Genomic DNA, 72,089 nt, shown 5'->3' on the forward strand with positions numbered 1-72,089 from the left:
TTACTGGATAAATAGTAGAGGGCAGTGTTCAAGACTGTCCTTAGGTGGAATTTTAAACCCAGTTTTTATAGTAGAGTGTCTGAACTGATTTTCAGTAAACATGGCTTCTTTCATTGGCTCCATGCAGACTTGTAGGCAGTGTTAGCAGCATCTGTATCCTTTGTGTTACTGAGGCCTGATGGTCAGATCATGCAGCTGTCCTTGACCTCTGCGCTAGCATCAACTTGGTCTGGAGGACAGGACTTAGTTGGGCTTCTGAATCCTTCAGGAGAAAGTTATGTATCACCTGTGAATCTGAGTCTAGTTAGGCCTTGGGCTCATGGGGCCATTTATGAATCTGCTGAGTTTCTTTTTCCATTTCTGAGTCAGATTGGTTGTAGCTGGCTTCTGACCTTTGTGTCAGATTCATGGTTTCCAAATGGATCCAAACTCAGGGTTGTTTTAGAGCTCTCATTAATGTTCTCTCTGGGAGAAAGAAATCTCTTTAATTTATGAAGCCTTAAAATTATTAAAGAATAGATGTTTGGTTCACCAGGGAAATTGATCTACTCAATTTTAAATAAGTATCCTTGATCTCAGAACTCTGTAAGGAGTAAGGTCCTTAGTTGAACAGACTTACCCTTCATCTTTAGATGAGGGGACTTGAAGTAGAAATGTACTTGGTTTCTAACTGCCTGGCCCTTCATCTCCGTTGTATCTCCAGAGAGAAAGCACACAGGGACTCATCTGAGGTGGGTGGCAGACATCCCGATAGCCACTGGCCCCTTCCTGCCTGTGTGGGCAGCCCAGGGTCCTTTTAGGTCTATAGGAGGATGTTTTCATCCCATGTCCACAAGCACAGGTCATTGGTGTCCCTCAGCTTCTGCACCAGCCAAATGGAGTTAAAACTAAAAGCTTAACATAGTTCAGAGGCTAACAATGATGGTTTCAGTGTAAGTGGAATTATAGCTGAGTTTTTCTTCTTTTTACTTTTGTTGTGCTTTATAGTGAGATTTTAGATCTGAAAGTAATAGTGGTAGCTTTTCTGTTACACACCTATTGTGAGGGTTAGGTCACTTACATTATGTAACTGGTCACATTTTTTTGTGATTCAAAGACAGTATATGAATTGAAGCCATTATTTTTTTGTTTATTTGCTTTCATCTCAAGGAGAAATACGTTTCGTTTCATTCTTGAGCCTTGTATCTCTCCTTCCCTTCCCCTAAATCAATGACTTTTGTATCATTTTAAATCATAACCCACACAGTTTTTGGGGGAGGGAGAGTGGGATTCTTATTGTAATATCTATTTCAGTGTTGCATTTATATTGGTTAATTCTGAGGTTGAATAACCAGAGATATAGACTGACAGGTTTATTATTACACTAGTGTGTAAATTCATTTTTTAAAAGATCCCATCTATAGCTTGTAAAATCAGTGCTTCATTTTTAGGTAGTCTGTGCTGCTGTTTACATAAGCATCCTTTCCCTGGGAGATATGCCTGCTGGTCACCTCTGGCTAATGGTTTGATGGTCTTTCATATGTGCATGGTTGAGAATAAATCATTTTAGAAATAGCACCTTTGAAAAGTTTTTAATTACGTTTTGAGATAAACTAGTTACTAATTAATAATTAGTGTTACCTCTAAGTTCATAAAATTGGCAGTTACTGGAAATCCTCTATATTCTCTTCCTTCCTGGCCACATTACACATGTCTGTGAATTTGGACTTTTTTGGAATGACCGTCAACATTCCTGTGCCACGATATTTTAGATTAAAAATACTTTTATAAACATAGTGAGTTTTAGAAATATATTTAAATTAAATATATTTCAAAGTGTTAAATAAAACTTTGTTTTAAATAAAACTTATGTTTGCATATAGTTAGCTTTTAGAATTTAGACTATGTGACACCCAGAACATCTATGAAAATTAAACCCTTTGACAGATCTGTCTACATTTCTGTTTCTGTCCATAGCATGTAGGGAATCTGAGCCGATCTCAGTCATGTCCTTGTGTTCACTGTAACCAGATCATTTAACCTCTGCTGATTGTGATTGTTGCTTACTGGAATTGAAATGTACATCCCCACACTTGCCTCTAGGGGTACTTGAGAGAATTGACTGTGTTTTTCAAACACTTCAAACATTACAGATATTCTGTAAACACATGGTGAGGTTTTACCTCTTTAAATTTCCTTGGGTTTTAGTTTTTTCCTATTTCACTTTTCAGAAATATCATCCCTAAGACCTGTTCATTGGGGCTAAATTTTGGCAAGCACAACAATCAGAACATTCTAAGTTCCCTTGGAAATGTCAGCCCTGATTGGCTTCCTGGGCTCCTGGCAGGGGCTAGAGCTGGCTGCTGTTGGCTCTGAGATGTGGGTGGAACCTGATGGTTCTCAGGTGGCCACAGCAGCCACACTCTACATGGTGCTTGTGACGGTTCAGATTTTCCCTACCAGGTGGGCTTAGACCCTTTTGTTTTTCTTTGGATGTCGTGGTTTAATTTAAACCACCCAGAGGCTTTGGATCTAGGCCTCACCCACTTGAATGAAGCCCAGCCTCTGTGACATAATGATACTGCTTCCTGGATAAGAGGAGTGTTGTGTGCTTCCTTCCTTTGTATGGACTGCACTTCTGAATGGGCACCTGGGAACTGCACAGGTGTCGGACACCCGTTCTTTGATGGTGGCTGTTGAGATGCCGACCAGACGTGTGTGCCCCATAGAGTTCTGGGAAATGGACTGAAGTACTTGCTGGAGATAGAAGGCTTTGCTGTTAACACGGAAACACCAACTTTTGTGGGAAAAAAAAATCACATGTCTGCTTTGCTGGGATCTCCCTGGTCAAGCACAGCATTGCAATGCAAAATTCTCACTGCAGTAGATAATTTCTCTTTAGACGTTTCCCCATCTGTTAATCCTCGACCAGAATCTGCCCAGCACCAGTGTAGTCTGGCGTATTGTAGCTGTTCTAGTTCTTGAGAAAACTCTTAATGGTAGAAGCCTGGTTCCTCCAGATCCTCTGAGGAAATATGCATGATCTGAATAGCTAGAATATGAATTTCTAATCTTAAAAATCCTTTAAGAGTATATTTGTCTTTGTAAATTAAATAAAACTGAACATTTTTTTTTCAACCCACCTGATATTATTTCTGTTTATGTGAGGACAAGCTAACTTCAGAAGATGCAAGCAAGACAAAACCTTTAACTTAGACTCAGTTTTCAGCTGCTCTGTGATTTATATCCTCTTAGCAAGGAAGCTAAAATAAAAGGGCAATGTTAATGTGAAGTATGTAAAAAAATATATAAATATACTGTATATTTTTTCAATGCTTTGCCTAATGTGAAAGTAAAATTGCCTTTAGGAGATATAGCACACATATTTTCAATCCTTGTTTAATTTGCAACAAAACCACAAATTGTCTTTCTCGCTGTTATCAATTAAGTTCTGTAGCTTAAAATTCATGTGTAGGAATTCAGCATATCAGAAAATTCTGCTTCCTGACAGCATTAGGCCACCAGGGGGTCAACTCAGAAGACTGAGTGTCTCATTTTTGCACTGAGTTGGTGCAGTGGGTATCTGCTTCCTGTCACAGTTGGTTGACTGTTGAGTAGGTGAAATATGGAGGCCTCTCCTCCCACCATACCTGAGTAGTGATGAAGGAATTTAGTAATGACCCTACCTGGGGTTGTACTGTCATTCTAACTGCGCATCCCAGAAGCTTCCTTTAGATTTTTGTTTAATGTGTTATTTGCAAAAATGTGCAATTTAATGCACCTTTTGTCACATGTAGGACACATTTTGAACTATTTCTCCAGACTTTATGAGTAGTCCTAAAACAAAATTAAAGGGGTGTGTTAACTTTCAGAGAGAAACAGTCCACATAGACTAGCATAAAGATGCATTTGAGGATGAAAGAGGACTTTAAAGTTCATATTATTTACTTTTTAGTAAGGCTAAGTCCTTAATGTCCCAAGCTCTTATTTTTAGGCCATTGGTGAGCACATATATCCCACTTGAATCTTAAAACTGTTTGAAGCCAGAATGGTGAATAAATGAGATTGTAGGTGAAGGATTCTTTGTCCTGTTTTCATAAGGCATGTTGGGTATTCTACTTTCCTTTTATAATGGATTAAAAATCTTAGATGGTAGAAAAGGTTTGACCTGCTTGAAATAAGGATTTACTCCTGCCATTTGCTAGTAACCAAAAATGTGTGCTTCTTTCCAGCTGTTCTTCTGTGTATTTTTAATTGTATGCACTGTCTCTTTCTGTTCTACTGGCTGCCCTCGGAATAGGCTGACCTCTGCTCTCCGTATGACATCCTGCAGTTGGATTTTCGTCACATTCGAAAGACTGTTGACACTCTGCTGGCACTCGGGGAGAAACCCCCACAACCAACCTCTGCCCTCCGCTCCAGGGACCTTATAGGCTTCTGTCTTGTCCATGTTCTCTTTATAGTGCTGGTCTATATCACTTACTGCTGGAATGCTCTATCCGCATAACGTCTGCATGTGCCTCCAAATGCTCTGCTCTGGCCCCTGATCCATTCCAGGCTCCTTCCTCCATTTGAGCCTTTGTCTTGCAAACTTCCATCCTTGCCCTCTCTTCAGTAATCTCTGAACATTTGCAAATCAGTTTTTTTCCAGAAGCACAAACTCTGTAGAATACAGTTCCCACTCAGTAATGTCTCTCACTTACTGAAACCCAACAGGGACAGCAAAGCGTGTCCATACCTCATGTTCCCCCGTCCACATGATGACAGCGGCGGTGAGCTTCTGCTGTGCTGGGTAGCAGGGAGAGGGCTCCAGGACAGGAACAGATGGGGTTTGCTATATGGAATTATTGCCATTTAACTCCAATCCTAATTCAGGATTGGACAATTGAACTGTAGAGGGGTCACCTTGCAGAAGAGACAGAAAACCAACATTTTGGCCTAATTTGCTCTATAAAAATCTTTAATAATACCACTGTTGACCAAGCTGAAAACTACCATCTGGAGGATGACGGTTTTGAGGGCCATCCAGTTGGATTCCTTCCTGTTTCCTGCAAAGGGGGCTGTGAGGGACCCTGAGGAGGCCTGGTGCTAACTTGCACCCTGAGCAAACTCTCTGCCCAGGCAGCGGTGCTCTAAGGAAGTCTCTTCCTGTGATGGCGCCACCTGGAGGATTCGTTTACACACCAATTTTACTTATTCCTTGTTAGGTCTGCTCTCAAGTTCCAAGAAAAGCATTTTGCAGAGGGATTTCTATTTTTGCACAAAGTCATGGATCATTTTGCTTTTCTGCCACATCACATAATAATTTCAGGTCCAGAATGTGATGGATTTGACTGTATTCATTTTCAAATAAAACCATGAGTCATGGAACATTCTTGGTCCTGGGACTTGGGTTACTATGGCAGGAGACAATAATAAGATTGCTCTTACTTTAGAAGAATGTAGTTTCTCTAATTGCTTGAAATTTCCATTTAACCTCTAATTTCCTGTGGTTAGCAAGCACACTGTTTTATTTTTAAATTAACTTAAAGGACCACATATCAGCCATCTCTGCTTTTGAAGCAGTATGATGAGTTCATAATTAAAAAGACAAAAAAAAAAAACCAAGTTGACTCAACAAGTTGACTCTTATCTAGGCCAAGATGTTCCTGGATTCTCGGATGTCTTTTTAGAAAATAAGAAGGCCCTGCTCCAAGGCCAAGCTGGTTTCTCTCTGTTTCATTTTACATCCTGTTTGCCAAATGCTATTTCTTGGATTGAAAAGGTGATAGATAAATTTCTCTGATGCAGACCATCCCCAGACATGACTACTAAGAAGATGATCTTATTTTTCTGAACATTTTCATGAATCCAGGGAAGTTGAGATTATGAAAAAACCCACAGAGTTAAAAGAATATATTTATAAAGATTCCTTGCTGCTAAATCAGATCAGTTTATTTTAACAGGAAACATTCTTTACATGACAATATCTTGAGTTGCCTGAGATTTCCTCTCCTGACTTTGTGTTGATTGGTAAAATACAGGGTATGTGAAAGTTATCTAACCTCAGTTGTGTCTCTATAACTCTCAGATGTACTGACTTGCCTTTGGTGCTATCTTGTACTCTTCGATCTGTAACAATAAAATCCCTTTGTACAATGTCTGATGAGCACCCTGAGCCATAAATTGCTTAATAAACACATTTTGGATGATTATTCCAAGTTTTTATTGGCCAACTGATAAGTTTTTCACATGCACCCAGAGTAGGTCTCAGTGTTTTCATCTGGCTTTGCCGTGCAGTAAGGCTTGCTTCCCTTTAATGGTTGCCACTGTTGGGTATTTCCCCCCTTCTTTATGGGAGGAAAAGGGGAAAAGAGAAAACTTATAGGGTTGTTACCTGAAAACAAAATTACTATCAATAAAAACTAAGTAGAACTATTCTATGCAAGTAGATTTTTGTTTTCAGTGTTGAATTGACATAGTTCTCTAGCTATGTTTGTATTTCAGTCCTGACATCCAAAGGATTCTTTGGACATACCTCCATTTTTCATGTCATTAATTTACCTGTACCTGAACACAGTACACTTCTTGGGATTTGTTGGATGATGCTTTTCCATTAAGTAGTATGCTAGCTAAAAATTAATTCAGCCCTTTAAGCAAATTTTGAGTGAACTTATTTTCCCATTACCAAGCCATTGATTTCTATTTGGGATACCTGGGGATGTAGTGGGGATACCTGGCTGACCTCCCTAGTACCTGAGAGGGGGTCGGAGATTCAGCTGTGTGACTTCTTCTCTAAATCTCCATCTTCTCACAAGAAACACCGTTTTCAGTACTCCCTTCTAATACATGATAAAGAGAGGCAGCTATTTATTCACACTTTCTTTTTGAAATGGCCATTTGTGTTCTCTGTCTCCAATTCCCCCTATCCAGTGTCAGGATTTTCAAAATCTGTGACAACTAACAATTAATAGTTCCTTTTATTTTAATTTATTTCAAAAAATGTTTTTTAATTGTTGATGGATCATTATTTTATTTATTCATTTATATATGGTGCTAAGAATCAAACTCAGTGCTTCACATGTGCTAGGCAAGTGCTCTACCACTGAGCCATAACCCCAGCCCAGTTCCTTTTATTTATGGACTTCTGATTCATATGCCCTTATTTTCCCACTCAAGAAATGAAGGAACTCTGCTGAGCTCCTAAGACATTTGAGTAGGATTTTATTAGAGAAAATAGATATGTAGAGGCAATGGATCTCCCAAGACTAATTGTTTGTAAAAAAAAAAAAATTAAATTAAATTCAGTGTGTGGTAGCTTGGATTATTCTAAAATTCACATCAATCCCCTAATAAGTCGTAAGGGTAAAGAATATTTCACCTAAGAGGAAAAATAGGGATGACATATTAAAATTTCTGGAGCCTGAGAGTGGTAAAGTGATTATGGATTTTGTAGATTTTATGGATTATGGATTATATATAAATATTTTGGGGATTTTTTTGTTTGTTTGTTTTGGATCTGGGATTGAACTCAGAACTTCACACATGCTAAGGACACACTCCACCACTAAGCTACATCCCCAGCCCCTGAAAAAATATTTTAAAATGATTTTATTTCAGTAAATGTGGTTTTTAAAATTAGGCTTCAGCTTTCAAAAGTCATTTTCAATAAACAACTTGATATACAGAACGTGTGCTTTGTTCTTCTCTAAGATCCTCAGGGTCCATCTAGTTTCTTGGCTTTCACAGTAGCGTTGTTCATTCTTGTGTTCATTCAGTCGTTCCTCAAATATTGAATGAGCACTCTTCGTGCAAGGCCTCATGGGAGACCCTGGGGTTAAAAAAAAAAAGACCATGACCCATGGCCCTGTTCTCAAAAAGCTTACAGTCTATACCAGGGGGTCAGCAAGCATTTTTTCTGGAAAGAAACAGATAACACATGATTTTTCAGGGCATATGGTCTCCGCTGGGACCACTTAGGTAGACTTTGTGGCATAAATGCAACCATAGATGATACAAAAAAGAATAGGTGTAGCTGTATGCCAGTAAGAGTTTATTGACAAAAGCAGACCAGACCGTGAGTTAGATTAGCCTTCAGGTCACAGTTTATGGACTCCAGAAAATAAAGAGGAATTCAGGTGATAAAGGTACCAGATTTTGTAAAAGACATGCAGAACAGGACACCTGCCCCTGATGGGGCCTTAGGGACCATGCAGGCTCCTTGTGTAGGAATGGCCAAGTGAAGCAGGAAGAGGAGGGAAGACAGAAAAAGGGTAGGTGGGTGCGGGGAACCAGGTATTCTAGGAAGAGGAAGGGCTAGAGGGTAGCCTGCTCTGAAGGAGAGAATCAAGGAAGGAAGGTGTGACAGATTCTCTTGTCTGTAAGAGGTTGACATGTCATTTTACATTGGAAGAAACTGACCCTCAGTGATAGGATTGGATCTTGAAGCTTTCATACATAAGATACAGATAGTTTTAAGGCTCAAATAATTTGGTACCAGAACTTTACATTTAAGAAACATATTGAACCAAAGGAAACAGACTAGAATGAATGACATCATTTTAGGCTGTCCTGGAATTTTGTGCAGCTCTGTGGGAGCATAAGAACCTTCAGGGAGAGAAGAGTCAGCCGTGACAGCAAGTCAAACTGCACCTTCCAGCCTCCTCCCCAGCTTTCATTAGGGACAGAAGCCACAGGAGCTGAGTGGCAGAGCTAACTGACACCTTTCCCTAAGTTGAGGGTTCCCTGGTCCCCTTTGATGTAGTTGATGGGACTTGTCATCAAAGAACTTGGCTGAGGGACCTCCTCCTATATCATGACTGAAGACTGAACATCCTGAGTTGATTGAGAATTTATGGGAAACAGCATGATGTCGTGAGAAGAACCCTGGCTCTAAGATCCAGGACTTCCCAGCTGTGTGACGAAAGCAAGGTTACCTTGAACTCTCCTCCATTTCTCACCTGTAAAATGGAGATACTAATGCCTACCTAGCAGGATTTTCATGAAGAAATGACCAATGCAAATCTGTAGACTTGGTGCTAGGCATATGGAGGTACCCAAGAAGTCTTTACAGTTAGCATTTAGTCTTCATTGCTTGCCTACTTTTCCTAACCCTGTTTGCTGTGGCACCAAAGAGGAGTGGATGAGAGATGTGAGTGAACCTAATTGAGTCTAATAGTGGAGAAGTCACACGGAGCATTAGTTCTTCAGAGTCGGAAGTGTTATTTTTATGCAGGATATTACTATATGACCCTATGCTGTGCCTTTAAACACACACACACAACACACAACCAAAGAAGTCCGTGGGTATCTTAGGCACCTACTGTCACATTCCCAACAAAACCTCCAGGATCCCATAACACTGCAATTTCGGTTTATGTAAAGTCAGTGCACACGTGCAACTATTTCTGCCTAAGTCCATTATGTACAAGGATCTTCTGGAAGGGAAGACCACACCTTCCTGGACCTTCGAGGCCCTTCTCTTCTGTGTCATTTTTCATCTATTCCAGTTCTATAGCAGTCTGTCTCTGTTCCAACCTTTGAGTGCACTTGGGGGAATGCGGTGGGGTAGATGCTCTGGCAGGACCACTCCTCATCTCCCAGCTCTGGCAGGGCTGCCCTGTTCATCCTTCACCCAGCACCAGGGTTGGAAATTCCATGAGTCTTCAGCCTGTTCCTATGATGTAATAACCAGAAATGCCTTCCTTAATTAAAAAAAAAAAAGGGAAGATTTCTGTTATCTTGTGCTAGTCTTTTTAGGTATTAGAGTGATCTGAGGTTATCTCTGGGCATCTTTAAGGAGGCTGAATGAAAACAGAAGGGCAGGAACAATGCAAGGGGTACCATAGTTCCAGACTTGCAATGATTCAGTTTACAATTTTTCAACCTTACATTGGTACAAAAGCAACACACATATAGCTGTTCTCTTTTTTCCCTTTCAGTAGAGTTTTCCATAAATTGCATGAGATATTCAACACTTTATTATACAATTAGCCTTCCCAGGCTTTTTGACACATGGAAGCTTTAAATTTTTAGATAATCAATATTTTCATCTTTTCCTTTGTGACTTTTATCTCACAGAAGTATTTCTTTATTAGCATAGAAAATCCTTCCCCATCCATTTGTCAGAGAAAATATTAAATGTTTATCTTTTGGGGGTATTTTTTTTTTAAAGTTTAACTTTTTCATTCATTTTGAATTGATTGTAGCATTTGGTATGAAGTGAAGACTTATTCCCACCCCACCACCACCCCAGTTCAGACAGTTTCCCCCAAGCCCATGGCAGATGATGGCAGGAAAGGGTTGGCATTGATAGGTTGCTGCAGATGTCCCCTCACCATGCCACAAGGAGTTGTCATCATTCATCCCAACCTGGCTCATGACTCACAAAGCAGACACGACCACCACCCTTTTTTCTCATGGACATTTGGTCATGAAATTGGCAAGCAGCATAAACTCACATGTTCCCTAATATATACTGTCATGCTATTTTGATCCACCGGGAACTTTGTGAAATCATGGTTAAAATTGTGCTTTAAAGAACTGGCTGCTCTATGTGGACATGTGATCATTTCTGTTTTTCTTTTTGGGCGTGGGATACTGGGGCCTCATGCATGCTCAGCCCTCTCCACCAGGCTACACAGCCCCTCTTATTTTGAGATAGAATATTGCCCAGTTGGCCTGAAACTTGTGATTCTTTTGCCTCAGCCTCCTAAGTAGCTTGGATTACAGGTGTATACCATCACATATGACCATTTATTTTTCTTTTCTTTCTTTGTGTGTGTGTGTGTGTGCGCGCGCTAGGAATTGAACCTAGGGACTCTTTGTCACTGAGCTACATCCCCAGACCCTTTTCATTTTATTTCAAAACAGTCTCATTAAGTTCCCAAGGCTGACCCTGGGAACTATGATCATCCTGCCTCAGCCTTCTAAGTAGCTGGGATTAGGCGTGCACCATGACACTCAGGTATATGTGGCCATTTCTTAAGGCCTGAGGTCCAAGTCTGGGGTGCTCTGCACTTACCACAAGTTAGGGAAGCTATAGGGACTGGGGATAAGAGATTTGAGAAACAGCGCAGGACCCACTCAACTGACAGTTGAGACCGTGGAACAAGTTATTGGAGATGTTATGGCATCTTTGAATGCCATAAGCATTTTGAAGACCTTTTTGAGTCTAACATGTCTGTATCTGTGATGATAATTTATGGAGAATCCAGCATTGAGACAGCAGCTGAAAGGCTTGTTTCCTCAAGAGAGAGTCCTGCAGAAGGATGTGGTCCTCTGCCGAGCATGTGGCTTCATGCCAAGCACCAACTCTACTGGGCCCGATGCAGGTCCCAATTAGACTCGCCTTGACACAGTACATTCAGACTTAAAGAAAGGAACTCTTGGCTTTTGTGACACATGGATGAACCTAGGGTATTGTATATTAAACAAAATATACTAGACAGAGAAAGACAAATACGGCATGATCTCACATGATTAATCTAAAAACACTGATCTCACAGAAGTTGATTGTTGAACAGTGGTTACCAGCGGCTGGGGGACAGGCCCAGCATGGAGATGTTGGTAAAAGGTCACAAAAATCTCAGGAAGAAGTTTGAGAGATTTATTGTGTAATATAGTGATTACAGTTAATAATATATACATCCTGGAAACCCTGGGCTTCATTGTAGGTTATTTGTGCAGTGCTTGCCTATCCTGGGTTTAATCCCCAGCAATACAAAAAAGTAAAAATAAAAATTGCTAAGAGTAGATTTTTGGTTTTCTTACTGAAAAAAGAAATGTGAGAGAATGGATTTTTAATTGGCTTGATTCATAACATGCTACAATGTATACTTGTGTCAAAATTTATGTTGTGCCGTAAATATATACAATTTTTATTTGCCAATTGAAAAATAAAGAAAGAAGCCAAGTGCAGTGGTACATGCCTATAATCCCAGCAGCTTGGGAGGCTGAAGCAAGATGAACGCAAGTTCAAAGCCAGCCTCAGCAACTTAGTGAGGCGCTAAGCAACTCAGTGAGACCCTGTCTCTAAATAACATTTTTTAACAGGGTTAGGGATATAGTTCAGTGGTTTAGTACCACTGGGTTCAATTCTCGGTGCATAATAATAATAATAATAATAATAATAATAATCGGGGACCATTGTGGAGAACAGACCACAGGTGAATAAGAGAGAGTTTACTGGAGTCTTTTCTTGGCTGAGGAGACACACCCTGGGAGATTCCCTTATATGATGTCAGACTGGGACCAAAGGACAAACATGCAAAATTATTTCATCATGTTATAAACTGTTTTGTGGAGCATGACAAGTTCCATACTCAAGAAGCGCCTCATGGAGTATTTTCATTGAGGAGTATGTCTTGGACAGTTTTATGAAAGAGCCTTAAAAGAGGCTACTGAGGACCGTGGTTAAAATTTCTAATGTGTATGTCATCTGAAATCATGAAGAAAGGATGCCAGTCCTCCAACATACATTCCAGAGATCACAGGACATAAAATGAATTAAGTCAGGGTTTCCAGTCAGTATAATAGTGTGTTGTCTTTATAAATGAGGACTTGAGTTCCTTTAAAATGTGTGAGAGGTGAGTGGCAATGTTGCTTTCTAAGAACACAAGCCATTATATTGTTGATGTGTGCTTTTCAAACAACTCAGTGTAGCTCAGCTATTTAATGTAAAAGTTTCTTAAATGTTTAGATCTGTGGCAGATTTCAAGGGTTTAGGAACTTTTCTGGAACAACTCTCACATGTGACAAATCATGATGTTCCCTACAAAGAAAAGGCTTTTGCATTGGGTTATCAGCCAGGGAAGGAGCCCAGACCAAGGTGATCCAACAGGCCTATGACAATTTAGCTTCCATGGGTGATGTCACAGGATTTTCCAGTTAGAGTCCAGTCAACTAAAATTTGTTCTTCTTCCTTTTAGGAGAAACTCTGTCTACCCCACCACATCCTTGAAGAGAAAGGCCTGGTCAAAGTGGGTATCACCGTGCAAGCATTACTCGATGTCACCATCACGAAGGCTCTGTTCACATGAGACCAAGTCTTCTCCTCTGGGTCAGCTTGGACTGTTCTCCCATGGGGATCTTGGACTCTGCTCCTGGCACCTCTTCCACCCTCTCCCCCACTCGCCACCTGTCAGTTCCCCAACTCTAGTTGCATTGACAAGGTTTAGTCTCAGGGAGGACTTCCTACCTCTCAGAGCTGACCTCCACCATTAAGACTTGACAGGTGATCATCTGGAAACCAGTGAGGGAGCTGGTGGAGGACTAAGTAGCACATCATTGCCTTTCTCCACCTCCGTCACCTTCCACGCTCACCGACTGCCATTACCAGAACGCCAAGCACAGCTGTTTTGCAGCAAGACACATCTGTTTTATTAAAACCAAACTCGTTATGGATTTAGTGTGTGTGTGTGGGGGGATACAATCAGGTTTTTCACCACCAAATTTTTCAAGAAGTTTCTTGAGACCATTGCCTTTTAAAAACTATTTTCGACATAACAAAATATTTATATAAATATTATTTATTAGTGAGTTGTTATTCATCCTTTGGATGCAAATTGTAAATTAGGAAACTATTTTATTACTGCTTTTTTGTGGTTAAACACTTTATTTTAATATTATAAATATTGAGTTATTTTCTATCCTCTTTGGTGTGCAGTAGATCTAGGTCTCAATCATGTTTTCTGGTGTATATGATTCAGAAAAAAATTATTAAGCAAAAAACAGGTGCTTCTGTAACAACAACAACAAAAAACTCTTTCTGGGGAGGCATTAGTTACACTTTGGTTTGTGGAACATTGGTCTTATTTATATTTCTGCATTCCATTCAGTTTCCTACATTCCAGCAACCCTACTGTCCCCCAATATAATGAACTGACTGAAATCAAGAGAGCACCCCAAGGTTATTTGTAAATAGCTGTGATGGATTTAAAAAAAAAAAAAGACATATTAAACTTGAAGATAAAATGTGAACAATTATTTTTTTGGATTCATACTTCTTTTGCTATGCACAAAACATTCACATTTTAACACAAAATCATAAGTGTTAGCATCGTGGGTCTTGAAGTATAGTTTTGCACTGTGATTTGTGTAATTAAGGAGAGTCTAGCACCAAAGGTAGATAATGAGGAAATGGTCTAGGAGAGTGGAGGTGATTAAAAAAGATGATTGTCTAACCAAAAAGTTTTAAGGGAAGCTTCAATGGAGTGATCAGAAATTACTTAGGGCACATAGGACCTGGATCAGGAAATAAGCACTTCTTAAAATTGCTAGTTTTAAAAGAAATGATTCTGAGGTGTAGATGTGCTCAGTTTCTTTTAACATAGTTGGTGTTTTTCACAGTAGTCTGGAAAGTTCTGTAAGATTTGTGGTCTCTGGTGCAAAACCTGAGAAGCCACGTGGGTCGTCAGCGAGTCTGTGGGCAGCTGCACCACAAAGACAGGCGAAGAGGTCAAGTAAGTGGAGTGTGTGAGTCTGTGTGGTCAGGGAGGACGCAAGTGTGAACAAAACAGGATGAAAGGAACCACCCAAGGAAAGGGACCATCTGTGTTAGTCTGAGATTCACAGAAGGCTTCACAGGTCACAACCACCTGTCATGCAGTGACACACATGTGCACTCCTGCTGCAGCGACAGTGACCCCAGTCACCAATCTTTCAAAGTTCTGTGAATGCTGACTGCACTTTCAATCTCTGTGGAAAGTCATTGGAAGTTTCTAGAGCAGCAGTAGCCATATTTGTAAACATAAAGGTGAATGCAAAAGAAAAGCCATCAAGAGGACAGTGTGCGTTGAACACACACCAACATCAACCAACACCAGGGCCGCCCTCCGTGGGGGAGGGCGGAGGTTTCTGAACAATTAAATTTAGATTGGCAGCTAGCAGTTATTACCTATCAAATGTACTGTGCACTTTAACCTAACTTAAAATATATTTTAATATTTTCCTGTACTGCACAAATACCTGTTTTGTCAAATAGTGTAATGATGTAAAGATGAAAGGTATTTTGAACAAAGAGCGTATACAATTTAAGCAACATTCAAAGGTTGATGATGTAAAAAGGAATTTTGACGGCTGCACCTTCACGGGCATTCAGAATGCAGGGTCCTGAAGTATTTTTGTACTTGTATATATGGCAACGTGAAGCTCTGTGTAATCATTGTTTTCAGAGATTTTTTTTCAAAATTAAAATATTTCTTTGGATATTAATTTTCAGTATTTTTTGAAGTTGGCTGTATAATAAGAATGGCTTCAGTGTTTTGTAAAATGGCTTTTTTTTCTTTTAGATCCAGTTCTTGTATAGCTAAGATGTCTACAAGATCCTTGTATACTGTTTATATGTGCAATAAAATGTGCATGACCAGCTCACAGTACTGAAAGTAGACAGTGTATATAGTGCACGTTCCCTCCTTTTATTATTTAACAGCCATTAAAACTTTGAATCTGTGTGAACCATTCTTCTGATTGACTTACCTGTCTGGTGCAAAGGTCGGCTGTTGTCACATACAAAAAAAAAAAAAAATCATTGACAAAACAGATTGTAGCAATCATATATATTGTGAATTCGTATGTGTGTGCATATATGTCGACATATTGTATATATGTATATAAGCTCTGGGGAATCAGAAAATAGTTATATCAGTGCATAAAATATATACATAACTATCAGTGTAATCCCCCAAAATATCAAAAATAAGACTTTGGTAGCTATTTATACATAGTTTATCAGAAAATATATAGTTATGATACATCGGAGTCCTGGATCGTGGCTCCTGAGGCATCTCTAAGCACACCCTGGTTCCTTAGCCTATGTAAAAACCACAGGATCAGGTTCTCCCATTTCCACTGCCTCCTGTGGAATTGGACCCCCAGAGTGAAGTGGCCACTTCTCTGCTAGATCTGGGCTAGTGTTGTTTTCCCTAAAGTTCCAGTATAACTTTGGTCAAAGAACAGCTGCTGTGGGAATGTCAAGTGGAAACAGTAGCAGGTGGTTTCCATCTTCTCTTCCCATCCCACATATAACACACAGGCCCCAGGACCATTAGCCTGAGTGAGGACAACACAGACCAGTGTCAGGGCCTCTTGTTTTAAGATCTGCATCTACTAAGTTGAGAAAAATCTATTCCTGGGTCACGATGTTCTGATTTGAGATGCTGCTGCTTTGCCAAGCTCCACCATTTTAGTCATCCGTCTGCACCTTACAGAAGTCTGGTGCTTCATGGACACACATGCTTCAGTAGACTGGAGAACTGAGAACTCTGTAAAGGCGAAGGGAGGGATGGTAGCAGGGTATATGCCCTGCAGGGGGCCTGCCTGGGGCAAGTGAGCATCAGGACCAACAGTTGATCTCATTGTATTGGCGACAGCTGGGGAAGACCCTGGCCAACAGCTGTAACTGGGGGCTGTTCTCGGGCAAGACTGATAGATCTGGCAGTAGTGACTCCTAATTTTCCATCTTCCACAGGAAGTCAAGTAGCAGACATCCATTCCAGGTAAGTCTGGGTTTGGGGGATGATATGAAGGAAAGAAATTAGAAACTGGCTCTTGTGGTGCATGGGGACCACAAGTGAAGCCACTCTAAGCCACTCTGTTCATCCACACACCAGTGTTTAGCAGGAGGTTACTGTGAATCAGGTGTTGCAACTGAACTGTGCCCCAGTAGAGCAAGGCTGCCCATCTGCTTTGTTCTCTGCAGATTCTCCAGTGTCTATAATAGTGCTTGCATAAAGTAGGTACTGAAGAAAAGCCAGTTAGAAGAATTAACAAAACCATATATGTTGGTTCAAAAACTTAACCATACCAGGTGAGGAAGAGGTTTAGAATGGATACCTCATGCCACATGCTTCTACGGTGAGGCTTTTGTGGTCCTTATAGTGATGCTGCAGTGCACCTGGCTATACTTTATTGGTTCAGGAGCAGCCCCTTTACAATTTACCAACGAGTCTCTCCACAATGCTGTTGTTTGAATGTTTCCCCAGGGTTCATGTGTTGGAAACTTAACCCCAGTGCAAGAGTGTTGCAAGGTGTGACCTTTAAAATGTGATTATGCTGTTACTGCGGGGGTGGATTCATTACTGTAGGAATGGGTTTCTTAAAAAGGATGAGTTTAGCACCCTCTTTCTCTCTAGCACACTCTCTGGCCTGTACTCCCCCCATGGACGATGCTGCATGAAGGCCCTCACCAGATCCTCTCCCTCCATATGGGGTTTCCAGCTTCTGAAACTTGTGAGCGAAATAAATTTCTGTTCATTATAATTTACCCCATTTCAGGTATTCTGTATGTCAGCATGGAATGAACTAAGACACCCAGGATTTTCTTTCATTTCCTGATAATTGAAGATAGAAGACATAAAGCCTAGAAAAGACCTAGAGGAGAAAACTGATGGGCAAAGAGAAGCAGGGATAAGACACAGCAAAGAATTCCCTGGTGTTTGCACTCCTGGGTCCAATAAGAACAGAGCTCTGTATTTCTGAAGTTCAGGTACTCAAACTTCCTTCCCATGAGGACTTCTAAGGGGCTGTGACTTTTTGCTTAAAATCTATTTCAGTTGGGCCTTATCACTTCCAATGAGGAATGCAAACTAATACAGAGAAGCTGAGTCTCAGAGTGTTCAAGTCCTTCAGGGTCACAGAGCAAGGAGATTTGGTCTCAGCTATGTCAGATGTGTGTTCTCTATAGACAGAGGTCTTCTAGCAGGTCTGGCCTAACTGAAGTCTCCAGTGTTCAAAAAAATCAAAAGCACTGAACAATAAGCTATTTGGAGATACAAAGGAAAGCATATTTTGTGTGATAAAACCAGATATACTGAGCCTATCTGGGCTGGTAAAAATGCTAAGACAGATCAAGACTAGAGCAAAAAATAAGAAAAAAGGAATTTACTGAAGAAGGCTTTAGTTTCCCTGCCATTTTTTTTCTCTCCCAGTTTAATAAGCTATTTGTGTTGTTATTGTTGTTGTTATTCTTCTTATTTCATTTGGGGATTTTTCTCCCTGTTTATCAAAGTGATACATGTTTATCATGTATAAACTTTGGAAGGTAAAAGTAAATTAGGGAAGATCACCTATAACTTCACCATACAGGGAATGAAAAAGACTATCTAAAAAGCCTGGCATGTGCTTCTTGGAATTTTGGACACGGGGATCTGGCATCTGATACATTCCTGACAAACCCTGAGCTCTTGGGGTGGCAGAGCATAGGGCAGATCCTGACCTAAAAGTGACCTGTTTCCTCCATGGTGAGGCATGGGACATGGTTTCTCCAGGTGGGACTCTGAGGAGAGGCGGCTGTCTGAGGTTGCTTTGAAAGTGGTGGAGATCGTTTCTTGTTGGGTGAGTGGATAGGACTGCAGCAGAAAGACTGAGGGAAGGATCAAGTTGTGACAAATCCTTAGCCTTGACTTTTTGTGATAAGCAAAGTCAGAACAACTGTGTAAAGCTGGGATCTCAGAAGGATGATTTTGGAATTCATACTTAAAATCAAAGGAGCATTCTAACATCTGGGATGACAGCCTTTCTGTCCTATGTGGTCAGTTATGGGCTGGGTTACACTATTTAAAGCAAGAAGTATTCTATAGTCTGTCAGGCCATATTTGACCATCGATGGTCAATTTATACTGGAGTTAACATCCTGATTAAACCCATCATAAATTATCATCCTGATTAAAACCAGCATAAAGATATTGTAACAGACCTAATCTAGTGACACAGTTTGGATCTGAAGTGGCTCCCAAAGGTCTATTGTAAGCAAGACAGGGACATCTGTATAGCTAAGGGACTGAGCTGTGGCTATTCACTCTGGAAAACTATTTTCAAGAGTTCATGGTCAACTGTGCTTCACCTAGTTGAAACACTGGGTGGCAATGTTTTTACAGAAATGATTTCAGAAGGGACCTAAATGTACATTTTATTCTAATAAGCCTACTCAGCCATCAATGACTAAAACAGCAGTCTGCCTTCAACTCACCACCTGAACAACCTGTGCTCAGTATTACAACTCTCCATGCAGAATTTGAAAACACACACACACACACACACTCTCTCTCTCTCTCTCCAAAACCAGAGTGCCAGAAATGATATATTGGATTAAAAAAATTAAGTCTCTTGCCACACCCAGTTCCCACCTCCATGCCTCATTTTTTGAATTTGTTCTAGTAAACCCAATGAGATTAAAATGTTAATTTAATTGACTGATGATGTATGCCCTTATTATCCACAAAAAGAAGGCTTAGGATTTTATCTTTACATACTGTCATCAGAAAGTAAACTGCTGGTTATCACTAGAGAGAAGGCTGACATCTTCTGAAGTTGGAAATTCAGTGTCTTTGGATTGGAGTCCTGGGCGTAGGCCAGATTCAAGGGCATGTGTTCCTTTTACATCTCCAAAGGACATTTTCTGCTGGGGTGGCCGTGGCTACTAAAGGATGAGAAATTTACAAACTGTGTTCAACTGGAGCAAAATATTGTCTTTCTGTCATCAGCATAGTACAGGCAGAGCCCAGCAGATACTCACGTTGGACCTTATAGGATTTTTCCATTTTGCTCAAATAATTGTAGAAAAAAAAAAAAAAAAGTTGTGGTAGATGAATTTGGGGAGGGGTAGGGTCTCATATTTGACACACATACCCACAATATATGGATTTTTACTTGTAATTGTGTGTATTACCATACCGATGTTATGTATATTATAAAGAACATAAATTTTAACAGAAGGGGATAAAATAAAAATTATCACAGAAGCTCTAATACAGAGCTTTCATGGTCTTTTGCACCCCCCAAGAAAGGCACACCTCAGCTGGAGCCCAGTAGCTCAGCTGAAGCCACACAGCTGAAAGTGCTTTGCCATGGGCATCTTGTCTTACTATGCTCCACAGCTCCGAGTGACATGGTGTAGGGGTTCTTATTTACTCCATTTTCAGATAAGGAATCAGCCTTAGAATGATAAAATAGAAAGACCCTTATCAGGTTTTCTTTTGAAAGTCTCACTATGGCAGAGTAAACTGCAAAAATTCCATCAAAAAATGTGTTATTGGCCAAGCACAGTGGCACATGCCTGTAATCCCAGAAGCTCCGGAGGCTGAGGCAACAGAATTGTGAGTTCAAAGCCAGCAATTTAGTGAGGCCCTAAGCAACTCAATGAGACCCGGTCTCAAAATAAAAAAAATAAAAAGGGCTGAGGATGTGGCTTAGTTGTTAAGTGCCCCTTAGTTCAATCCCTAGTTCAGGAAAAAAAAAAATAGGTCTTTTTGAATCAAAACTTAAACTCTCAGAAGTATAAACAAAGTAAGAATTGTGAAGATGTGTAAGCACTGTTTTTATTTTTTTCTGATTTTCAATATTCACTAAACAATGTTTAAAATTAATATTTTATAACTCAAAATACACATGAATGAATTGTTTATAAAAATGACATCGTTAGAAGTAAAGCCACTTTGGCACTCATCCTCAATTCTGCTGGACCACCACCCCTTTTTCCCAGAAGCGACTGCCATTGTTTTCATTCAGATCTTTTCCTATGAAATACATTTGCACCCATAGGAAATATACATATTGTTTTGATGGAGTTTAAAAATGTCAACAGTATCAAATTATGTATATTGACCTGCAACTTACTTTTATTCATGTCTGATTGTTTTCCCTTTGATCTATTACAATAGAGCTGGATTAGCATTTAGGAAACCTGTCTTCTGTCCCATCTGTGTCACATGGCTGAAGCAATGAGCCATTCTCTTAATCTTCTAAGCCTACTTTCTTGCTGTATAGCCAACAATAGTTATTAAATGCCTGATAGAGATCAAGTACCTGCTAGATAATAGAGATAATAAATGAACATGACAAAGGCAGTCCAAGCCTTCAGAAGCTGAAATTCTGAAAAGATCAAGAGTTTAGACCACATTACCTTTAAATCCTCTGTTCCCAAGTTAGCATTCTATGATTTGGATAGGATTATATTCATATTCTGTGACCTGAGGCTAATACAACAAGGATTTCCAAATTACATGGAAAAGGCTCTGAAGTATTAAAGAATGAACACTATATGAACACTGGTAAAATAACTTTTTAATTCCGAAGTGACTTTTATTTATATTTATTCAGGTAATTCAATTGTACAACGAAGTTATTAGCATTATGAAATCCAATGTTTTGAAATATTTTCCCTCGGCAATTCTCTTTATTATAATTTTTATAATCTTGAAGAGATTCTCTTATCAGAAGATTTTCATGCATTCAGGTATTTTGCATGATGTCTAATGTGATCAGCAATAAAGGTTGCAATGAAATAGTAGCTATGATCATAACCCTAGAAGGCAAAAATACAGGAGATAACAGTTATCTACCATTTAGAAACATCAATATTAATAAGGACACTGAATAAATCTCTTTTGTTACTTAATTTGTTTATAAACAGCTAAAATATTATAAGTAAGGTTTAATCAAAATCAAAGTTCTCATACTTGTACTTAAACATTTTCACCGTGTATTAAAAGAGCAGTAGAAATATGAAGGAAAATGAAACATCCTGCATAGCCTAGTTTCTAAATGCCACAATGTATACGCAAAGAGGAAATAAAGCATTAATTCCATGTGCAGAATAGACATGTGGTCATATTGACAAGGATTAAAAGAAGTAAACTTAGAGCTTAGAAACATGAGCAAGACATTTTAGTTCGACAAGCGATGCATACTAATAATACTAAAATACAAAATAAGCACATATAAAAAATACAGAAAAAGAACATAAAAATGCCCCAAAGCTCTATGGTTTGGGAAGCCAAAAACGGCCACTATAAACCACACAAAGAACTCTACCTCCTACTGTAAAAGTATATCATAACCTTGAAGAGTAATTCATTAAACCCTGACATTCCTTAGCAATATATCAAATTGGGTAAAAAGTCAGCAAACCTTTTGAAAACTACTGTGAAACAGGAAAAAAGAAAAAAAAAGTAGTGTGCCAAGCAGGTGAAACAGAGCTCAGTCAACCCATCCATTAAAATTAGGGCATCAAAACCAGCACTGGTGTTGTAGCTCAGTGACAGAGTGTTTTCCTAGCATATGTGAGGCACTGGCTTCAATCCTTAGCACCACATAAAAATAAATAAGCAAAATAAAGGTATTGTGTCCATGTACAACTAAAAAAAATATTAAAAAGTAAAATGGAGAGGCAATCCTTTTCCCTTTGAGAACGAGAAAGTAGCAGCCTTCAAAGGTGGAAGAAAAATATTGATGTAGGAAGAAATTTCTAAGGGTGTTAAACACCAAATAATTTTGGAGATGGCCACCCACACTAAACACAAAAGAAACAAGGTAGAATAAACTGAAAAAGATAAAAGTCTTAGATTTCTTTTAAAGTTTTAAACAAGAAAATCATCTCTGAAGGATTTACTAGTTAAACTTTTCTAAAGCACATAAGAAATAAAAATAGATCTAATAAAAATATCACTGGAGTTTTAGGGAATAAGGCAAATCCCCAAGGTTTTGATGAATCAGTAAATATTTTCCATCTCTTATTTCCAGAGTTATATGGAATGTATATCATGGGAACAGCAGTTACTAAAGTTTTTTTTTTTTAGGTTTTCTTTTTTAATTTTTTATTGTGGGTTGTTCAAAACATTACAAATTTCTTGACATATCATATTCCACACTTTGATTCAAGTGGGTTATGAACTCCCACCTTCACCCCATACCCAGATTGCAGAATCACATCAGTTACACATCCATTGATTTACAAATTGCCATACTAGTGTCTGTTGTGCTCCGCTGCGCTGCCTTTCCCGTCCTCCCCCCTCCCCCCTCCCCACCTCTCCCCTTAAAGTTTTAATGTAAAATCATCAAAGTAATTTAAAAGCAAACTATCTTCTATTGTGGAAGTGAATCTGACAGGAGGTTGTCAAGATCAAGGCTGAGACCTGGAGTTACTTGGTATGACATTTCTCAGATCAGCTCTAGATGTTAAATTTCGAGCTAAAAAGCAGATTTTTGTTTAAATTTCTATTAGTTATTGATGGATCTTTATTCATTTTTATTTATTTATATGTGGTGTTGAGAATCAAACCCAGTGCCTCACACATGCTAGGCAAGCAATCTACCACTGAGCCACAACCCCAGCCCAAGAGCAGATTCTTATATAAAGAAAGAAATTTAAGAATTGTTAAACAAATACTTGATTTCTAGGCCACAAAACCTTTGCAATTGAGGACTAAGTAGTATCTGCCATTTTTCACAGATCAAAAACATGGATCTGAGAGAAAATAGGCAGAGATGTGGGGAACAGATGCCTCAAAAGATTTGTGTGAGAAAACCCTAATGGACTGAGAATGCCCTATTTTTATCCTTCATTTCATGGAAGCTAAAGGCCTTGCAGTTTCCAACATGATAGACAGCCACTGTTGCTTTTATTATTATTCTTTGAGAAGTTCCACGGTACAAGAAAGTGCCAGTTTTGAGCTTGCAGGAATGCACTGCAAGAAAACAGTACTTCATCCTAACTCCAAATCAAATGTCTTTAACTTCCATAATGATATTTAAAGGAAGATTCACTTTTATGAGAAAACAGAAAATCCTAGTTATGAGGGACCAAGAACGATTTTTTTTTTAAATGTCAATATAGAGGCAAGCGAACAAATTTCAACTATTGGTATACATTTAGAGCTAACTGTGTCATCCTTGATTAGTTTCAAGTCCTGTTTATAACTGTTATTAAGTGGGGTGGCTTTCTTTATTATCTTCAGTTTTATCACTAATGAGTTGGGTTGGTATGTTAAGCAGCTTGTGCAATTGCCTATACTTAGTGACACTTGAAGGGATCTTACTTTCCTCTTCTACCTCACACTTTAAATGGAAAAATCCTTGGTAGTAAAATTCTGACTCCAGGAGTATAAAAATAAACACATTCTTTCATTCTTGACTCTCAGAAAGAAGCAGTGCTTCAGCAGCTATGATGGACATTTACTCTAACAGGCAGTGTTTTGCTATATATTTTCTAAACCCAATTAGAAAAGTTGGGATATGAATCTCCAGGTTGTTAAGTCTCTTCAGAGTACTAACAAGCAGCCTGTTGAAAGGTATTCATTTGCTTACTTAACAAACACTGACAGTTCACAGGCTAGATAACTGTGCTAACAGAATACACAAATGAGTGTGAAAATCCTATATTTCTAGAGCATTCTGCATGTTCTTACTTGTCTATTAAGAGGCAAATCATGTGTACAGTTTACCCAACTTCATTCCTTTACCTCTTTAATGGTGTCAAATGCTCACAACTTATGCTCTCTCAACTATCTAAAAAAAACAAAAAAACTATTGTTTGAAATGGCAGAATTAGCACATGGGGATTTTTTTTCCAAATAATTTTCCTTTTTATATTTTGGCATCTGGGAACCTACACTGGGAAAAAAAAAAAAAACATTATGTAGCAGAATTCTGATAGCTAGTATATAAAGATCAAATCTTAAGATCTTAAGAAGCCTCAGCTAAAATAGCCTTTGAATCTTCAAAAAAGTTCTGAGACTTCAGGAGACCAGATAGCTTCTTTTTCTGGTCTCCAAAAGGGAATACTATTTCTGCAAGTTTCATCAGTGTTAGGTCAGTGAATTTTTTTCATTACATAACTTCAATAACTAAATATAAGAACCATTAGGCCCTTCCCTTTTGAGGCCATGATCTGATCTTTGAATACTTGCTCTCAGAATTCTGCTGTCTTTTGTTATTTTTAGTTTAGATTACCTGAAATCGAGATATAAAAAGAAAAATTATATGAAAAATTAGTCCCCTGCACTAATTACATTCTCAATTTTTTGACAGTTGACAAAGTATATATAAAAATTGTGAGCATTTAACACCATTAATAAGAGGTAAAGGAATGGGCTTGTATAATCATGCACCATTGTTATAATTTTCTTTCTCCTTCTTTACATCATTTATGTATATATACCCCTTGTCATTTTCATATTATTTTTTTCACAGCTTCTATTTCAGAAAGAAACACAGTTATACTGTACTTATCATCAAATGATAAAGCAGTTGATGAAACTCTCAGACCTCAGGTAATCTGAGGTCAATGGAAGGTTTTAGAAAATCTGAAAGTAGCCTCTCTGGAGCCACTACTCAAGCATGTCCACTAAGTTGTTGATCCAATTACAACAAATCCAATCTACTTTAGAACATGTAGTTCACTCTTCCTGACCTTGCTGTTAAGGAAACTGAACAAAAAATTGTGCCTGAGTTCAAGACTGATTATGAATTTAATACTTTTTTCTTTTTTTTCAGAAAAATTTATTGCTCAGTCTTGACTCCTCATAAGTATAGCCAGCCACTTTTTTTTTTTTTTTTAATGGTTCTGGGGATTGAACCCAGGGGTACTCTACCAATGAGCTATATCCCTAGCCCTTTTGACTTTATAGATTGATTGATTGATTGAGACAGGGTCTCACTAAGTTGCAAGGTTGGCCTCTAACCTGCAATCCTCCTGCCTAGATATGCGCCACCATGTCTGGCTCAGACAACCACATTTTCTTCATTGATTGGGATATATGTATTTTAGAAAAAAATAGGTAGATTTATTTTTTTCCTCTCCTGTGTGTTAACTTGAGGCTGCTTTTGTAACTCCAGAGATTTTCAGATTTTGTTGGCAGGCAGGAACTTTTGTCTATAGAAACAACAGAATTTCTTGGCATAGGACAAGGCAATCCAACAGAGCTAATGCCAAGAGTTAAGGTTATTTGGGAAAAAAAATATGGTTCAGTACGTCACTTATAGCTACAGTTAATATAGTTAAATGCACTACTCCACTTATAATCAAACTGGTATATGGATTTCTCAAGGAGTTGATCTAAAATGTTAATTGTGATGGTAAAATGTTCAAATAAACCTAGAAAATATTCTATTACTTAAGGATGAAAATTCAAGAGACAACAAGATATATATATATATATATATATATATATATATATATATATATATCTCAAAAAAATATATACACACACACACACATATATATACATATGTGTGTGTGTGTGTATATATATATATATTTTTTTTCCCATATGTTCAAAATATCCTTGTAAAGGACGTTGCTAAGATCTACTACATAAACTATAGAGACAGCAGGTTATGTACATTTTCTCTGGTGCTAGCTCTTACTCCATTCCTTTGCTCCTAGGATCACATCATGTTGCCTGGGAATGGCTAGACAGATGACAGAGGACAGCATTTGTAGTCATGACTTTGCTTCTAGTCCCCATTCTACCAGATACTAGTTGTTTGACCTTAGATAAATAGGCTACCTCTCTGAGACTGTCTCCTCATCTGTAAAACAGATGGACAGGAAAGAAATGATCTCTCATTTGGTGGTGTAACGACTGCAAATGAGTTAAAGCCATGAAAACATTTTGTAAACTATAAGGAACCACATTACACACTGACTACATTTATTTGAACATTTACCATCATAATTACAATGGCTGATACATTACTCTTAAACATGAATCAAAAATGTTTTTAAAAAATCAGCATTGTGTATGATTTTCAGTGTTCATTACTCACCCTGAAATAGATTCTGTTTATATTATGCTCTGAAGATTATGAATACTTTTTTAAAAAAGCAGAATTTCTTTACTTAAAACTACAGTACTTCAGTGAAGGAAAATCTCCAATCCAACTGAAATTCAGGAATTATTTTTAAATCACTGGGAGTAGTACAACAAAGTAGCATAAAGGTCAAATAATGCAAAGCACATATATGAGAGGAACAATGCTCAGTTTCTAAGGCTAAGATGTGCATATGAAATGCAGAGTAACGAACAGAAAAGCTTGTCCTTATTCTACTGTATCAGGGTGCATGTGTAAAGAACGATATGTTCACTTATGTTAGTGACTCAGTGTCATTCAAGTATTAAGTCCTGACAGTAGGGAGAAAATTAAATAATTTTCATTGCCTAAAGCTTTCCTATTTCTATCAAATTGGGTCTCAGATATCATGAATTTAATAGGAAAGCTTTCACTTCTAGAGTCTTAATATAGTTGAACTATCTGACTAGAAAATAGTAACTTTATATTCTAAAATAAAGAGATTTACTATGGAATCCTGTTTTTTAGATTTATTATTTAGAATATCTTAAGTTTCCTAGTACTTACCTCCTGTAATCTAAAAACAACAGGGATTTTCTTTTCTGAAGAGGCAGAAATAAAATGTTCAGGGAGTAGCTGTCCATCTAGCAAAAATTGGTCATCTTTCCCTTGATCAATTAGTATGTCAAGCTGAGTATCTGGATAGGACTTTACAAGATACGTCGCATCATATGCCTGAAAGAGGAAATATTGAAAACTAAATTTAAAAGTGCATAAGAAGATAGTCTTCTGAATATAGTATGCCAAGATCAAAAGAAAATTTAAAGTTATTTAAGCTCTGAGGCTGCTTACATCAGACATATGATTTAAAATTTAGTAATAAAGTGATATTTCTTGGTTAAGTTAGAAGTAATTTTTATTTTGAAATAAAAATATAAATAAACCATTAGCAAAATAAAAAGTAGCCTCAGAGCATCTTTCATGACTCAATAAAATTAGAAATATGGGTTTTGTGATGGTTGTTAGGTACAGTCATCTCTCAGTATCTGTGGGGAACTGGTTCTAAAGGTCTCTCAAACACCCAGTATGTGTGGATGCTAAAGTTCCTTACATATTGCTATAGTATTTGTATAGAGACTACACACATTATTCTGCATTCTTTAAATCATCTTTAGATTACTTATATAATTCTACGTGTAAGTTTATTCTCCGCTCTAGAGCCTTAATTCAAGGGGTTAGGCATATATCTATGGTGTGTAAGCTTTTTAAAAACTTGGAAACTTAAGAACAAGTATTAACGTTATCTAGGACCTACCTTCCATTTATTTTCATCTGTTCCCAAATATCCGCTAAAGACTTTTTTGCCCCAAGGACAATGCACTGGGTTGCAAATTGGCGCAAATGCTGACACAGACTTCAGAAAGAAAGGAAATTCAAAAATAAGTTTAATTTTGCTAAATCAAATATGAATAGATATTTTCAACTAGCTTAAAAATTAACTTGCAATGAAAATCCCTGTGAACAATTTTTCTTTTGATATATTACAGGCCTCCACTGTACACCTCTCCATAATACAGTCTTTTGTATACTCTAAGAGAGCTAATAATTATAGGTGCCCAAATAACATAAAACCATGGGTTTATTTAATGAAGGTATAAACAAAAGTTTGTGTTCAGAGTTTCTACTACTTTTTCCCCTGAAAACTAGTCCATACTAATATGAAACAGCTCATTCTTACCTTAGTGAACATATTATTACACCTGAGACATTATTTCTCTTAAACAGTGAAAGAAAGCAGTGAGGAGGAATACCTTCAACATGACAAAATTTTTAACTCAATTTTGTGTTTTGTACAATGTTGCTTTTTTCTTTTTTTAGAATTTTTTAATATTTATTTTTTAGTTTTTTCAGTGGACACAACATCTTTATTTTTATTTTTATGCAGTGCTGAGGATCGAACCCTGCGCGTGCCAGGCGAGTGCACTATCGCTTGAGCCACATCCCCAGACCCTACAATGTTGTTTTCCATTGGATAAAGGTACAAAGATGGAATCTCTCAGCTTTAGAATATTTATCAATGTATATATTTAACAATACCTTTATTAAAAACAAGTAGATTTTATACAAAAAATTTAAAGTTGCTTTTATACCTCAGACACAATAAACTAACTGCCTTATATTCACAAAATAGAAAATAAAATCCTGTTTCCACTGTTATACTATGAAATTGCTATGAGAAATATTTTCATTTCTTAGTAGCACATCTAAAGTAAATAATCTTTACTACAAGTGTAAAAAGTTCTGGTTCAATCCCCATCATTGCAAAAATAGAAACAAACAAGGAAAAGACATCTTTACTAAGGGAATTAAATGGGTTAAACAAACCTTGCTATACAGAGTAGCTTTATAATTTTAAAAACAGAAGTAATCTTAAGATGATCATTGCTTTGACATTTCCTTTTCAACTCTTGAAATATGCTCTGCACAGAATGACACTCCATATGTGGTGGTTACTAATCGTGGCTCACTTAAACAAACAAAAATGTAAAGCTATAAAGCTTCAAATAATAGGAAAAGCTGAAAATGATGTTTTTCAATCATGCTCTAATTCAGTTTACATGTAGATGCATTAAGATAAAATTCTTAAATTTCTACAAATCATGAATATTTTCTTTAACCTCAAAAAATTAAGTAAATTTTTCAAAGATTCCTGGCAAAAGTATAAATAAATGACAAACTGTCACAATAACATTAATCAAATATAACAACTTTTAGAGGGAAAAATGTGTTCAAAACTAGAGTTTGAATAAAAGTAATGGAAAAAATAAGCTACATTTTATAAACTTCTAGTAGGCCAACTAGAAACCACTCTGATGGAATTCCTATGCTTCTGATTCTATAACATGTCATGTAATCAAACTTAATACCCTCTGTCAATACCCTGAAATTCCCAACACTTAGAAAAAGTTTAATCCCAATACTACAACATTATCATAATTTTCACATCTGAGAATTCCTAATATCATATTATTTAAGAAAAATATTTATCCTTAGGCTTTGGTAATCTTACTTTATATTTTCCAGGATTTTTCAAAGCACAAATCAGAGCTCCATGACCTCCCATAGAGTGGCCAAAAATAGACATCCTTTGGGGGTCCACTGGAAAATTGGCATTTATGAGTTGTGGAAGCTAGAAAGAATTTAAATATGACAAAAATTATCAGAGAAAGTAAGTTTAGGCTTTTTCAAAGTTATATAAAATAATTACACAATATCCAAATCACATTCTTAACATGTTTTCAGCTGATAAAGACTAAAGAAAAATAAAAACAAAAACTCAGGTAGACAATAGTTGTTAATATCACTCAGAATAACATAGGACATAGAATTCTTTAAAAGCAACTTTATAGGAAGATTATGCAGAAAGAGCCTTTAAAATGTTCCAAACTTTTCACCTAGTAATTTCACATTTTAGAATACATTTCAAGGGAAAAATCCTTAGGGGTAAAAAATTATGTACAAAGACAATTAATATAGTAACATTTGTTATGGTAAAAAAATATACACAAAAACATAATGTATTATTTTCCAATGTAAAATGTTTATTTCATTTGGCAGAATATTATTTAATTATTAAAATAAGAATAATACTGGTATTTACTTTCTATAATTAAAATAAAGAAAAGCAAAAAAATTATAATTATGTGAAAATTAATCACAGAAAAAACTGCAATATACTAAAACACAACTATTATTCAGAGTGTAAGACTTATTTGTCATTAAAATTTTAATTATTGAGTTTTTATGATGTAATAAAATCATAAAATTTTTTAAAAATGCATAAACTGTACATAAATATTATGAATAGAAGTAATGCTTTACCACTTATCCTTTCTAACTAAGCCTTGTTTTATCACTATGAAATACATTTGAATGAACCACCTGTCAGGAAATCAAAGGTTATTGCTTATTCTATTTTCTTTGATAAGCTGGATAATATATACATTCTCAATAACTATTAAAATCTTTAAATTCATACTTAGTATTAATTTAAACTGCAGCAAATATCATTATAACATTAGTAAACTTTGCAATCTTCACTAAGGTAGTTCATAAAAATATATGAAATAGATTCACCAATACCATACTCTAATTTCAAATTCTGAGAACTGGAAGGACTTTGTGTCTAAAATTAAACTCTTTACAATTATCATTCAATAATTAAACTACTAATTAAATCACCTCCTCCGTTACATAAGAGTACATTCTGTAGTTAGTCTTCCAAGGATCTTCAGTGGCATTCACATAAAACCCAGCACCAGTGCCAAAGTCCCAGCTCTCATCTTCCCCTTTAATATTGCAGCCACCTGTCAAGAAAAAATCTGGTATTTTTATCCACTCTCTGGTAATTTATTTAATAATGTACTTTTAGATAAATATGCAAATCCATTTGCATTATAGCTGTTTAGGAGCTCTCTCTTTTGGAGTACTTGGTAAGACTGTATTCCTGGACCTCCTGGCCTGGTATAGGGACCATGTGACTAGTTCTGGCCAATAAGGTGAGAGGGAATGACCTGCCAAACAGAATTCAGCTTCCAAGGTAAGGCTCATTATCTTTCTTTGTTCATGAAGTTCCATCTATGGATTCTGAATATATGTTTCCTGTTTTATAGTAAGTGTCCATAAAGAAGTTATCTTTCAGAACTATATAGAGAGCCCCTTCCTAATAACCCACCCCCTCTACTCTATTTCTTTAATTCTCTTTACTACTGTGACAAGCTTGTGCTCAATTTTCTATCTTGAAGAAAAAGTCTTCTAATGTGCTCTGATATAATTCCCTCCTGCTTCCACTTTTCACTCAGAGCATGGTATTTTAGAGTCATGATGTCACTTGAAAGATTTAAGAGATAATAGCAAAAAATGAAACAAATTATATAATGTACATACCATTTATAACTTAGTCCTTAAATATTTAAATTTTTATAGAAAATCTGTAGCAAGAATACTTACGAGGGCTGGTGTCTGGAGCAATGACAACAAGGCCATGTTCTGAGGCAGCTTGATGATAACCAGATTTTGATATAAAATTCTGTTCTGTGCAAGTTAAACCTGGAGATCAAAAGCACTGTTACTGTTATCTCGTGTTATACTGTGAATAGTTTAGAAACTTTTAACCTTTTTATAGTACAGGAAAACAAGTTCACTTGTTGTTATTATTTTGCTGTAGATATAAGTTGAGTAAGATTTAAGTTCCCTTTCTTACAAAATTTATAATAGTATAAATCTAAGAACCATCATAGGTTAAATGATTCCATCATTATCCTTTCAAAGTCACTTCCTAAATTTTCAAACCTGAAACTCTTTGGACCAGATGTGCTTGGGAATTCAGAAAATTTCAAACATATAATGGCAATATAGGGCATATGTTCAACAGGAAAACAAGCCCAGCAGGGTATACTGTCCAGTAAGTTGAATGAAAACAATTATAAAAATACTACATCAATTGTTACATTACTAAAATTGATAAATTAGCTGAAAGTGTTATTATATCAGCATAAAAACTTAAGTATTCACAGTAAAAAAAAAGCTAATACTATGGCTATCATAACACAAAGAACTTAAATATACAGATAGTTCTCAGCAAAAATCCTATAATTTCTCACTGACCTAAAAGGAGAACAACAATGAACATAATATCTTTCTTAAATTCAGTTTTAGCCCCAGTTTTTAGAACAGTTTCTGTCATTTTTCCTAGTTCTGTGCATTTCAGTCATGTGATAAAGAGATAACTTAATTCTCTTACCATAGGTTCCTAAGACTATGGATGACATGAGAATGACCAAGAATGAACCAGCAATAAATTCTTGAACTAAGCACCACCTGATAGCCCTTTTCTAGCAGTCAGTGCAAAATACTGCATCTGATTATTAGCAATATCAAAACTTATTGATATGCATGAGGAAATATGGACTATAAAACACTTTTATAGTTGCTAATTAAATTCCCATAATAGAGAGCACAGAGACTTATAGTGTGCCCATATATATTGGTTAAATTAATAATCAACAGTAAGACACAAAGTTACAAATATCATTATGGGCATTTATGCTTAAACTCTGTTAGGACATAGACTTTCATCAGTCATGGCAGAGCAATAAAGTGGTTTGTCTACCTTATTTATTTATAATTGTATAAATCAAAGCACCATCATAGGCTAAATGATTACATCATTATCCTTTCAAAGTCACTTCCTAAATTTTCAATCCTGAAATTCTTTGGACCAGATGTGCTTGGGAATTCAAAAAATTTCAAATGTATAATGGCAATATGGGGCATATGCTCAACAGGAAAACAAACCCAGTATTGTTCAGTAAGTTGAATGAAAACAAGTAAACACTCTGAAATCCTTTTGTCATCATTTCTCAAGGGCATTGGTCAGACCATCTTACCTTTTTTTAGAAAATCAAGACTTAATTTCCAAGGTCTATCTGTTCTTCAGAATCTCACTGAGAAAACTCTTCTGCCATTTAATGTTCTTGCCAGTATGTTTTCCAGTCAACTGAGTCATAGCATGATGAAGAACTGCCCCCACTACTGTCAAAGTTCACCATTTTGCAGACCTCAATGTAAATGTGTTCAAAGGAGAAAGGGTAATAGGGTAGAAAGCAGGGGTCTGGGATTTCAGATGGGATCTGTTTCTAAGTGTCACTCAGCCTTTTACTAACCAACTTAAAAATTCTGAGTCTGAGTTCCTTCATTGGAAAAATGGAGAATGCCACCTCTTTCTATATCATAAGAAGATTAAATGTGATTAGATGTGATGATTTTTGAATTGGGTCTCGGATAGACCAAATAGTACCCTGCACTTGAGAAATGAAAATCTGTTAGGTGACAGTTGGAATGCAAATTCCTTGATTAAAGTAGGGAGAGTGAATTGTAGAGGCACAGAAATGAAGATAATTCAACCAGAAGGATTACTCATTAAGAGTACATAGATAGTTACTAATTATAATCTTTTCAACCTAGGAGCTCTGGAGGCTAAGGTAGGAAGATTCCAAAGTCAAAGCTAGCCTCAGCAACTTAGTGAGTCCTGAGCAACTTGGCTGGGGATGTTTCTCAGTGGTTAAGTGCCCCTTGGGTTCAATCCCTAGTACAAAAAAAAAAAGAAGGAAAAAAAAAAACAAAACCAATAAACCAAAAAACTACTCAATCAACCTCATCTATATGAAGAGATAAATTTTTTTTGGCAACAACACTACTGAGCAATTCAATTAAATGATTATTAGTATACTCACGGCTCTGCAGCCATAACATTTTTTATCACCTCAAAAAGAAACCCAATGCCCATTAGCTGCCATTCACCATTTGTTCTACTTACAGCCTCCAGACCCAGGCTACTCTACCTTCTGCCCCTATGGATTTGCCTATTCTGGGCATGTCATATAAGGGGAATTTAACAATATGTTGTCTTTGGTGGATGGATTCTTTCACTTAGAATGTTTTCAAAGTACAACCACATTGTGGCATATATGAAGGCTTCATTAATTTTGTTTCTTAATAATATTCTACTACATTTTATTTATTATTTTATCGGTTGGTAGATATCTGGTTTGTTCCTAGTTTTGGGCTATTACAAATAATGTGCTATGAATGTTCATATTTCTGTCTGTGTATACGTTTTCAATCCTCTTGGGTTGTATAGCTAATGAAAGAATGTTGTGACAGTCATCTTAATTTGCCAAAGACAGGAATCACCACATGGGGACTATCTTTGAAGACTTCTTTAGATGTTCTGATTTTAGCTAATCTGTCAACTTTAGCAACTTACTGGTAAGTAAACACTTTGATATCCTTTTGTCATCATTTCTCAAGGGTGCTGGTCAGACAATCTTACCTTTTTTTAGAAAATCAAGACTTAATTACCAAGGTCTATCTGTTCAGAATCTCACTAAGGAAACTGTTCTGCCATTTAATATAAATAAAACAAAAATTCTATATTTTACCCCCAAAAAGCTCAACTAATCTGTTTTTATACATTTCAATTTTGGTTAGGAATTAATCTGATCTCAGATTAAGTGTTTAACCAAAAGTTATGACTTTAGTAGCTCTCGTCAGAAACAATGCAAAAAGAACAGAGACTGAATACACATCTGGACTGTGAGTCAGAAAACCTGCTCAACCTTACACTGTTATGTGACTTTGGGCAGTATTCAGCTTCTGTGGGCCTCAGTTTTCTTTCTATGAATTACATGATACCTAAGGTTATATTTAGCTACATATTACTATGTATTCTATAACAATTAAATGTCTAATTTTGTTGCTATTGCTATTTGCCAAGAAAAACTGGTGTTCTTCATTTGGTCATCGAAGTGCTTTGTTGAATTAAAATGAGATATATAACTAAGTCTTTTTTCTAAAGTGAACATTTATTCTCATTTCAAATTGGTGCTTGGGGCGTTTCCTTGATATACATACATAGGGAGGATTTATTAAATAAATGTTGTAAGAACCTATTTTAAAGAAACAACAGCTCTCCATGACACAATTTGGGTGCCATAACTCTCTCCTTGTAACTCTTTCTTATAAAGATGAAGTGCTAATATCTTGTGAAAGAGAAATTAGCATAGAGGTTCAAAACTACTAGTGTCAAAGTCTTACTCTCTCACAAATCTATTGTACAGTCTGATTAGGAGTATTATCCAATGAGTAAGAAGCGTTAGTGTTCTTTGTGACTTTCTAGATTGTTGCAAGAGAAGCTCTATAGAGGCCAGTTAAAATATTATAGAGAACACTGCAGGAAGGTACTTGTCTGTGGTCTACAATTAGTGTACCATGGTGCTCTGGTTCCATCTAATAGTGTTCTATTTGGCAAAGTCTCTACAAACTGCAGAAACGCTTGGGCAGGTATAAGTTAAATAAGTAACTTTCTAAACCTTCACCTTTGAGCCCAGGACTGTACATTCTCTACAAAGTAACTTGGTCTAATTGAAAAAAGAGTGAAGTAAATCTAATTCCACAGGTCTGAAGTTTTCTTAAGATAAAATTACAAAGCAGGTGATGATAAGCCTCTATTTTATAAGAGGCTCAGAAAGCATACCAGTGAGTCAAAGTTAAAAGGTAAGAAAAGCCAGTTAAAAGGAAATTGCTTTATAAAACTCAAATGTATAATACTCACCAGACAACCAATACAGTGCAGGGCACTTTCCACTTTCTGCCTTTGGTGGTAAGTAAATAGCAAATTTCATTTTGCACTTCAGCTCAACACTATAATTTTAACAACAATCATCACAACAAAATATTAATGCCCTTTATTAATCAAGTCAGAGACAAAATAATTAAGCACTATGTAAAAAGTAAAATATATAATACAGGTCTAAAAAAAGTGGTTGAATATCTAAACTAAGTACTTCACCTAGGCTTAAGGAATATATTGTCCCTTAAAGAAAGAAGAAAACCTGTTGGGCATAATGATTAACCAATGTAAGGCTCTGCTTGGAATGGCACAGTGTCATTTTGAATAGAATAAATTTAAAAATAAATGTATACCTCATTGTAGCACTTCTATTATTAAAAAAGAAAAATTGTTCCTATTTATAAAGGGATGTATGAAATATATCAGCTTTGATAAAAAATTAATTGCAAATATTTTAAATTACATGCTGGTTCAGGAGCACCGAAATGTTCCACATCCTTAATCTGTTTTTTCATCATAATATTTTATCACAATCACTATTATCACAAGTAAGATAATTTTGATAAAAACCATAGAATATTCCCATATAAACAGGCATTTATGCAACCCTGACCTTGCAGATGGAGTTTTAAATTTACTGCTTCAGAATAGCTCTTTTAAAAAACTGTTACACATATACTTTAAATAATAACAACAAATAGTAAATAGTTCTACAAACTCTATATGAAACTAGTTTTTCCCCACCCTACAACCTTTTCATTTGGCGCATTCAAGAGATGATCCATTTACCTCTTATAGCTAATTCTTCTAGCATTTACCCTATATCTATGACAGGTCTTCATTTACTCCTTGATTTTTCAGTTTTAGTTATTATTTACTGAATTTCCATTATGGAAGAATTTTATTTAACTTCCCTACCTTTGTTCTCTGTACCTCCCTACATTTCTCCTCGCCACATCCTCTCAATATACAATTTTAGTTGATCAGTACGAAGAAGCTATAAATGCTATTTAGAGATGAACCATGTAGTATGCCAGAACTACCTCCCTCTCCTTTTAATGTTTTTTTGTTTTCACTGATTTTTTTATTCTTTTTGTTACTTGACTATGTTGACTTTTTAGGTACAGACTCCCACAAAGACCCCATCATTGCTAGTGAGAAATTTTCTGTACGCTCCTTTCCATTCTCTGAAAATGTTTGCTTTTATTTTTCTACCCTATTTTAAACATCTTTTCCTGTGGATGATTAGAAGTCATAAAAATTTTCTGGCAGCTGTTTTTAGGTCTTCAACTAATGTTAGGGAAATTAAGCTGTCTTCTTTCATGATATACCACATCAGATCCATGACCAATTCCAGAATATCTGTTATCAACTGGCTTAATAAAAAGTGCACAGTCATGTTCCAGGATAGTTGGTGCCTTAAAACCTTTTTGTAAACTTAAAAATTTGTTAAGAGGAATAAAAAGATGTTAAAAAAGAAAAGAAAAGAAAAGGAAAGGAAAGAAGGAAGGAAGGAAGGAAGGAAGGAAGGAAGGAAAGAAAGAAAGAAAACACAAAGTAAGTGGCACACGCAGGGGAAAAAAAACTGATAAGAGAGTAGATCTCATGTTTAGCATTTTTACCACAATACTAATTAAAAAAAAAAAAAGGCCTATTTCAAGCAGCTGTGTTATAAATGAGGTCTAAAGCATATTTCAAACAGTGGTATGATTATCACTAACATAAAAGGAAAAACAAAAAAACAGAATTATCAAGTATACTTCTGAAACTTCTGTTCCTATCATGTCATTACGATGCTGCTCAATTACCAAAAGAACAGAATGTCATATACAGAAATTTGTTATTGAGATGGGGATAGGGAGAAGGATCAGGCCATAACTACCAGGCACACAAAACTTTAAGGCTGTGCCTCTCTTCAAAGTTCCCCCACCTTCAAAGGGAGCAAAGCAGAAGCAAAACTATTAAATGGTTAGTAGGATCCTGGAGCACACAAAGGATTACATTCCAGAACAATTCTTGAAAGATAACTCTGAATGACACAGGATTATACAATAAATAGATTACAGGAACTTAAGTTTATAGTTCTCTACCTTCTGACTTGAAGGTAGAGAAACAAACTCAGAAGGTAATCATAAGCTTATTAATCAATGGTAAAATTCAAAGCCTAACTTTAGACAAAATTCTAACCTATCTTAGAATACCTGAGAAATCATAAGTATATATTCTCTAAGACCACAGAACATCTCTCCTCAGTGTCTGCGTTCAATTCTGTCTTTCTGGGTGTGTACTGACTGCCTCTGCTTCATAAATCAGCCTGTGCCTCTTACTGGTGTGTTTTGAAATTCGTCTTGCTGCAGATATTAAGGTAGTTGTTGTCCTGAGTTGAGGTCCCCTTCTTCCAAGGACCTCCTTGGACCCCTTTCCCAGTGACATTAATGACACTGAGTTTATTTTATCACTACTTCAACATCAAAAATCCCCTTCACCCAGTTTCATAAATTTCCTCTCAAATACAATTAATTCTATTTCATTTTCTAAAAATGAAACCTCATCAAAGCAGTACTATTCAATAGGATTTTCTACAATAATGAAAATGTTCCATATCTATACTGTCCAATATGGCAAATTCTAGTCACACATTAGCTAAAAATGTTCTCAGAATTTTTAATGGCCCCATAGACGTTTTCATAAAGTTTTACAAGGCCATCAACACAAATCTGGAAGGTATTCTTTGTTAGGCTCCACAGTCCAACCCCTACAGAATTAAGTTTGGTGAAACTGTCATATAGATAACAAGAGAAACCACATTCAAAAGTGAAATGATATACCAAAATATATAAATATTTGTTTAAAATTAGGCAAAACAAATCAAATTGAACGAGATATCTAAAGCTGTGTACATCTTCTTAATAGTTACCTGTCATGTTCAAATACTTTCTGTAATCCTCCAAAGCACTTGTTGCTGGAAATCTGTTTCAATGCCATTCTTTTCCTACTAGTGAAGATTAATCTCATTAATTTCTAAAAAAGACTTAGTTCCTGAAAACTTGAAATGAAACTCATTGTTTCCAGATCAATTATCTAAATACACAACTGTCTTCCATCCAGAATTTTTTCACATGCCATTTTTCTGATAAATAACATTTTGAAACTAACTTTCATATTCACATTTATATTTGTTACTTGTACTTGATTCTCGAAAATTTTAATACCTTGTCATACCATTAATAATTTACTATTGCAGACTGCCCCAGATTTAAAAAAAAAAAAAAAAAAAATCTCAAGTTAGTAATCGACCAGTTCAGTAGATTAAAAAATATTAACAGTCTACCTGTCAACTGTAACAAAGAAGTCAAGGAATGGGTATTTTTAATTATGGTTGATTTTAAAACAGAAGGAAGATGATGTGCCTATAATTATTTTGATGACAATATAACATTATTGATGATTAACATTATGATAGGTATTTTTCAATATGCTAAACCAGATCAAATTATTCATCCTCTGAGAGCTTTTGAGAAAAAGTGATACATAAACTTTAGATTAATATTTCTCCTTTTAAATCAAACCAACATAGATCTGTTATTAGGGAATAAAAAGAACAGCTTGTTGTACAACATAGGTCTGCTATTTTCTAAATAAAAAGAACAGCTTGTTTTTAGGAAATTTTGAAGTTTATCACTTAATTTTTCTTTTCTCTCAAACAGATCTTTTTAATTGTCATATAAAAGTAATTTCAAACTTACATGTAAAATGTTACACGTTATATTTTAATAGTAAATACATGGAAATAATTGGAAAACCATTTATCTGTTGAGCAAAGAGGAATGAAACTGATTATAATGTGTATCTCTCAAGGGAATATTACCTTCCCATTCCTAGAAGCATTACATTAAAATATAAAATGATAAGTTCTATATACTAAATAAAAAGTCCAGATACCAGAAACAGATATTACCTCTCTGGTGGTTTTCTTCAGTGAAATGTACTACTATAGGCTGATCAGCTGCAGCTTTAGTATTATTCTTACAAAGGTATGTTAATAATAATCTTAAAAAGCAAATTTGGAAATGTCTTTGCAAAATTCCAAGTGAGAACAGTTTCAATCCTGTCTTCAAGCAATCCCTTCAGTAAGTCCAAATACTTAATTTTATATTAGAAAAATGGGATTTAAACTCAGGAAGTCTGACATCAGAGCCCCTTCTCTTAGCTGTTTTGCTGTCCTGCCTCTGTAGAGGATCATTAAGTACTTAAAAAAAAAAAAAAAGACAACCAAAACTTGACTGGATTCTATGGGATTAGGGTATTACAATTCCAAAGAGAGAAATTAACATCTCTTCCACTAGTTTTTGTTTTCAAACTATAAAAAAAAATCCTTAAATGACAAATTGTTTCATAAGATGTTATTTTATTACATTTTACTTCAGTTTTTCTTATTCATGATCCTATCTTAAAGAATAAAATTATGCAGGGGGGATACTGTATAATATTTATATACATAAATCATGAGACCAAAGAATAAAATTCGCTAGATCATTCTACATGGGAATTTTCTTAAAGCTCTAGGAAGTATGTAGGCTTTATCAAAATATGGTACACTGGACACATATGGTACTTAAGGGGCACCTAATAATTACTATATTTCTTGAATTTGTGAATAATATTTTGAAGTTCTTAGATACTATGTGAAACTTCTAAAAATCACCTTGTCCTTTATTTGTATCACATACTTTGTTATTCATTAATTTTAATAAACCACAAGTCGTCTATTTCCTCTGCTCTTTGAATATTCCTTAATTAAAATAATATTCCTTAATCAAAACTAAATACTATTCATTTGGCCAGAAAAAACATGGTTAAAGTATTTTTTAAAAAATTGGGAGAATGTTTTTTAAAAAAGCCATCTTTTAAAGTCCCCCCCACATAACTTGTTTTATAAACTACCTTCAATTACAAATTAAGAACAATGTTAAGTTTAACAACAACAAAAAAAGGACATAAACTAGGAATTAACATGATATATAATATATAATTATAAAACGCTAGGTAGTTATATTTTTCAATAGAAATTGTCTACGTGAAAAACAACAGATGTTTTAAACAAGTTATTATTATTTTTTTTCCATTTAACCCATAAACAATGAAAGCTAAGTTTACCTGTCCAATTGCTACTTGCTTTTTAGTCTGCAGTGAAGGGCAGATGATCCTGAAAAAAGACCAAATGGATTATAAATTACAAAGTTTCTTATAGCACCATTACAAAGATTATGATGAAGCTGAAAAAGTCCTATTGTCTACAGCACACAGAGTTAAAGAGGCAAGAGAAAAGGAAATTGCAGAAAACGGAAAAGAATCCTTAAGAAAATTCACAGAGAAGGGTTTAGTAGCTTTTTCAGACCTCAACAAGTTCCTTAAAAAGTTAGAAAACATAGTTGGGTGCAGTGGCTCACGCCTTTAATCCCAGCTGCTCAGGAGGTTGAGGCAGGGGAATCTCAAGTTCAAAAGCCAGCCTCAGCAACTGCGAGGCCCTAAGCAACTCAGTGAGACCCTGTCTCTAAATAAAATACAAAATAGAGACGGGGATGTGGCCCAGTGGTCAAGTGTCCTTGAGTTCAATCCCTGGTACCTACCTCCCCACCCCCAAAAGAGTTAGAAAACATGAACTCCAATTCTGAAAGGTTTTCATTAAGAATGCTCATGGTGTATTATCTATTTACAACCAAACTTATAATTTAAAAAAAGTAACAAGAAAACCATGAATATATTTCTGAAAAGTGACACCTCCTCAAGAAGAGTCTCAGACAGGTCCTCCTGGAGGTATCTAGAAGAAGGCAGTAAGACAACAGCTCCAAAAGTGTATTCCTGACCCAAGGACCTTCCAGTGGATAAGATGTGAAGGTAGACCATGATATTAATGATCTTCATCTTGTGTAGACCTGGGCTAATGTGTGTGTTTGTGCCTTTCTATTTAGTGAAATAGTTTAAAAAGTAAACAAAAATAAAAATTAGAAAAATATTATAGAATAAAGAGAAAAAAATATTTTTGTATAGCTGTACAATGCTTGGTTTTTAAAGTAAATTACAAAATTACAAAGTTTAAAAAGTAAAAAAGTTACAGTAAACTAAGATTAATTTATTACTGAAGAAAAATACTTTTTAGAAAGTCTACGGCAGTATACACAACATCCTGGGACTTCATGTTCACTCACCACTCACTGACTCACCCAGAGCAACTTCCTTCCAGTCCTGGAATCTCCTTTCATAGCAAGTAGCATATACTGGTATACCATTTTTATCTTTTATCCTGTATTTTTACTGTATCTTTCCTATATATGTATGCAAATAGTTTTACTGTACCTTTCCTCTTGATATATAAAGTTACCATTGTGATACAACTACCTACAGTATCTGTACAGTAATATGCTGTTTATAGACAAGGAGCAATAGGCTATATACTATCTAGGTTTGTGTGGGGACATTCTGTGATATCCACACAATAATGAAATCACCTAATGATCCTTTTCTCAGATAATATCCCAGTGTTAAGCAAGGCACCACTGCACCTATTTGCCACAAGCCCTGGTAACTGGTCAAAATCTTTCTTGGAATAAGAGTACTATGAAGACTTTTTTTTTTCTTTTTAAACAAATAAAAAGAAGTGTTAAGGTATAACTTGGAAATATGCAGTCAACTACTGAGAGTCAAGAAAAGAGAAGTAAGGACTAAGAGAGTAGAGGAAGATGGATTTATCTAGCTAAGAATTGTGGGTCAAATTTGTAATGTTAGCAGGAAAAAGGAGAGAAGAGATGAAGGAGGGAGGCAGACTAAAGGTCTATGAGTTTACTACACATGGTGTTAAAACTGACTTATGAACTATGCTAAAGTGACCGATATTAAGTAAAATATACATATGGAAATTTACATAGTACCAATTGTGTGTCATTTGTCTGATATATGTTTCATTTAGGTTGTAATATAGATATATATTTAGGTCTATAACAGATTTTGTAGGAGAAATGGGGTACTAAGAACCAGTTTAAAAAAAAGAAAAAACAGGTAAACACTAAAACAAACAAAAACCAACCCGCCCCCTTCCCCCAAAAACCACCCTCAAGACCAAACCATTTTATAGTGCACCACCAATTCCCCCAACTGGCACTGTAAAATGTATCCAACTGTTCTAGAAAGTTCATGAATGGTGTCTGGAAAAGAAAGGTTCACTGAACATGGCTTGAACATGTCAAGCCAATCAGTAAAAACTATTAAAGATCATTGGGGTTGTAGACAAGTGGTTGACTGACTGCCTCAAACGTGTGAGGCACTGGGTTTGATCTTCAGCACCACATAAAAAAATAAAATAAAGATATTGTGTCCATCTACAATATTTTAAAAAACTGTTAAAGACAGTAAATATTCTTTATTCATAACATACCCACTTTCTAAAAGGTCAAACAGTCAAATCTTACTGTTTTCTTATTGAAGCTAAATGTCATCCAGAAATTCAGGTTCTTTGTATTTTTGCCCATTCTTTCCATTTTCTCGCAAGTCTCAAAAGTTTTCTTTATATCTACAGGCAGAGCAACAATAATCCCCAAATCTGAAATGCTCCAAAATCTGAAAGTTGGGTGCACAAGACACCACAATTGGAAAACTCTGCACCATGAAACTTTTGCTTTATGAATAGAATTATTTAAAATATTGTATAAAATTACCTCTGGGCTTTGTATATGAGGTATGTGAAACAGAAGTGAATTCTGTTTTGGTTCCATCCCCAAGATATCTCATTATGTATCTTCAAATAGTTCAAAATCTGAAATTCAAAACACTTCTGGTTCTAAGCATTTTGGATATGGGATAGTCAACTGTTACTTGTGGTTTTGGTTACCATTCTGACTTCTTGAATTTGTATCTACTTCATTTCCAATATGTCCCACACTACCGATTATTAACAACCTGAACAGTTCTCTGCAAAACAACAGACTGCAGCACCAACTGCTGGCTGCAACTTGTTTTTTCATATTTGAAATGTTTCAACATTGCCTGTTGAGAGCCACAGCCGAAGGGGCCCCAGCAAACTTCCAGCTGCCAGCAAACTTCCAGCTGCCGGCTGATGATTGGCTCACAGCGGCCCCAGCAACATCTAGCTGATTGTTTGGGTACTAAAAATGTAAAAGTTTGATCAGGGGTAACTACTGCTGCTGTACCATTATTTGACCCATCAGTGAATATATTTGGAGCATTCATGATAGGTGTTTTTATCTTTGTGTGCTAATAATACATCATCCATATAGTGAAATATTTGTAGTTCAGGATTTTGATATCTAAGTGGCTGGATTACTTTGTTAACATAAATTTGACACATAGTTGGGCTGTTAGCCATCCCTTGAGGGAGTACTTTCCATTCATATCTCTGATCAGGACCTTCATGATTCAGTGCAGGGATAGTAAATGCAAAACGTGGACTATCCTCAGGATGAATTGGAATTGAAAAAAAAACAATCTTTAATATCTATAACTAAAACATACCAGGTTTTTGGCAAAGCAGACAACTGAGGAATCCCTGATTGAGCAGGTCCCATAATAACCATCTCATTATTAATGGCTCTTAAATCTTGCAATAATCTCCATTTACCAGATTTCTTTTTGATGACAAAAACAGGAGTATTATGGGGAGATACAGAAGGTTGTATATGTCCTTCTGCTAATTGTTGTTTGACCAGGTCATGGGCTGCTTGTATCTTTTCTTTAGTCAGGGGCCACTGAGGAACCCATACTGGTCTTTCTGATTTCCAAGTAATTTTTATTGTCTCAGTGGCCCTTTCTGAAAATCCAACCCATGTCTGTCTGTTCCTTGATCTATTTGTATTGGTGCTGCTATACCTTGTTCTTGTTTTTCTAATCTTTTTCCTTTCCTAAAACCTTGTCTAGTCATAATAGTGGGTGCATTTTGGTTGATGTTATTTGTTAATGTCAAACCTAATTGATCTAGGACATCTCGTCCCCGTAAATTTACGGGAAGATGATCCAATACATATGGCTGTATAGTTCCTTCACATCCTTCAGGATCCTTCCAATCTAATACCATTGCACTTCTATGGGGATTAGTTGCCACTCCTAGGCCTCGAAGCGTTTGAGTGGCTTGTTGTGCTGATAACGCCAAGGTCGCGGGTTTGTTCCCCGTACGGGCCACCAAATGCCGCAGTCTGGCTGGGCACAATCAGGAGCCACTTGTCAAAAGAAACTAACTTTATTTTTAGAACCACATACGCCAAACAAAACAGCCTCTCAGGAAAAACCCTCAGAGCCTCAACTGCCACCACCGGCTTTCCACAAGCCTCTCTCTCCCCCCCCAAGCTTCTCTCCACCTCCCACAATCCTCCTGCTCTTGAGGCCGATTGGCTGGGTCACGTGGGCGGAGCCAAAAAAGTCCCCCAATGAGCAGCTCCGTGGTCTGAAAGGGCAGGGAAACAGCCCAATGAGCATCACCGCAGAGGAGCCAATCAGCTAGATGTTGCTGGGGCCGCTGTGAGCCAATCATCAGCTGGCAGCTGGAAGTTTGCTGGGGCCCCTTCGGCTGTGGCTCTCAACAATTGCCCTTTTAACTCCCACTACCACCAATTCCAATTATATATAAGATATTAAAACTCAGCCTCCTACTTTCCTTCTAGTATGTCCCACTACAATTCTAGCCTAGGATTTTAATCCATTTAACTTAATGATCAATGGAGCCAAGAGGACCTACTTGAAATTGTTGTCATTTAATTTGAATGCTGTCTCCCTGATAACCCCATCTGAAATGGTGTCCGGTTCCCTACTGAACTCAGAGGTCATTTTACAACCTGAACTATTATCAGGCAATCCAAAGATGCAGGTCCCCCTGGGCACTTCCTTCAGCGCGTGCGAAGGTAGCCTGTCGTATCCCCAACGTGTGTGGGCTACTCCCTTGGCCCTCTGAGGGCGCCAGCATTGCGCCGAGGGAGGCCCCTTTCCTCGGTAGAATAGGAACACTTTTACTCGGTGTGGTGGCAGCGCATGTAGACAGAGGGAACTGTTTCTGTAAAAGGGAAAACACTGTCCACTGTAGCGGGCACTAGACAACCAGAAGCTTCTCCGGGATGCAGCACGCCGAGCACCCCGGGTCACACACTGTTAGGAGCTCGGTGCAGGTAAATGGATTAGGGAGAGGAGCCATGCTGAAGCCAGATTTAAAATTAGGTAGTCAGTGTAGTTAGGTAAATCGGGTCTAATATCGAGTGAAATCTAAAATGGAGGCCGTGCGGAGAATGACTCAGGGAAAACACAGGACAACTCATGGAATGTTAATGAAGTCCGGAAAAGGCCCTAGGCCAAAGTCCACCTCAAAGAAATGTTAATGTACAGCCCCCAGCAAAAAGGTGCTGACTCAAGTCCTTCCTGACCAGATTACTTCTTTGGCCCACCTGTGTCCCACCCCTGGGTCCTTCCCACCTACATTCCATCACTGAAAGAACTATAAAAAGGGGAGACAACATCCCTTCCACGGATTCCACCTCTTGGGTCCCCTTCTTCCTCCGGGAGAAGTCTTTTCTGCTGTCCTTTAATAAACTTCTAATTTCTACTCTGACCTTGCCTCGGCGTGCTTCTTTGGTGTTATTCTTCAACATTGGGGAAGCAAGAACTCGTCACCGGTCAACAGCGGTAACAATGCCTGGGACAAAGTCTGGCCTAGCGCCACAGTTTGGCAGCGTTCGGGCGCCGTCGCGTGCGAGCCGCCATCTGCGCCGCAGGCCCCGGCGTCAGCACGACCAAGCCTGGTTTGCAGCTGCTGCTCTAGACCCAAGCTGGCCGAGGACATTTGCTGTTTTACCCTTACCCAGTCTTACCTACCGCGGAGGCAAGGGTGCCGGTGGGGACGCAAGACGCGGCAGGGAGGGGAGGGCGGAGCCTCAACATGGCCGCTGGGGACCCGGCCCGGCCTGCCCCCGCCCACACCGGGATCCGCCCCTTTGCGCTAACCCCGCGGCTCCGCCTCCTTGGGCCCGCCCTCTCCCTTACTTCGCTCTTCCCAGCAGGCTTTTCGCCTCCGGTCTCCGCTCTGCAGCAGGGTCAGTGGAGCGTGTTAGAGGTTGGATCGCCTTACCTTATCCAGCGACTGTGCGCGCACTCAGAGCCTTCCGGGAGAAGTGAGCAAGAGCTGAAGCTTTAGTAAATCTGAGGGCTGTCTCCACTTAAGTCGTGGAAAGGGTTTCTGTGTACCCACTGTACAGTTTTTAGAAACCAAAGAATAATTTCAAGACCCCTCTCTCTCCACCCCCCAATTTTCAGTTCACCTACTTGGTAGATGGAATTAAGAGGTATTTGGAATCTTCAGTGGCAGACACGTAGTACAAGCTCCGTCAGTGCCAAATGATCTCCCTTCGTCCCTCGACAAAAGTTGAACTGTGCAAGAGTTGCTGGTTGATGATTTGCAGCAAATCACCCTTTGTCATTCTGCTACTGTTTAAGCAAACTAAACGTCAGTGTACTTTACCTACTGAGAAAATGAAGCATATTGAGAAATTTAAACATGATTTCGAAAGGACCAAAGTGTTGGTGTGTGTGTTTCACTGTTAGATTAACAGACCCTTTCCTCTTGGCTTCACGGGCAGGCAACCCGTGCATTTGCCTTAGGTCAGAAAGAACCCTTGCTTGGTTTTATTTTCACAATAGTTTTTTTTTTTTTTTTTTTAAACACCGGCCCTACTTTTTTGTTTTGCTCTGGGTCCTGCAAATTATGTAGCTTATCTTGCTATAAGGAGTGGTGGGTGAAATGACCTCAACGGAAATTGATATAAATATGGATGAGCTGCCACACAGATTACTGCCAGTATCTGTTGTGTTGCTCAGGTCCATTTTGCCATAATGATCTTTATACTGAACTAACTTGGGGACTCAGACTAGAAATAATGTTTAAGAAAAAAATAATGTTTTTATTTTATGAAAGCATTGAAATGAAAAATTACTTTTATGTAAGCCTGAAGTCCTTTTCTACAGGGTACTTAGGTTAAGGCAGTTGTGATAATAATCAGAACTAAAATTTCTTCATTAAGCATAAAGTAAAATTATAATAGACCCCAAAATTCTATTTCCTGAACATATTAGGAATGTATATTATTATTTGAACATGGAAGCAAAGTGAACTGAAATAAGAAAGTAAGTTGACTTTTCTAACAATGAAACTATATTTAAAAATGGATAAATATTAACTACTAAAGAAACAGTCCAAAAAGTATTTGTAAATGTGTGACAGATTTACAGACTCTTAGTTTGATCTAAAATGAATAAGATAGAATCTTAGGAAGACAATAAAGGAATGAAATGAAAATGAGATGAATTTGTCTACTTAAACATCTGTGGGAAAGGAGATTGTCTAAGTCAGCCATGGCTGCTGTATCAAAAATACTACAGACTGGTTGGCTTAACAGAAATGAAATCCTCATCATTCTGAAGGGTGGGAAATCCTATATCAAGGAGCCCACTAATTATATTTCTGGTGAGGGCCCTCTTCCTGATTTTCAGGGGACCCCTTCTTTCTATAACCTGGCTTGGGGAAGGGTGCAAATTTTGAACACTTCGTCTTCTTATAATAACACTATAGTTCCATTAGTGAACACACCACCCTTATGCCATCCATAATTATTTCTCAAAGATTCACCTCCAAATGCTGTCAGATTAGGGATGTAGGCTTCAATTTATGAATTTTGGGGAACACAAATGCTTATTCAGTCTATAGCAGAGTTAATTTTTAGAAAGTCTAGAAAAGACATTCATGATACATGAAAAATGATATATTGGATGTAAGATAAGCTACTTGAAAAGCAATTTTATGGCTTTTCCACAGACTGGATCAGGGTTTATTGTCCTTAGAACTATTGGTATTTGGGGCCAGATAATTCTTTGCTGGGGGTTGGGGGGGGACTATCCTTTGCATTATAGAACATATTAGTAACATTCCTGGCTTCTACCTGCCAGAAGCCAGTAGCTTCCCCAACAAACTTCCATTTCCAAAACATTTCTAGAAATTTTCAAATATTTACTTGGTGACATGTGAAATGGAGATCCAGGACTGAAATCTAATAGTCTGTTCTAAAATATAAGCTTAGCTTATAAAATTAATAAATTCAGGGCTTGGTCTAGTAATATGCATTTTTGAGTCATCTCATATCATTTATATAGGAAGTCAGTGGAGTATACTCTAAAAAATTAATAGGTCATAGATTTTTGTTTTCACTTCAGAAAGGTAGATCAGAATAAATTATAAAGTAAAGTGGGGAATGTAGAGCCCATCTGTCTAATAGAACTTCCTGTAATACTGGAAATGTTCAATATCTATACTCTCCAACAGACCTACTAGCAATCATTAAGAAACTGAAATTTGGTAGTGCTACTGAGAAACTGAGGTTTTTAATTTTATTTAATTTTAAATAATTTAAGTAGTCATTAGTGGCTAATGGCTACTGTATTGAATAGCATATATCTAGAACAGTAGAGATCTAAATAATTTATGAAGTAACTTGGGTTTAACTTAAATCATTTTTATTATTTTGATTTACACATGTTCTTTTCTTTTTTAAATAAAAAATAGGTGTCCAGCAAAGAAGGGTCCTGTGACTTTTTTTCTGGTCATGAGTTTTTGTGCTGGCCCCCACTTCCCTGATGCTAGGGTACATTGCTGTCTTCATCTTTTTACAGAATACTCAAATTAGTTCCACTTTTCTCTTGCCTGTATTTCAGTGCTTTCAATACAAGAAAAATTATATTTCCCTACTTTCATAATTTCAATTAGATTCCATTTCAATTTTAAATGAAATTTTATTTGTAGTAATAATATGTTGAAATTTAAATATATTAATAGCAAATGTGTATTAGAAAAGTAGAACACTTAGAAAATTTAGAATAGTGCAATAAATCACCAATAATCATACTGTTTAAAGAGAAACTAATTTTAATTTCTTTAATAGTTCATCAGTTCATTTAAGTTTTGAAAACCCTTCACTATAGAACATTTTGTGCCTGACAATGAAAGCTTTTTTCCTTTTTTAACTTTGTAACATGATTTTTTTGATTTAAAAATACCTTTTGTTGAATTTTTGTAATTTATGTTTTCCAAAAAAGTAATTGATTTTTAATTTTTGGAATGTTAAAAATATATCCTCATCTTAGGCTATCACACTTTTCTTCTTGGTTTGTTAGTGTTGAATGTTTGCATTCTTTCTGTTTATTTCTCTTGATTCTTTTTTTCCCCCATTTCTGTTGACATATTCAGAGTAGTTCTTGCATTTACAGAAGAATTTAAAAATTTAAATTTAAAATATATTCCTAAAAAAGGAATTATTGGGTGAATTGTTTGGGATATTTTTTACTGCTTTTGACCTCTACCACCAACTTGCTTTCGAGAAAGCTCATAAAGCTCATGTGCAGAATTTATCTTTCTCAGTTTCACTAACTCAGGTCATGTATACATATACATTTATAATCACTCTATTTGTGCACACAGCAAATATTCCTGCAAGGTTTATCTCCTGGAAATACAATTGCTTGCTGTTCTGCAGAGTATGCATATTTAGAATTTTGATAAATCTACTTAAAATTATTCTCACAGGCTTTTCTTTTTACAGCCTATGAAATAAAATATTTCTTCCCTCCTTTTTTGAACACTGATCTATATTTGAACATATTTCCATGACAAAGAATATTTTTCTACTCAGAAAATTTTAATAGATGAAAAGTTTTCTATATATTCCATTCAATATTTTTATTACTCTTGTATTATTGAGCATTTAGGTTGCTACAATTTTATTATTATTCTATGATATTTACAACTGTAAATAAATCTTTGTCCATTTTTTAAGTAATTTTTTGAGGATATGGTCCTAGAAGTGGAATTGCTAAATCAAAATTCATTTTCTTTTTTCAACCTCTTGATAACAAATTGCCAAAATATCAGCTAGAATATTTTTGCCATATTATATTTCTACCAACACATCTTGTTCTGTTTTTATGCTCCTTTCATCAGGTAATATTCTTCAACAGTGGAAACTTTATATTTTGTAATGTATAATCTGAAGCACTACAAATTCCCACTGGTATCAGGGAAGAGATGAAGTTGTGTGGATTCAGTAGGAACTCATAAATCACATAGAAATATTTTACTCTTAGTCATAATTGTCAGGGAATGGATATTCTGATGAATGCAGTGTCTCTTTGATGTGGATAATATGTTCATGATAATAGAAACCTCTAGACTTAGATTTCATTACCTGCCATTGTATCCCTGCCCCTTCTACATATACATTTAGAGAACAATTCTTTGGTATTATTTTCATATACATACATCTGAAATAAAAATATGTAGCATTTGAAATAACTCTGAATGATATTTATAAAACATTGCAATTACTCTAATAAGGTATACTACAGGTATTTCTCTTGGCATTAGGATCTAGATAAAAGTTTATTTTTCCAACAATTAAGTAATACCTCCTTATTTCTCTCTCTTTTTTGGGTAATGTTTGATTCTTATTGAGTTTAATCTTTCTTCAGTCATTTTCAGAAGATGGAGAGGAATGGTCAAATGATAAATGAATCTATAAAAATTATGTCCTTAATTTGTAACATTAGTGACTTGGGGTCTAGACGGAGTATCAGCCCAAGTAATATGGCTCCAAACTAAATACTGGGTGAATCTAATTCCTGGTAGCAGACCAAGGCTTGCAAGAGAAGCAACATCTGTCCCGTGAAATGGACCCTAATAACTATTTTACAATCACCATTGTCAGCCCAGACTAGTTTAGTTGAACTTGAGAAGACATAGCCAATGTCTCCCAATAATTGTTAAATGCTGGCCTTTTCCAATCTACCTCCTAGTAACCTAAACCATTAAACTCAGAAGTCAGCAGTGTTGTATGAATGCTCTAGAAGCATTATGTTTTGAGTAGGAGACAGTTTTAATGAGCAGATGTAAAAATGCTTTTACTGGAATCAATAAGGGAAGGAGAAAGGACTTTTAAAAATATATAAGTAATTGAGTTTGTAGAGATAACATGAGAAAAGATGTGTGACTAGAACAGAAGTTTATAGACTGGAACATGCTTCAAACTAGAAGAAACTGGGAAAAAATGCCAAGGTCATCTTGAACTTATTGGAAATAATAAGGAAAACAGTGATAATTTTCTTATTTAGTCTTGATTGACATGTACAGAAAGGACCATTCTTGAATACCTGCCAAAATTTCTGGAGTTCCACAGGCGAGGAGAAAAGATTTATTTTGGTTCATATTTTCAAAGGTTTCAGTCCATTGTTGTTGGCTCTGTTGCTTTTGGGCCTGTGGGATCTCAATGTTCGCTTTCAAGCTCAGACCTAATATCTTCTGCTAAGCTCCATCTCCTAAAGGTTCCACCAACTCCCAATAGAACCACAGGTTGACAACGAAGCCTTTAATACCTGAGCCTTTGGGGGATGCTTCATATCCAAACTATAACATAGTCTCTAGTAGATAAAATTAATTTGTAATACTGTGAATAGGAATAATTTTCATTGCAATTAACTGAAATCATTTGCATCTCTGTGTTTTCTATAACCAACTTCTACTCTGTTTCAGTTGCAAAATAGCCTGGACAATAGAAAGTCAGGTACAAGTGTGCATCTTCATAGTTCAGACCATACCCAGAGCGCCCTCTAGACAAAGCTCACACCCACTGAAGGGACTCCCAGTAATCTCTTTTGCCTATTTTATAACATTGGACAGGTTTTCACAGTAGTAACTAATTCTTCACTGGGAGTTTGTATTTAACCAATGTGCTTTGTTGCTTTGTTTCTACATCTACCATGTCTGGGCTTGGTATCAGGGAAGAGATGGAACTGTGTGCATTCAGCTTGCCAGGTGAAAGGCCTAGCGTGATAATACCAGAGGCAGGAATTTAAGACTTTGATAAAGTGCTTGGGAAAAAGTCTTACAGTTAAACAAATTTTTTAAAAAGTCTCTCTCTCTCTCTCTCTCTCTCTCTCTATATATATATATATATATATATATTTTTTTTTTTTTTTTTTTTTAAAGTGTATGATTTTGACCTCCAAACAGTGCCCCACTTCTCATTCCCTAGATCCTCAGATACTGATCTAAGTGTATAGTCCCCTAATAGTTACCGTGTATGTGAGATGACTGTAGTTCTATGTGTGCAGTCTGTGGTCTTAAACAATCTCTCTGTGAGACAGTAGTTCCTTTCAGAGATGTGGGCTTTTTTAGCACCATTTCTTAAGATGGGCACAAAAACTTGGCATATGAGTAATAGTGGGAATACTTGTCTAAATGCACAAAAATGAACAACCCTACCAATCTATTGGATACTTCATTCTTTTAGTAAAAGATATCAAGTCCTTCCAGAAAGTAAATAGCTCCTGGGAGGCAGGATCATTTATGCATTAATTAGTCCTTAAAATCAGTGCTTTGAACTGTCTGTGGTAGATAAATATGTATTTATAATTTCCAGTGTCATGGACCAATATAATAAAAATGGATGTCTACAAAAAACAAAATAAAAAAAACACAAAGGTAGAAATACAAGTTCTGATTTTTAATGATCAGATATCAATATATATCAATTACATTTTGGTAAATATAATCAGAACAAATACAAAAGGAAAATAATTACTGAAAATTTATTTTATTGGATGTGTTCATGGAGAATGAATAGAAGCACTAGTCACTTTTTAAATAGCACAAAGATAAGTTAGCTGAAAGTTGAATCGAACAGTGATTCCCACATATTAAACACCTACATGCATACCTTGAATGAACACAATACATATCTATATTATAAGCTTTAATGAGACAAATGAATTTGCTTTTTGTTTGTTTCTTTATCTAATCCAGGATAGATTAATAATCCTGTTTCACACAGGGGATAAAGGACTGTCCATATTGGTTTATGTTTTGTTCTACTAATACGAAAGTGGAAAACCCAGTCTCATAGAGGTATTATTGTAAGAATGGAATGGAGACTTTAAAGAGATTTCAGCAAACTTGAGATATTCATCGTTGACTAACTTTTTATTGTGATAAAATTTTAAAATTTCATAAAAATTGCAAAAATAACCCCCAAATTTCTGTATGTCCTTTTTGCTCTATTAGAAACACTTAACACTTAAATTCTGAATAATCTGGAACAATGACAGAAATCAGGAAAAAACTTTAACACTATTATCGATTCCACAGCTCATATATAAATTATGATAGTTTTCTTTTTGATTATTCAAAGTGTACATTGTGTTTATGCACGTGTGTATGTACACTTGTGTGTGTTCTATACCTTCCATCACAAGAGCATACACTGAATTGTCATGTCTCTTTAGTCTCCTTTAATTCAGAGTAGCTCCTCAGATTTTCTTCATCTTTCTTGACTTTAACATTTTTTTAAACAATAAGGCAAGTTATCCCACCATTTGATTACTACTGTTGTCACATGCCAGGGACTATCTTTTTTATGACAAAGAATACAGAGAAGCTCATTTCCCCATGTGTAGAGTTAAAATTAATAATAAAAAGTAGTAATATAAATAGTTGCCTAGTTTAGGTAGTAATTTTTACCTTTCAAATAAAAATAAGCCTAATTCAAAAGTAAACAACAAATAACATTGAAGATTTAATTTTTTAAAGTACAACAAAATGCTAGAAGAAGAAATAGACAATTATAAAAATGTCATTTATATTAATTGCTATTGTTTAGGTGGAAAAGGTCTTTCTAAGCATAATTCCAAATTTAGAAATCATAACAAAAATAAATATAGGTATATAATACATACATATTAAATTTGATCTATACTAACAATAGCATTCCTGCAGAGAGGAAAAGCACCATAAGTAAATCAAAAAGGCAAAAATTGAAAAGTGTATTTAACTTGTACTATAAATTAAAGTTTCATCTCTCTAATAGGTAAAGGACTCTTAGAAATCAAACAGAAGGGGCTGGAGTTATGGCTCAGTGGTACAGCACTCACCTAGCATGGGTGAGGCACTGGGTTTGGTCCTCAGAACCACATAAAGATAAATAAAGATATTGTGGCCAACAACAACCAAAACATATTAAAAAAAAAAAGAAATCAATCAGAAAAAGTTCAGCCCCAAGCCACATAAAACAACAGGGAAGCAATGAGGGTGGTCCCAAGAAAATAAATGCATGTGCTTTTTCAAGACTCCACATGCTTATACCACCTGTAATGAGGAAAATACAAGTTAAATGCACCTAGACCCCATTTCTCACCTAATTATTAGACAAAATTTTGAAAGTTGGCTGCAAACTGTTGGCTAGGCCATGAGAAGCAAATTCTTTCATGCACTGTTGTTGAGAATGTAAGATAGAATGAATAGATGCTAGAAACCACAATGATGTTATAGATGTCATTTATCAGAGTACAAATGCATCAATATTTTGGCCCAATACTGATAGAATCTTTTCTTATTGATATTAATCAAAATTGCAAATGCATTAGTATTTTGAGCCAATACTGATGGACTTTTTCCTATAAATATGACTTTGAATGCATGAAATACTATACAGTCAAAATATTCATTGTAACATTGTTTATAATAGCAAAACATGGAAAACAAACCAAATATCTTCCAATGAAAGCTTATTTAAATAAAAAATGGTACATTGCAAAATGGGATTCTGTGCAGGTTTACAAAAGAATAATGGAGTTCTCTGTGTACAAATGTGCACTGATCCCTAGTTTGGAAAAAAGCAAAGTATAGATCAATGTATGCAGTAGGCTACTCTTTATAAAAGTGATGAATACTGGAAGGATACAGAAAATAAAACAAAGGGGCTGTCTATAAAGTGTGAATGTGAAGGAACCGGAAGTAGTAATATTCCTAATTTTATTTGATTTTTGAAATGTGATGTTTTATTTGAAAGATCTGCTTATTTATAGTTCTATGACAAAAGGTGGCTTTGTACTGCTGAGATTACATGCCACAGAGCTTTCTATTTGCTTTTCTACTTTAGATGCAAATGGACATTTTATAAATACATATTATCATCTGTCTTTGATTTAATGTAGCCATACTCTGTATTCTATCTATCTTTTACTAAAAAAGTAAACAATTGATTCAGGAAATGAAAGCTACCAACAATTAAAGTAGACCCTATCTTTACTATGAGCTATTTAATTTTTATCAATATTTGGGTCTTTTATTATCTTAACTCTTTTTTAAGTGTTTGAGTGAATTTTTGTCTCTAAGGTTAGCAAAAAATATATACATAATGAATAATGTCTTTTTTATGAATAATTGGAAAGTGGACTGTTGAGGGAAGTACTGGTTTGTGTCTAAAGACTGCCTCTCATCTCTGTGCTGCATCTAACATTGGAAGTCCAGGTTATAGTGGCATCCTCGATAAGAGAAGCTCATGATATAAACAAGGTTTGGCTAATCATGAGTATGAAGGAAAAGATCTGCATAACCAGCTAGAAGCATAAAATGAGGGGAAATATTCACATCATCAGTAAAATACATAAGAATAAGCTGGATCATACATTTCAGAAACCTATACAAGAAAAACTTCAAAATATAAAACATTACTGTGATTATTTTCCAGGAAAGAAAAGTAGATAATTAAAAATTGTAATTCCTTCCAAATGGACTTAAAACTTTTGTGTAAACCTCATCAAAATTCTAAGGGTATTCTTCTGGAAATTGCTAAAAGAATCAAGTTTCATCTGGAAGAATAAGAATTAAAAATATACTGCAAAAAAATAAAAACATTAAAAAATCAAGATGAATTGATAAGTAGGTGCAAAGATGAACAGATAGGAATAAAGCAAAGATGGTAACATGTAGATTGAGAATCCATATGATGCCTGTAGGGTGGTTAGTGTTCATGTATTTCAGTTGCTTTTGATGTTTGAAAATTCCCACAATAAAATAGGGCAAAAAATCTGCCATAGTTCCTATTTTTACTACATTGATTTCAAATGCCTCTGCCTGGCTTTTATAGTGGGATCATATCATGATGTATCTGTCCAACCTTATTTTCCACTGTTCCCTACTAATTCCTCGGCTGTAACCAAGCTAATTTCTTCACTATCCCTCACTCCTGCTATGTTCATTTTTCCTTTTGCTCCTTTCTTCTTGTCCCCTTCCAACCTTGTCAGGCTTCCATCCAGGTCCTGCTGAGCACAGTCCTCTGTCTGGCCCATACTGACCCACCACTGCACTTAGGATTTAACAGAAAATTTATTCTGCCTCAAGGGAGAACTTCTTATGTTTTGGCCTCTAATCCAATCTTATGTAATTGTGAACCCATTCTCACACTTCCTGTGTTACTCAGCATCTAGCATAGTGCTCAGTAGGAGACAATGAATGATTTGTGGTTGCCTGATGGATTATTAATATACATAGTTATGAGTTCAATCATTGAATAAATCAATGAGATTTCCTTCCCCTGCAAAAGCTGTGGTGTCTGCCATGGTTATGGTGTCTGGTCCATGGGAGATTTTCCCATGGATAGAAAACAACAACAACAACAACAACAACAAAAACCCTTTTTTTTCTTTCACTCTCTGCTCTTTCTCTATTTGAATATTTGTTTTTCTACATATTTTGTCTACTGAATAGACCAGCATTCCAGTTATTATATACCAAGAAAGCTATATATTCACAAAGAACTTTGTCAATTTCAAGGTTAGGAACAGTTCTTCCACCTGTATCTAAAAGGTGTGCTTTCCTGTGGCCACTGTGAAATGAAGGGTAGATTGTGTATTAATTTCCTCTTTCTGATATAACAAATTATCACAATTTAGTGACTTCAACAGCACAAATTTATATACTTACAGTTCTGGAGACTGTACATCTAAATATGTCTTTCAGGCTGAAAATCAAGGTGTTGGAAGAACTCCTTTTATTCTCTAGTCCTGAATAGATGGATGCCTACTTGGTATATTCTGGAACATCAGGGAGCCAATTATGGCTAGACAGAGCCAGAAGCAACATGGGAGACTTTAGAGAGAGAGGAACTAGGGCAGAGTATCTAGGAATTTCTTGGGTTTTTACTATGTATGATGGAGAGTTATTGGAGGCCTTTGAGCAGAAGACTGTTTTTAAAGGATCCCTCTGGCTGTTGTACTTTGAGTAGACTTTTTGGGTAAGGAAGCCAGGAGACCAAGAAAGGGCTACTGCTGTCATCCAGGTGAGAAATGATGGCTGTTTGGTTTGGGGTGAGGGCATATTTTGAAGATGGAGTCAATAGGATTTATCGATGGAAGAATTAGAGAGAGAGAGAGAGAGAGAGAGAGAGAGAGAGAGAGAGAGAGAGAGAGAAGGAGAGAGAAAGGGAGAAAGAGAGAGAAAGAGAAGAGAGGAAAGGAGAGGAGAGAGGAGACGGGAGAGAGGGAGAAATTCAGAGAAAAACAAAACAATAGAATTTTCCCTTTAAACTTCTGGAGCATAGAGAATAGAATGACTTACACCAAACTATTGGTAAGAAGTAGAAACGTCTCTATGTGGCTGTAAAATGGACCTTCCCATTTTCACTATATATATGTGTGTGTGTGTGTGTATATATATATATATATATATATATGAAACTTTTACAGGGACAATGCATTCTTATGTCATCTGTATACCTTAAAAAAATACAGGTAAGCTAAGCAACTCAGTGAAACCCCATCTCTAAATAAAATACAAAATAAGGCTGGGGATGTGGGTCAGTAATTAAGTGTCCCTGAGTTCAATCTCCAGTACCCCTACAAGTAAAACTGAAGACTTGCTAAGGAAACATTTACCTTCATAGGTAATATTAATGTAATATTATGAGCTTTGTCAGTGATGCAGGTTAATTGAGACAAGTATTTAGCAACTTAGAGTTGGCAAGGACACTGCAGTGTGCTATGGAACCATTTAATAATTATGGGATTATAAAGAAAAATGCAATCAAGAATGGAACAATTAAATTCATTATTAACTCAGGACATGGAAATGCAGATGCAAGTTGAGAGATGAACAACTGTAGATCCTTGTGCATTTTTAGGAGGAGGAAAATTTACTGGTTGAAAAGAAAACAGCGATCAAACTACATAGGGTGCTTGAAGGGAGAGAGGTGGAGTCTACCTTGGTTTATTTGTACAGGTGTAGAAATAAATAATGCTACATTTATGGTTTAGATCTGGAATGTCCCCCAAAGGCTCATGTGTTGAATACTTGGTCCCCAATGCAGCAGTGTTTGGAGGTGAGGCTTTGGGGAAGTGATTGAGTTCTGGACCTCATCAATGGATCATCCCATTGATGGAATCATGACCTGAATGGACTACTGGGAGGTGGTAGAAACTGAGGCAGATAGGACCTAGTTGAAGGGAGTGGGCTCTTGGGAGTGTGCCTTTGGAGACTGGAACTTACCACCAGTCCCTTTCTTTCTCTGGGCTTCTCGGCTGACAGGTGAGCTTTGCTCTGCCACATCCTTCAGACATAATGTCCTTCCTCATCACAGGTCCAGAAACAATGGAGCCATCCAACCAGGAACTGAAACCTCTGAATCCATGAGCCGAAATATATCTAGCCACCTTTATTTTTCTCAGGTATTTTGATCACAGTGATGAAAAGCTGACTGACACAGCTGTATTGTTTGATGAACTCGGGATAGACTTCTTTTGCATTGGTGTGGAGGTACACACAGTTGGACCCATGTGGCTCTACAGATTCCTTTCTCCAGGATGCCAGACTTTTCCTTATGTGCAGAGGCTTTTTTGGTTGTGATATAGTTTTTGAAACTTTACATATATGTAAAAATAAGGCGATTTCTCATTTAAAATTAAGATTTAATTCAAAGTCCGTAAGTCCGTAAGTCCATAAGCACATGCTTACAAAAATGCTTTAGAGTTGTTTAGAACTAAATGCAACAGTTTTAGAAAGTGCTGGATAAGCTCTGATGTATCCCACCAATGTCAGGCATTATTATTGTTATTATTATTATTATCATTATTAATTTATTTAGGTTTGAAGAAGTTTGAGGTGTTCCAAGACAAGTAGATTTTCCAGATATGTATAATGAGCCCATGTAAACACTTTTTAAAAAATCAACAATTCAAATTAAAAATTTCCTATTTTTTAGTCTAAACTTCCATTGAATGTTCTTTAATCTTTTGTTCCTTCTTCTTCCTCATTCTGGATTGTGATAGTCTCTGTTGTCCTAAACCCAAGCCAGAGACAAGAGTCCTTCCTTTTCTTCATGTCCAGGTCTGCATCTTGTTGGTTTCCCCTTCTGTTTGATGCTTTGGTGCTTAGGTGGGAGCAATATCTTTGCTCTATTTTTACAGATCCCAAATTCCTTATTCAAAACACTAGGGGCCCAAAGTATATGTAAATTCAGATTGCTCTGATTTTAGAAAGTAAATCTGAACCCTAAACCATGTGTTCTATAACACCCTGCACAGGATAGAGCACAGCTCCAAGGAACCATATAATTCAAAATAGTTCAGCAGTGAAATATAGGAATGATTCCACTAATGGGATAACCGAAAATTAGAGTTTCAGATCAGGGTAGGTTTTGTCACAAATTACTTTAAGGCAGGTCAGGTGCTGCTACTAAATCAATTACTATAATTTTTTTCCCAGAGCTTTTTGGCTTTGGGATTGAGGATAAATAATTTTGGAATTGAAGTTAAAAGATTGTGGGCTTGTAGTATAATGGTATCCATAGGGCTTCATACAACAGTTCTAGCCACAATTTATTTGTTATCTCACCAAACAATTTCAGCATCTTGTGCTTCTCCACTGTTACCATTACTTAAATAAAGGCTGTCATCTTCACCTTCAATATCTTTATCTTCTGCACTTTATTAGTCAGAGTTCTCTAAAAGAACACAACCAAGATACATACACACACACACATATGATATATGATCATATATATATATATATATGTATATATATATATATATATATATATATACATATATATATATATATATGATTATAAAGAGGGAAGTTATTAGATTGGTTTATACAACCAGAAGCTGGGTAGTCCATAATGGCCATCTGCAGCCTGGAGTGCTGGAGGAACAAATAGCTCCTCAGTTCAAGAAGCTGGAAGCCTCAGAATGCCGGAGTCCGGGGGGTGACGAGCAACTTGTATAGATTGACACAGCAGGAGTGGGAGCCATTTATTGCAGGACAGGAGCAGTATTTATACATTCCACACAGCTTATCTAATTAGCATAAACTAGATACATCAGGCAACCAATAATGAATCTCCACACTTAATGGCTCGCTTTTGTTACTTCTCAAACCACTCCCTCTGGCATTTTGCCAGGCACCATCCAGACTTGTTTAGGAACTCTAACATTCCCCTGGCAAAATGCCAGGTGTTATTTTGACTTGTTTACAGACTCTAACATCAGAACAAGAGGGATAAATGATTTGTAGCTCTGGTTTGGGACCAAAGGCCTGGAAACTCCTTGGAGAGTCACTGGGCAGAGTCTGCTTTGGAAGAGTGAAGGAGCAAGAGTACAATGTTCTCAGCCCAGCGCAGAAGCAATCAAGAACCCTTCCAAGAAGAATCAAGCTTGCATCTGCTGCTGCCTCCTTGTTCTTCCAAATTTTGTTCTCTCCAAGCCTCCAACCTATTGGACTCTGCTGCCTACACTTAGGGTGGGTGTCTGCCAAAGTTTGCTGTCCCACATGCCAATTATTCCTAGAATCTCCCTCATTGAGATACCCAGAAGCCTTTAACCTTAAGCATGTCTTAATCCAATCAAATTGATCATCCATAACAAGCAGTATGATCCTAACTGGAGTCTGAGTGATCAAAGGCACAAATCTGATTACATATAATTTTTTTTTTCATTAATGCTGTCAGTCATCCCCACTGCCCTCAAGAGAGCTTCTTAACATGAGCGTTTGTGGTTTGGAATTGCCTTCCATCTGGCCCTTCCCCGGACATTCCTACCTATCCTCTGCTATTTCCCTCTCTGTCCTTCACGCTCCATGTCAGGTTTACAGTTCAACCTCAGTTTAATGTCCTCACTTTCTTAACCTGAGGACCTACTGGTATTGAAATGTTCTTTCCCTCATGTCAGCTTGGTGAATTCATCCTTGTTTACTGTGTAGCTCCAACTTCTCATCCATGGAAGCTTCTCAGACCTGCCAAAGTAGGGTTTGTCGTGTTATTGATGTGGCACATGAGCCCCCCCCCGCCCCCCCCCCCCCCCGCACACACCCATGTCTGTGCAGCAGTGACCCCACAGATTTTATTTACCTGTTTTTATATCCGACAGGCTGTGGGCTTTCTAAGGGTAGGGCTAGGCTTTTGTCATCTCTCTGTAATTCCCAGTTATATTTTAAACATATATCGGTTGAAGGAATGAATAACTGGGGTGTACTCATACGTTTAGGTCAGTGTGTTCTGAAAAGGGGTCCAAGGATTAACTGTTACAGAAGTAACAGGATCTTATGAAACAAGCTTTAGATTCCTGGACCTGACCCTAGGTACCCCCCAAATAGAATATCTGGGAAGGTCCTCTGGAATCTGCACTTTAAACCATTTTTTTCCAGGTTTTCTGAGATTGAGAACCATGGTGCTAGGGCCCTTGGAGGCATGTGGGATTTATTGTCCAAAATGAAACTGTTAGACCTCAAGTTATTTTCTTCCTCTAACTACTGTGGTTTGCCCCGACCTCCGCCTTGACAAGAACAGTCGCTTACCTCAGCTGGTCTTTATTTCCTCTTTCCACCCTCTTCCCCAGTCTTCTGTTTCCAATCTAACCAGATGGCAGTAATTGATGACCCTTCATTCCCTGATAGTTCCCTCCAGGAACGTGGAACTTCAGGTTTATAAGTTGGAAGTAGCAGTATTTCTCTGTAGACTCCACCTTAGGGCAAGAAGTGTTCTATGGGATTAAGGGCAGATCTCAAACATTGCCTTGGCTGCTCAGAAGCTCTTTGGACTCTGTTTTTGTTGCTCTGTTCTGGGGGGCTGGGTGCTGGGCAGTTGATGCTCAGCCAATCAGCCAGTGCTGGACAATGACCTCTGTTCCATGAGGGTTGGCGCTGCCCAGGACAGCCTAGCCAGGAAGGAATGAGGTCTCCTTCTACACCAGCACACAGGACTGATGGCCTGTGACATCATCAAGTTCAGATCTGGAAAGGAGACATGACTTCACTTCATCCTTCCTCCCTTATTACTATAAATGACATTTGAGAGAAGAGTCATCTATTTTTCTAAATTACAAAAAATCTGGGTCTGATTCCAACTTTGCCTAGAGGTTGATGGAGAATCTGGTTTTGCCCTTACTTTACGAGGGCAAAGGTCATAGTGCCAAGCCTCCTGGGGCTTGTGTCTGTGGCCCTGTGGCAGGAGGCTGGGAGGCTCACCCCTCCAGATCAGGTTCAGGATTGGAGTTCATCGGCCAGCACATTTGATTTTCTGTTCTCTGGCATTCTCTGGCAGCTCCACAGAGGTCTTAACTACTCCCAGGTTCCTGTATGGAGCAGGGTGCAGATCTTTCTCACTAGAAGTCGTCACTGGTACTCTTCCTAGTCTCAGGGAAGCATTGGGGTCAGGCTATTACATGTAACTTCACTTTAAAGCTCAATGCTCATCCTTGATGTTTGGGATATGGTATCACCCAAGGGGCCTGAAAGGTGTATTTCCCAGCTTCCTTGTGGGAAGGAGTCCTTAGACCTTTTAAAATTGGAGGAGGTGGGGAAAGATTTGTCCCCTTTAAGCTTATACCTTCAAAAGAACCCTAAACAATAATCTATTATTTTTTAAAACCTTTATTTTGTTTGTTTATGTATTTTTTAATGTGTGCTGAGGATCAAACCCAGTGCCTCACACAGGGTAGATGAGCACTCTACCAGTGAGCCACAACCCCAGCCCCCAATAATCTATTATTTTTTTCTTTATTGCATGACTTCTCAGAACTTTTATGATACAAATGTATATTGTGAATCGTCCAAAAAACGATGAAATGTATTGTTTTTCAAATTTTTCTCTGGCTTTGTTAGGTATAATTGACAAAAGTGATTTATATTCAAAGTGTACCATGTGATGATCTAGTTTACTTATGCAGGTGTAGTGATTATTGCAGTCAAATTACTTAGCACAATGGTGATCATAACAAAATTACCATTTGTGTGTATAGGTATGGGTGTATGTGGTAAGAACAAATTTCAAATGAAGGGTACAATATCACTAACTATAGTAACCATGTAGTGCAATAGATCCTCAGACTTAATCATTTCATAACGGAAGGTTTTACTCTTTGGCCAATATGTCCCCATTAACCGCACTCCCCAGTCCCTGGCAACCAACAATATACCTCAGATTTTATGAGTTTGATTGCTTTCAATTCCACATATAAGTGACATCATGCAGTATTTGTCTTTGATTTTTTTCCTCCTTGGCAACTCCCCTCGTAGATACACCAAGGGAAAATCAAGAGGGGATGGATTTGTTTGAGAGGCTTGCCAGACCCCACTTTGCCTCAGGCTGATTAGCTGCATGGGGGTGGGGCCCTTTGCCCTTATCTTCCCATGTCTGTGGAATATAGTCAGGAGGCCACCTAAAAAGAGTTACTAAGTGGCCCAGTTATATCTTTGTTTTTAGCCATTGTACATTATTATGTCTATTAGGAGCCAGATGTGGTTCAAGAAGTGCTTTGTGAACAATCAGATTCTTTTTTTTATTAGTTGTTGTTAGATATAAATGACAGTAGGGTGTATTTGATGTATTATACATACATAGAGTACAACCCATTCAAATTAGATTTCCATTCTTGTGGTTGTACATGATGGGGAGTTACACTGCTTGTATATTCATGTATGAGCATAGGAAAGCTATGTCTGATTCATTCTACCATCTTTCCCATTCCCATTCTCCCTACCTACCCCCCATTCTCCCTGTCCAATTCCATGAATCTCCACTCCCCCACACACTTATTGTGAATTAGCATCCGATATCAGAGAAAACATTTGGCCTTTGTTTTTTGGGGATTGGCTTATTTCACTTAGTATGATATTTCCAGTTGCATCCATTTACCAACAAATGCTATAATTTCATTCTTCTTTATGGCTGAATAATATTCCATTGTGTATATATACCACATTTTAAAAATCCATTCAGCCTAGGTTGGTACCATAGCTTGACTATTGTGAATTGAGCTGCTATAGACATTGAGGAGGCTGTGTCACTGTAGTATGCTGATTTTAAGTCTTTTGGGTATAAGCTGAGGAGTGGGATAGCTGGGTCAAATGGTGGTTCCATTCTAAGTTTTCTAAGGAATCTATTGCTTTCTAGAGTGGTTGCACCTATTAGCAGTCCTGTCAGCAATGTATGAGTGAACATTTTCCCCCACATCCTCACCAAAATTTATTGTTACTTGTATTCTTGATAATTGTCACTCTGACTGGAGGGAAATGGAATCTCATTGTAGTGTAGTTTTAATTTGCATTTCTCTAATTGCTAGAGATGTTGAATATTTTTCATATATTTTTTGATCTTTTGTATTTCTTCTTCTGTGAAGTGTCTGTTCAGTTCCTTTGCCCATTTATTGATTGGGTAATTTGTTTTTTTGGTGTTAAGTTTTTTGAGTTCTTTTATGTGCTGGATATTAATGCTCTATCTGAGGTGCAGGAGGTAAAGAGTTTCTCCCATTCTGTAGGCTCTCTTTTCACGTTCTTGATTGTTTCCTTTGTTGAGAAGCAGCTTTTTAGTTTGATACCATCTCATTTATTGATTCTTGATTTTACTTCTTCTGCTTTAGGAGTCTTATTGAGGAAGTCTGTTCCTGAGCTGATATGATGGAGATTTTGGCCTACTTTTTCTTCTAGTTGGTACCCGGTCTCTGGTCTAATGCCTAGGTTCTTGGTTCACTTTGAGTTGAGTTTTGTGCAGGGTGTGATATAGAGGTTTGATTTTAATCTACTACATATGGAAAAATCAGATTCTTACAACTCCACAAAATACAATTATCACCATTTAACAGATGAGTCTGACAGAGTCAAAGTAATTTCCTCAGTCAGTAAGTTGTAGAGGTAGAATTCAAAGTACTGTCCATGTAACTTCTAAGCCCATAACCTTTCTAAATCTTTTAGCATTAGATTTCAAACTCAGACTCTACATAATGTCATTCCTGTGAACTTTGAATCATTGTGATATTCTCTAAAAATGAATCACTTGAGCTCTATTCTATAATTCTTTTCTTGTAAACCCAAAGAATAGGGAATAACTCAAACGTTTTTTGTTGCATTGCAGGAGAAACATTTTATTTCCTTAGTTTTATTAAGGTCCAATTCTCTCACTTATTTTTAGAGTTCTGGTCTGTAGAGAATTAAATCTATTCTCTCTGCTCATGGGTATAATTTAGGCATTTTCCCTGGGGGCCGTAGGCACAGGAGTCATTGTAAGCCTCTCCTCTTGTACGAATGCGGTGGTAACATCAGTGGATATTGTCAACCCAATGACATAAATGTTTCTAATTCAGTTACCAAATGATTTTCTCCTCTACTGAGGTTTGGCAGATTTTTCCTCCCAAATTGTCCAATTTTCTTTAGATTGTAATGTGGCTATTTTAATCACAGCACACTGTGATTGCTTGCTGAGGTCATCGAATCACAATTTTCAGGGCCAGCATCAGAGAAGCGTCATTGAGCCCAATTCATCTCCTATCCATTGTTTCCCAAGGGTTTCATATTCAAGCTTCTGTATTTATTTAGTGATGACTGTGTTGCAGATTGTCTCATAAAAGGAAATTGGCTGGCTGACTTCTGTTAATATTTCTTAAAGAGTCAACTACTGTGAACATTCTGTTTTGCAGACTAGTTTTTGGACAAGAAATTGGAAATACTTATATTAGAAGGAAAAACAAAATGGGAGGACTGGTAACTTGCTATTACCAGAACAGTAAGTTAATGGATTCCTCCTTGTCCAAGGGGGTATCGGTTAGCATTTAGATTCAGTGATAGACACTTCTGTTCCCTTATATATTAAAACTCTCCTTCTGTAAAGGGGCCTTTTGGGAGAACACTCTATATATAGCTCACCACTGGAAAGGGCATGGGCCAGAATCTGGTCTGCAGCCCAAAAGCAGGGCGTAGAACAAAACCTGTCATATGCACAGAACATGGACCAACCTCACCTGATCAGGCCTCTCTTAGAAGTCTGTACAGGGACTACTGGGAAGGTCATGTCATTTGTGGCAATAGTCAATGATGAAATCCCACCAGGTAGAGAGAAGTCATACGGTAGACCAGGAGTGAGCACATGTTATAGGTAAGAAGGTAGAAGGAAACGGATCAGTAGGAGGAAAATGAGTGAAAGAGGCCCAGAGAGGAACAGGGTGAGACAGGTTGATTGAAGTCTTTGTGGAAAATAGAGGAACTTGTACCTGCATCCCTCAGACAACTTTGAATTTGGTATAAAGTGAGTTGTGTCTCTCTGCATTTCTTTAAGGTCTATTTGACATTCATGATTTACTTGTTTCTATTTGTTTCCTGGCAATAAACTCCATATTCTCTAAAGGAACTTGGAGATTTCCAGTCTCCATGATTAGCCTGTCTGATACTCATTTAAAATAGTACTTGATTTTCAGTCATAATTCATTATTTTATTGATGAGTATAGGAAGTAGAAAGAACATATCAGATATTTATTTTTTAACATAATTCTACTGGCATGAAGGACACAATGTAACGCATTTCCTCCTTCATTTAGGAAGAACTTAATGTAAGATACATTCTCTGGGCATGAAGAAGAGCCAAGAGAAGAGACAGCAACAAACATGCCATGATTCTGTCAAATCAAATCAAGAATTATCTTTATAGAGAGAATTAATCATGCTGACAATCAACTAGACTTAGGGATTGAAAATACTTATTCAGCAAAGTCAATTTACCCTGCATAGTAAGTTAGAGACTTCAGGAGGAACCCAGCTCAGTCACTGCCTATGTATGAGCCTGGGCAAGTTCCTTAATCTCTAGTTTCCTCACATATAAAATGGAGATCATATGAAAGTATGCAGTATCAGTATTACAAGGACTACGTGAGATGATATATTAGAGTAACTAACACATTTAACATTCAATGAGGATTCAAATGAATAGTTGGGATAGTAGCAGTAGTACCTATGGTGGTAGTTGTAATTATTATTATTGTTGGATGGTATAATCCAGGGGTTGGTCTACTATGATGCATAGACTGAATCTGGGCCACAGCTTATTTTTGTAAAGAAGGTTTTTTCTTTTGGAACCCAGTCATGTTCTCTTATTTGCTTATTCTCCATGACTGCTTTCTCACTATAATAGCAGAATCGAATGATTGTTGCAGACTAGATGGCCCCCAAACACTAAAACAAACGATTTGGCTCTTTATAGAAAATATTTTCTGAGTGATAGCATAGTGGAACTAGAAAACAGTAACAGTTTAACAGTCACGTGGATCTGCATTTGTCCTGGTTTCCTCATTGGTTTTACTATTGTGAAGGCTCATAGTCATACTGCCAGTTCTTGGTGACGCGTCCTGCTTCCTCACATGTTGAAGTTTGAACATTAGAGAAGCACACCAAGCGAGGCAAGCTTATAAAGCAGGGTTTATTTAAAAAGCTGGTAACATAGACTTCTCCCGGGAGGGAGAAGGGGCCATAGCTGGTGTCCTGGTATCCCCAGAAGCAAGGTGTTCTGCCCTTTTTGTATGTCCTAGGCTTCCTTTGTTCTCCTGCCCTCTTCCCCTTATCTTTCTCCTTCCTACTTACAGGCATTTGACAAGGTGGGGTGGCCAAAAGGTGGGAAATAGGTGACGGGGGAAGGGGAAGGGCAGGATGGAGCAGCCAAGGATACATTAATTAACAACCTTGTAGCTTCCTATGGGGGGGGGGCAGGTTCTTGATTAGGGTGGAGGAAGGGTTCTGAAGGAATTAACATTTAAATCCTTCAGGGGACAGTCTACAACTTCCCAGGACTCACTCTAAATCGGTCTGACTTATCTAATGGGACTCAATTTACCTATCTATCCCGACTGTATGTCATTAAGGCAAATTTCTTGAAGCAGAATGTTACATAAATGCACCTATAGCTTCATTGTTTTATTTAAAATGCTTAATATAAATTGAAATAATATTTGCATCATGATAGCTTCTTTTTGTGTGTGTGGCACTGGGGATTTATTCAGGCAAGGCAAGCACTCTACCAACTGAGCTATATCCCCAGCCCAAATTTCTTTCTTTTCTTTTCTTTTTGTGGTGCTGGGAATTGAACCCAGGGCCTTGTGCATGTAAGGCAAGCACTCTACCAACTGAGCTACATCCCCAGCCCCTCATGACAATGATTATAATTCTAGGTTCAACAACATTTATTCTTTTTGAGTAGTCCTAAAGAGTTTCTGGACTTGATCTGATCTGACACTTGTTCTGATAAATAGGGATATTAAATAATCTAATTTGCATTTTCCCCCCTTTAAGACAAACTTCTAAATCCTCCATTCTTGTCCTTGTCCCAAGTGCAACTCTGTCAGGGTGTTGGTATGGCCTCAGGGTTATCTGGTCATACATAGTCTGTAAGGCACCATCCTTGGATAGGTGTGCTCAGTTATCCACCTGCCAGTTAGGCTCATTTTTGACTAAGCTGGAGGGATGAACAAAATTAAAAATAAATTTGGTAAAGGGATTGCATAGCTTCCCGCATGATATCTTACGCAATTTTTAAAAAAGAGCAATTCCATCCCCAGAATGCCCACACTCAACCATGTCTGACGCATGACACGCTCACGGTGGACCTTCACTAGCAGACCTGTGGAGGGAGTGATGAGTTTGCAGCACTAACTGTTCAACCGGATTTAGATGTATTTTGGATACTTGTCCTTCTTCCCTGTCTCATTCAATCTGCTTCCTGAGATCACCACATAATATTCTACACCAAAGACTTGGCTCTGCTCTTAGGGTCACCCTGACTAAGACAAGATGATCTGAATAATGGCATACGTTACTTTTCAATATCCGGAGTAGATGGAGGACAGGAAGTACAAGTCGTGCTGTCCGCTAGAACACAGAATAATACCATTTTAGATCTCATAATCTTAATTATAAATAAAAACTTAAATAACCTTGGCTCACTTTCAATAAAAAAATCTAGCTTTTAAAAAGTTCTCTGAATCACAGAGTTCTAAATCTATACGGGATTTTCAATGTTAACCCCTCAAGGAATTTTTTATCTCAAATAGAGGGAGCAATTATTCTTCAGGAAGGTGGGGGGATATTTAAAAGAGCAACTCAATATCTTATGGTAGCTATGAAATTGCCAAGGAGAGGCCAACTGTGAGAAAGTTCTATGGTAGAAATCATTTATGTTTGATATCTGACTCTTGGTCTCATATCTTGGAAGCCCTTAGATCATTGATAATTTGACTTATCTGTGAAAGTTCAAGTTATCATTTATTTGAAATCCATCCAGAGAAGTGAGAGTTGTGAATTTCAGAACAGTTTTTGTATATGAAACTGTGTGTAGGTTCATCAAAGTCTTGATGGACCCTTCAGTATTTATATAAACCTAGACCTGGAATAGACTCCTACTGAGATCATTGTCTGTAAGTCTTCCATTATACACTTGAGGAGAGAGAAACTATGGCTTGTCCAGGGTCAAAGTACAGTAGCAGCTTGGACCTAGGTTTCCTGTCTCAGAGGCTCCAACTGGGTAGGAAGACTTCTGGTACTGTAATGTCTCATGTAGACATACTGATGTCAAATATCAAAAGGGAAGTTAAGATTGGTGTTACACTATTAAGGGCCAGGGGAAGGAAACCATTTGCTTTTGCAAGCCACATGCAAAATAATTAGAAATTAACAAAGAAGTTTTGTCTTATTGCACTTACTGGTACAAATATCTATTGATCAGAAAACCTGAGAAAAAGCTTAGTAATATTATTACTGTTTCCAGTTGAGACAAATTTTCTTTTCAATACTGGGGAATTGAACCCAGGGTTTATTTGAATGCTAAACAAGTGCTCTACCACTGTGCTACATTCCCAGCCCATCTGAAATCTCAAAAATTACAAATGTTTCTTTTAATCATTATTGCTGATAAAGACTCAAAGTTTACATATAAAACAGTGTAAGTTAGGGAATATCTATCTGAAGGTAATTGTTTTTCTGATGGTCATTTGTCAGATCATAGGAAAACATTTCTTGTCCCTAGCTTTCTTTCTCACTTGTCTCTGTGGCACCTAAACTGTTTGCTTCTGGTTTCTGCTTTTAGGATTAAGACCACAGCAGATGGTTGAAGAGATGTCAATGATACATGTAGTTTGTCAGCTGTAATTACTTATTAGTACTCTAGCAGAGAGTAGAGGCCTGAGAAACAAGATATAGGATGGGCAGATGTTGATAGAAGCAATAAAAGAGTTCAATGAAGGGATCTCTGCATCATGGTGAGGGCAAAGTAGAAATAGAAAGTTTTCCAAAAATGTGAAGCATTTATAGGATAGAAGAAGTGACTGAATAATAATATTGTCTATTCCACAATTTTGTCTCAAATTCAGACTGATGGTTAATACTTGATGGAGGCTTTGGTGTTCTTTCCTTTTCAATAACAACCCATTTGTAATATTCACATACTCTTTTACAGGTTGTTAAACACTAGCAGCTCCATTCTAGAGATGATGTGATTGAGGTACAGGGATGTCAAGTGATGGCCTAAACTCAACCAATGAGTGGGGAAGCTAGGATAGCAACTTACATAATTTAGTTCGAAAAAGTGCTTTTCCCCTGTACCAAATGAGGTTGGGAAAAAAATTCATATGTTGGAGTCAGATGACACAGGCTTGAGCTTGCTAATTTTATTGTCAATCATGTGACTTTGGACATGTTACTAACTACTTCCAATGTCAGTTTTTCTCATCTGTGAAAAAAAGGGAACAATCCTACCTCGTAGGATGGTTGTGAAGAGTCCGTTAAGTAAAGCAAATGAAGCAATTAGCTCATTGCCTGGTGTATGGTAGGTACTCAACATATGGAGTTATGTCCAACTGGAAAAAATATTTCACATGCTTTTCCTACACTTAAAGGTGAAATAGTTTAATTTTACCTTTTTTGGTCTAATGATACTATATTTCTTTAGTTTCATTTCCATGAGAGAGAGGAAGAATGTATGAATGTGTATGTGTGTGGTTATGTACTTGTGCAAGGCATACCTGTGTGGCCTTGGGGCACACCAGTGGTCCTCCATGTTGTTGGGCTGTGTGGAACCAGACTGTTGATCAAACAGAAGCATTTGTTTTCTGTAGATCATTAGAAACTGAAATGTCATAAAGCTATGATCATAAAGCTAATCTAACCAGGTGGGTCCTCGTTCTTTGACATGACTGAGTTCCAGAAAC

At 36.9% G+C, this 72,089-nt stretch overlaps 2 protein-coding genes and 1 non-coding gene across 4 annotated transcripts in view; 1 reads left to right on the forward strand and 2 right to left on the reverse strand.

Moving 5' to 3' along the window:
* Nucleotides 1–15,419, forward strand: part of Lrch1 (leucine rich repeats and calponin homology domain containing 1) — a 184,604-nt gene extending 169,185 nt beyond the window's left edge. Inside the window, exon 19 of the mRNA XM_027928892.2 lies at nucleotides 12,888–15,419. Coding sequence (XP_027784693.2) covers nucleotides 12,888–12,998 — 111 coding nt within the window. The 3' untranslated portion in view covers nucleotides 12,999–15,419. The remainder of the gene's footprint in view (nucleotides 1–12,887) is intronic.
* Nucleotides 15,420–21,011: 5,592 nt separating this feature from the next.
* Nucleotides 21,012–46,687, reverse strand: Esd (esterase D). 2 transcript variants are annotated; one of them, XM_027928962.2, is made up of 10 exons: nucleotides 46,582–46,687; nucleotides 40,877–40,925; nucleotides 38,637–38,711; nucleotides 35,702–35,790; nucleotides 31,537–31,635; nucleotides 30,769–30,893; nucleotides 29,597–29,716; nucleotides 27,842–27,940; nucleotides 27,094–27,261; nucleotides 21,012–21,259 (listed from the first exon to the last, which is right to left on the reverse strand). In XM_027928962.2, the coding sequence occupies exons 3-10, from the start codon at nucleotides 38,702–38,704 to the stop codon at nucleotides 21,179–21,181; spliced, it is 849 nt and encodes a 282-aa protein (XP_027784763.2). In that variant the 5' UTR covers nucleotides 38,705–38,711; nucleotides 40,877–40,925; nucleotides 46,582–46,687; the 3' UTR covers nucleotides 21,012–21,178. The 2 variants fall into 2 exon arrangements, with proteins under 2 accessions (XP_027784763.2, XP_027784765.2); XM_027928964.2 differs by having other exon boundaries at nucleotides 38,637–38,714.
* A 22,269-nt stretch (nucleotides 46,688–68,956) lies between these two features.
* Trnav-uac (transfer RNA valine (anticodon UAC)) lies at nucleotides 68,957–69,030 on the reverse strand. Its single transcript has one exon. It is a non-coding gene; the product is annotated as a tRNA-Val (tRNA).
* Between the last annotated feature and the right edge of the window lie 3,059 nt (nucleotides 69,031–72,089).

Source organism: Marmota flaviventris, chromosome 4 (assembly GCF_047511675.1).
Source record: "Marmota flaviventris isolate mMarFla1 chromosome 4, mMarFla1.hap1, whole genome shotgun sequence".
NCBI classification, from domain to species: Eukaryota; Metazoa; Chordata; class Mammalia; order Rodentia; family Sciuridae; genus Marmota; species Marmota flaviventris.

What these genes read in the sequence shown, in the direction of transcription:
- Esd (XM_027928962.2), bottom strand. Translation starts at nt 38,704, where the DNA reads ATGGCATTGAAACAGATTTCCAGCAACAAGTGCTTTGGAGGATTACAG. An exon ending in TGCACTGTATTGGTTGTCTG is followed by an intron (nt 31,636 to 35,701) that starts GTGAGTATTATA and finishes TTTGATCTCCAG; the next exon opens with GTTTAACTTGCACAGAACAG. An exon ending in AAAATCCTGGAAAATATAAA is followed by an intron (nt 27,941 to 29,596) that starts GTAAGATTACCA and finishes TTCTTTCTGAAG; the next exon opens with TCTGTGTCAGCATTTGCGCC.